Source organism: Peromyscus eremicus, chromosome 13, assembly GCF_949786415.1.
Source record: "Peromyscus eremicus chromosome 13, PerEre_H2_v1, whole genome shotgun sequence".
NCBI lineage: Eukaryota > Metazoa > Chordata > Mammalia > Rodentia > Cricetidae > Peromyscus > Peromyscus eremicus.
The window spans coordinates 7,788,207-7,849,154 of NC_081429.1; the positions used below are offsets into that span (position 1 = coordinate 7,788,207).

Sequence of the window (60,948 nt, forward strand, 5' to 3'; positions counted from 1 at the left end):
TTTTGAGACAGGGTTTCTCTGTGTAGTTTTGGAGCCTGTCCTGGAACTCGCTCTGTAGACCAGGTTGGCCCTTGAACTCACAGAGATCCACCTGCCTCTGCCTCCCCAGTGCTGAGATTAAAGGTGTGCACCACCACTGCCCGGCTGACCATAGCAATTCTTATAAAGAAAATCTTTAGTTGAGATGGCTCACTTACAGTTTCAGAGGTTCAGTCCATTATCATCATGGAGGGGAGCACAGCAGCATGCAGGCAGATGTAGTGCTGGAGCTGAGAGTCCTTACATACTGACTCAGAAGCAACAGGAAGTCGACTGACTGTCACACTGAGGGAAGCTTGAGCAAAAGAGATCTCAAAGCCAGCCCCCACAGTGACACACTTCCTCCAACAAAGCCACACCTCCTAATAGTGCCACTCCCTTTGGGAGCCATTTTCTTTCAAACCACCACATCCCCCCCTTGTCTCAGCGGTAAGCTTTGTCTCATCGCAGAGCACACAGATTTGGTGTGTGAAGGTCCTGCTGACTGTGGAAAGGCCTCCCTGGCTGTGCTGTGTCATGGTGGATGGTGTTATGGCAGGAACACATGAGGAAGAAGATCACATGGTGAGACAGGAAGCCAGACAAGGTAGAGGGGCCAGTGGAACTCTTTAAAAGAACTTCCTCTAGAGACTAACTTAGGGTTCCTTGAGAACAACCTTAACTCCTTTCAAAGATGGAACCCCCAGTGGCTTAAGGGCCTACCACTAGGTCTCAGCTTTAATTTAATTTTTTTTTAGAGTGTGTGTATGTGTGTGTGTGTGTGTGTGTGCCTGTTATGTGTATCTGTGCACCATGTGCATGCAGTGACCTTGGAGGCTTGGGATCCACTGGGATTGGAGTTACAGACAGTTGTAGGCTGCCATGTGGGTGCCTGGAATTGAATCTGGGTCCTCTACAAGAGCAGCCAGTGCTCTTGAAGATTAAGCCATCTCTCCACCCTGTAGGCCCCACCTCTTTTTTTTTTTTTTTTTTTTTGGTTTTTCGAGACAGGGTTTCTCTGTGTAGCTTTGCGCCTCTCCTGGAACTCACCTTGGTGGCCCAGGCTGGCCTCGAACTCACAGAGATCTGCCTGGCTCTGCCTCCCGAGCGCTGGGATTAAAGGCGTGCGCCACCACCGCCCGTCTAGGCCCCACCTCTTAAGCAGCCCCCTCCTCTCAGTGCCGTCTTACAGAAAACCAGGTTCTGACCCATGAGCCATTGGGGGACATGCTCAAACTACAGCCAAACCACAGAACCGTTCTGTTCAGTTTCTCACCTCCTTTCTTTCTCTCCTCTTCCTCCCTAGGTTTCCTTCTGCTCCTCAGTGTTGAGGTCAAATACCAGGTCATGTTTGCACAAACTCAGAGGTGAACTCTCCTTTAAAACATTCTGAGGCAGGTGGATCTCTGTGAGTTCGAGGCCAGCCTGGGCTGCAGAGTGAGTTCCAGGACAGGCTCCAAAGCTACACAGAGAAACCCTGTCTTGAAAAAACAAAAACAAAAACAAAAACAAAAACAAAAACAAAAATTAAAAAAAACAAAAAAAACAACCCAAAAACCATTCTGTGTGCCAGGCAGCGGTAGTACACACCTTTAAATCCCAGCACTCGGGAGGCAGAGGCAGGTGGATCTCTGTGAGTTCAAGGCCAGCCTGGACTACAGAGTGAGTTCCAGGACAGGTTCCTAAGCTACACAGAGAAACCCTATCTGGAAAAACAAAAACAAAAAAACAAACAAACAAAAAATCAAAAACAATAACAACAAAACAAAAAAAAAATTCTGTGCTGACAAGGATGGAGCTTAGCATCAGTTGGTGCCCACTGTGGCCTGAAAGTCTGGCTTCTCTTGTATCCCTCTCTGGTTGGGGTTTCTCTAGGCAAAGTTACCTGAGTGATACCTACAAGAGCCATGTCTATCTATTCCTAGATAGCCTAGCCCTTCAGATGTGTTGCCCAATGTGTGTGTGTGTGTGTGTGTGTGTGTGTGTGTGTGTGTGTGTGTGTGTGTGGCCAGGGACCCCCATCTCCACTACCTTGAAAAGACTGACCCACTTTCTGTAACAGCGTTTTGTGTAGCAGTCCAGCCCTTTGTTTGGTTTGTATAGGAGCCCTGCGGCTGGTCTCAGGTTGCGCTGGGCGTGTTTTAGCTGCATGGGGGGGTCTTTGCCTGTAGGAAGAAAGCTTCGGTGTGGCTCTCCACTGACATCTCACCTTTTTTCTTTCCGGAAAATTTTGAAGACTGTGGTTTCCTTTTTCAGATTTCCACTTCTCTGCAGACACAAAGCCAAGAGTGAACAACGGGAATACTCTGAATGCATGGCCCCCAGCTGCTAATGGGTTCATTCTGGCCAGATGGGAACCAGCTTCTGTCCCTGCCCTATCCCCAATGCAATCACCTTGCAGACAGCAGGCTCATGCTCAAGCCCAGCATAGCCCACATTAACTATAAGAGGACAAATCAGGGTAGACTGAGCACTTGTGGAGAACTTTCTAAGGCTTGGCAAGTTGAATACTTTTTTGTTTGTTTGTTTGTTTATAACATTTCATTACACTCAATAAAAACAGCCACTCTGTGCTCCTCCTGCATGAGGACCCTGAGAGTCCCCAGAATGAGCCTGGCCTCATTCAGCAGCTTCTTGCAGTGGTGCAGACCTGATTTTTTCCCCCTCAATGCCAGCATTATGCCCAGTATCATCTGTCCTAAATTTTAACAATTGCAAAGCACATATAAAATTTATCCATTTAGACTGAACAAAGAGAGTGGCCTATATTGCTAAACAAATATTGAGAAAACATGCCTAGATCTCTGTCTCAGGAAAGACCAGTTATGGGCATGTCCTCCCTATCATGGACTCACCTCAGGAGTAATGTTCCAACTGGCCAAGTGTCAATAACTTCTGGAAAGCCTAGGTCCTGTGGCCATACCTATCCAGTCCCAGGCTAGATCTGCCATCAGCTAGCTACAAAATGCTGATAAACTCCTTGGGCCTCAGTGTTCTCCTCCACAAAATGGATTGATCCTGGCCGCTCCTTTGAGGGTTTGTGTATGTGTATGTATTTGTGTGTTTGAAAGAATGCAGATGGGCGTGTATGTACGTGCGTGTGCATATAGAGAGCAGAGGTTGACACCAAGTGTCTCTCTCAATCACTCTTTTTGTCTATCTAGGCAGGGTCTCTCAATGAACCTGAGTTTGGAGCGTGTGGAGCTGGCTGGTTTGCTCAGGGGACCACCTAAGAAGGACCACCACCCCTGCTTGGCTTTTATGTGGGTGCTTAGGATGCAACTCTGGTCCTCACATCTGTGCAGCAGGAGTTTCATCCACTGAGCCATCTCTCCAACCTTGATATATATATTTAATTCATATATACATTTAATATATATAAATTAAAAAGCCACTGTGGTAAAGCACGTAGCATGGAACTGAACAGCTCTTCTACTTAAAAAATTTTTTTAAATTATTTATTTATTCTTATTTTACATGCATTGGTGTTTTGCTTGCATATATGTCTGTGTGAGTGTATCAGATCCCATGGAACAGGAGTTACAGACAGTTGTGAATTGCCACGTGGTTGCTGGGAATTGAACCCAGGTCCTCTGGAACTGCTGAGCCATCTCTTCAGCCCCAAGCTTTTCTTCTTTTAAGCACACATCATTTTGTACAAGTGAGGTTCGGTGCCACCAGCTCGGAACCAAACACTAATAGCATCAGCCTGTCTGGACAGCCCACATTCAAACGGCACCGTTATCCCAAGGGATGAGAAGTGGCATCTCATCGTGGTTTGATTTGCATTTTTTTCACAAGGTTGTGCTTATGTGTATGTGTGGGTGAGTACTTGCCACGGGGCACATGTGGAGGTCAGAGGGCAACTTTTGAGAGTCAGGTTTCTCCTTCCTTGCCGGCCCTTGCTGAGGCAGGGTCTGTCTGGCTTATTTTTTGCTGCTGTGCTGTGTACTCCAGACTAGCTGGCCAATGAGGCTCTGGGAGATTCTCCTGCCTCCACTTCCCATCTAGTCCTAGGAGTGTTGGGATGCATGCTACCGCCTCTGGCTTTTTATGTCAGTCCCTGGGAATCAAACTCAGATGGTCAGGTTTGTGTGTGGTTTACCCGCCGAGTCATCTCTCGGCCCCTTGACTTGCATCTCTCCAGGTACTGACGCTGGCCCTCTGTCCTTCCACGGATTTGGTCACTTGCCTCTCTTCTTAGAGAAACGCCTCTCCACATCCTTCGCCTGTTGTCAGCTGGGGTCTTTTCTTGTCTTATCCAGTTCTGAGGATTAAATGAGACAGTTCCTTAAATGTTCGTAGCATGGCTTCTGGAGCATGGTGCCAACTGCTAGCCAGCAGCAGCAAGATCTAAAACTGCCTTGATGGGAAACACCACTTGACAGAAAACGGAAGGCAGACGTTACCAGCAGGCTCCTGCCCTTGCTCACTTCAGACCTTCCCAGGCCTCAAGGGGCCACACACTACTCACTTCACATTTCCTACTTCTCAGGGTTCCGGCTAGCACTGCCAAGCTTGGACTCTGCACATAGCTGGGTCCTACAGGGGAGCATGGCATGTCAGCTTAGGGTCTGATTTACCAGAATCAAAACAGATAGGAGGAACTCTTGAAAACATGGTGAAACTTTGTAAATAGTCTGAGAATACTTCAGCCTATTCCTCTGCTCAGCACAGTGTATACAATACACTTCATTTTGTTTTACTAGGAAAAAAATGAACGCAAACTGAAGGACTCCTGAGCTGCTTATCCAGGGATGCTCATGGTGACTCCCACGTCATCTGGTCCTGGAAGACTACTTACCCAGGAAGGATTTTGATGACTCCTTTTAGATGGGGGCTGTCATCCTCACCCCCTGCTCCCTGAGGCTGCCCAAGCATTCCTGGCCTTACTGCTCTGGCCCACCTATCCAACTAATTTTCCTGTCCTTTTGCCCATGAGCTAGGCTCTGAGCCTAGCAAACAAGCCTATTCATCACCCCTGAAGCATGCTCAAAATTCCCTTTCTCTAATGCGCTATTCTTGAAATCAAATCAGTATCACTGCAGAATGGAAACAACATTGGTGAAGATACAGGAACTGATCCCCACAGTCTTCAGTGTTGACACAAACAGGGAGCTCTACCTAGGAAAGGAGCTAATGCTCCATCTAAACGGCTGGTAGCCATTTGAGAATGCTCTGCCACCATGGTCAAGATTTATCCCTGTTTTCAGGTCTGAAATCCTAATGGGAAGGCTCCTGCTTTGGTCAACCCTCACATCCAGCTGTCTGATCCATTCCCTTCTGGATCCTGTGGGTCCTAGATGTAGTTCTCTCTCTCTCTCTCTCTCTCTCTCTCTCTCTCTCTCTCTCTCTCTCTCTCTCTCTCTCTGTGTGTGTGTGTGTGTGTGTGTGTGTGTGTGTGTGTGTGTGTGTGTGTGTGTGTGTTCTGCCTGGTCCCTGATGTCTGTCCTTGAAGTACTGTATCTGTTCTCTTAGTGGACCCGGAAGGTCCCAGAGAATTCTGCTGTGACTTGACTCTTGTCTTCTGCTGAAGTAGGAGAATGGGCTGGGTTCTGGAAGAGCTGTGTATCACCTTGCTGTCTTTGAGAAAGAGAAAGATGGCTTGTCTTGCATAAGAGTGGGCAACCTCCAGAGGCCCGGCTATTCGGGAGAATCAGGGACATTTGCCTAGATAGTCCCTACCCAGTCCAAGGGGCCTTGTTGCTTCTCAACTGGGAATGTGGCCTTGGAACAGTCTGCCTCTTAGAGGTGAGAATTAAGCCTTCCTGGAACTCCACTACCTGGGAATTAATTTTGGATTTGATTCTCGGCCAGTTCTGTTTGGAGGCTGCAAGTCTCTGGGCTGTCATGAAGGTCCCCAGCCTCTGTAGGCATCCTCAACAGACCAGGGGATTCTGAGTCCTTTCAAATAGTGGGGATGGTGCCCCCTGCTGGTACGCTGCCTAACCTTACCACAGTGTAGGCTGCCCCTCTGGGATCTATCTTAACAGCGGCAGGGACTGTCAGTTCTCAGTCTCTGATCCCTTGGTAGTAACTTACCTCTAAAGCCACATTTTAGAATCTACTTCCTGAGACCTCTTCTGATAGAAACTTCTGGAAACTGGGCTTCCAGTCCACCAATTTCTTGAATATAGGCTGCCTGGGGCTGTGGGACTGAGAAAAACAACTTTGGCCAGGACTCCCCAGAGAGAAGCAAGGGCTGTGATCTGAGGGGGCACCTGATGACATGCCATAGCATCCACCAGGCCACTGTTCAAGACTTCCTCCATCTATCCATCCATCCATCCATCCATCCATCCATCCATCCATCCATCTGATATGTCTAGGGTGTCCTGAGGAGACATCCAGGGTCCCAGCTGCCTTCTGGGAGCTTGCATTCTGGCCGGAAGAGGCAGTACAGGCCTGGAGACAGCCAACACGAATATAGGATGTCTGGTCGAGGCTGTCTATGTGGGATCACAAGGTCAGCAGGGCAGAAATCACTGTCTTATGGGCATGGCAGGTAGGCATATAACTCCCTGTGGGCCTGGGTAGCCGAGTTTCAGATAATTGTGTGGAGTACACGGGAAGACAGGAAGGCCAGGGACTCCCCATTGTGTCAGAAACACCTCAGGTCTTGGCATTGGCCTGGGATGCATCTTCTGATTCTTGCCTGCCGAGATTTCTCACGCCAGCAGAAATCTCTAAGTTATCTGTGCCCTGCAAATAGCGCTTAGTTAACCTGACTTTGGACACTAGCTTAGTTGACCTGACTTTGGACACTAGTCAATTAGATTTTTATGGTGTTTGCTTAAGACTTAAGCAGAAGGAGAATTTTTTTTTATAAAGATTTCTTTATGTATGAGTGTTCTATTTGCATGTACACCTTTATGTCAGAAGAGGGCATCAGATCTCACTATAGATAGTTGTGAGTCACCATGTGGGTGCTGGGAATTGAACTCAAGACCTCTGGAAGAGCAGCCAGTACTCTTAACCACTGAGCCATCTCTCCAGCCCCCAGAAGGAGTTTTTTTTACCCTTTATTTGAGAAATAGGATACATGCCTTTGTTCCTCTCTCCGGCAAAGTGCCATGTGATCATTAGTTTTAACTGTTATCTGACACAATCTAGAATTACCTGGGAAGAGAGCATCAGTGCAGAATTATCTAAATTGGTTGGTCTATGGACATGTCTGTGGGGAATTTTCTGGATTATATTAATTGATATAGGAAGACCCAGCCCACTGTGGGTGGCACCATTCCATACTCAGGGTATGCTGAAGTGTATGAAGGTGGAGAAATGAGTTGAGCAGGAGCCTGTGTGTATTGATCCTTGCTTTTGGCACTCGACTGTGGATGAGTTGTAACCAGTTCTTTCATGCTCCTGTCATGGTGACATCCCTGCCATGATAGACTCTAACCTGGAACTGTGAGCCAAATAAACCCTTTCTCCCTTATGTTGCCTCTGTCAGAGTATTCTATCACATCAACAGAAAAGAAAACAAGGCATGTGCCTAAACAAATGATTCTGTATGTGTCTCCATGGGTTTAAACCTACTTAAACCTACTCCTTCAGATCCCTGTTGTTGTTTGTTTTTACTCTTTTGGGGAGCCCACCACCCAGCTCCCAAATAAATCACACATGGAGGCTTATTATTTCTTATGAATGCCCGGCCTTAGCTTGGCTTGTTTCTAGCCAGCTTTTCTTAAATTATCCCATCTACCTTTTGCCTCTGGGCTTTTCCTGTTCTTTTCCTTATGTAAATCTTACTCTTACTCTGTGGCTTGCTGTGTAGCTGGGTGGCTGGCCCCTGATGTCCTCTCTGGCTACTACTCCTTTTCTCCCAGATTTCTCCTTCTATATATTCTCTCTGCCTGCCAGCTCTGCCCATTCTTTCTCCTGCCTCGACCTTGGCCGTTCAGTTCTTTATTAGACAGTCAGGTGTTTTAGACAGGCAAAGTAACACAGCTTCACAGAGTTAAACAAATGTAGCATAAACAAAAGTAACACACCTTAAAATAATATTCTACAACAGATTCCCCAGGCCCAGGGCTTCTCATAAGAAAGACTCAAGTCAAGCTGCACTGGGCCCTGATTCTGTCTTACGGGGCAGGGATCCTTTCAGGCTTCCACACAGGGTGAGATTTCAGGGCTCTTCTGAGCATCTTAAGTGCAAATCCTTCATGACTTGGTAAGGTCTGGACTTCGAAGAGCAGACTTGTCTGCTGCACAGCTGAAGGCAAAGGTGTTCCTCTCCAGTGCTGGGTAAACTTCAGTCCCAGAGGTGATCGAGAGAGAAGACAGTCACCCAAAAACGAGAAATCAGAGGGTATGTAGACGTGTTTCCCACAAAGACATCCCAATTTCATTCCTACCTCTGACAATTTCAAACTTAAAAAAAATTAATAGTTACTGCTTATTGAGAGATGGATCTAGATTATAATGAAGTATAAAGAATTAGAAAAACTCTCCTACAAACCACAACACCTGGAAATATTTCCCAGAGCCTGAAACTACTGGATGTTTTCAAAGTCTCTCTCACACACACACACACACACACACACACCTGCCACATTGTATAAGGAACATTGTAACGTTCTCTTTTTATTAAAACCATGGTAGACTTTTAAATTACAGCCAGATTATTAAGAACCCTTTGAAAGAGCATCTCTAATCACAGTCTAGTAACTATTCAACAAATAGTTACCAGGTGCCTGTAAGGGTTAATATTATCACTGATTTGGTTAGTTTTGTGGGGTTGTATTGTTCGTTTTTTGTCAACTTGACACAATCTAGAGTCAGCTAGGAAGAGGGACCCTTAACTGAGAAAAAAAAGTCTCCATCAGATTGGCCTGTAGGCAAATCTGTGAGGGCATGTTCTTGACTAAGGAAAGTGCCACCTCCCAGGCAGGTAGTATAAGAAAGGTAACTGAGCCAGCCACAGGGAGCAAGGCAGTCAGCAGCATTCCTCCATAGCTCCGCTTCAGTTCCTGCCTCCAGGTTCTTGTCTTGAGCTCCTGCCTGGCTTTCCTCAACGATGGACTTCCTCCCCAGGTTGCTTTTGGCCATGGCCTTTATCACAGCAGGAGAAAGCTAGCTAGGACAAGCTCTAAAGCCACCTAGGAGTTGAAATTGTGGGCATGCCCGAGAGGGAGTTTCTAGATTGGGTACCCTGAATGTGGGCAGTGTCACCCCACGGCCTGAGGTCCTGGGCTGAACAGAAAGGAACATGGCAGCAAAGCAGCAGCGTACATCTCTCCCTGCATCCTGACTGTGGACACAGTGGGCCGGTTGCCTCTGACTCCATGCCATCCTTGTCATGAGGGACTGTACTCTGCAAAAGTGAGCCAAAACAGATCCTTGCTTGCTTATGTTGCTCTTGTCAGATGTTTCATGGCAACAATGAAAGAAAGAGGGCCTGTGTATGCCTGAAGTGTTGAAGGGACGGAGGGCTGACAAAGCAATTGGGCCACTAGGGAAGACAAAAAGCAAGGGTCATGAGTCTTATCTTGCATTATTTTAATAAAACTAATACTTTGATGAAAATGATGTACAACAACAGGTTGGAGAGTTCAAATGTGGTCTACTTTTAAACAATATTTATCTTTATTATTTTAAATTTTGGTGGTTGTTGTGTGTCTTCAGGTGGGTATGTACACACGAGTGCAGGTACTTGTGGAGGCCAGAGGCATTTGATCCTCCAGATCTAGAATTACAGACAATTATGAGCTACCTAACATGGGAGCTGGGAACTAAACTCAGGTCCTCTGGAAATGCAGCAAATGCCATCTCTCCAGTCCAAACATAGTCTACTTGTGATGCTCAAAAGATGGCAAGGATGTATCTATAGACAATTATGAGCTACCTCACATAGGATCTGGGAACTAAACTCAGGTCCTCTGGAAATGCAGCAAATGCCATCTCTCCAGTCCAAAACATGGTCTACTTGTGATGCTCAAAAGATGGCAAGGATGTATCTATATGAAGATCAGGGATACAAAAAGCCTGGGCTCGTGCTGGCCAATGTTGGCTCATGACCAAAGAGTCCAGTGGAGGTACGATCACAGCCTGGGTTGCTATGCCAACAGACCTGTGTCTCCCAGGCTGCAGATAGAGTTTGTTTACTTTTGTTGATCACCCCATGAACAGTTTATTTGCCATCCATCTCCCCATCTGGTTTCTACAATGAGCATGTGAACAGAGACAGCCACTGTGACCTTGGAACATGATCTGGAAAGTGAAAAGAATGATCCCTCCACTGGCAGGTTTGGGCAAGTCTCAGAGACCAAGTATACATGGACCCTGACACACAGCAAGGGCCAAATAAACAGCGAATATTTATTATGCAGTACACATTCATGTGTGAAGCATGCCACAGATATTTGCTGAGTTCCCAAATGCATGGGCAATGTGTCCTGTCCTAAGCTCTGAGTTCCTTAAGGGCTTGCTAAAGTTCTGCCATTGGCCAGGTTCCTGGCAAAGTCTCACTCTGTCCTGGAGCAGGTAGGTTTTGCTTTGCTGAACATGTTGCTTTTCCACTGTCTACCCAGGGCTGTAGCTGGAGTTTTCTCCAATCCTGCCCAGCCCCACGGACCCCACAACCACTTATAAAATAATCACTCAGAAGCTCATATTAATTAGACTGCTCGGCCATTAGCTCAGGCCTACCACTGTCTAGCTCTTACACTTAAACTCAGCCCATTTCTGTTCATCTATACCTTGCCACGTGGCTCATGGCTTACTGGTAACTTACATCTTGCCTCCCTCAGCCTTCTTCCACCCAGCATTCTCCTCTCTCCTTGTCCCGCCTACACTATCCTTCCTGCCTGGCTACTGGCCAATCAGCGTTTTTATTTATCAATCAATCATAGAAACACTTATTCACAGCATACAGGACACCCCACAGCACAGGACAAGTGAGTCCCATAGGCTGGCTGTAAACCAAAGACCATGGGCCACACAGAACCTATTGGGATGCTCTAGCCTAAAGAGGGTGTGACAACCTGCACCACATGTTTGGGGGCTCAATTTTGTATGCTAGATATCTAAAGTCAAAGTGTTGATGGGGTTGGTATTGTTTCGTGTTGTTGTTGGTATTTTAGTCTTTTTGGGGGGCTCACCACCCAGCTCCCAAATAAATCACACATGGAGGCTTATTCTTAATTATGAATGCCCAGCCTTAGCTTGGCTTAGTTTCTTTGTTAGACCATCAGAGGTTTTAGACAGACACAGTAACACAGCTTCACAGAGTTAAACAAATGCAACATAAAAGTAACACACCTTAAAATAGTCTACTACAGTTCTGAGGATCTTCTCCTTGGCTTGTATATGTCTACCTTATCCTTGTGACCTTACATGTTCATTACTCTCTGAGTGTGTGTGTGTGTGTGTGTGTGTGTGTGTGTGTGTGTATGTGTGTCTGTCTGTCTGTCTGTCTATCTGCCTGTGTCCTAATCTCTTCATAAGAGGACACCAGTCAGATTGGATTTGGATTCAGGTCCACGTTCACTCTAGTGACCATTTAATTATAATCAACTCTTTAAAGTTCCTGTTTCCAAACCGAGTCGCCTTCCAAGGTACTGGGGATTTGAGTACAAGATTTTAAGAGGACATGATTCAGCCCATAAGACAAAGGTTTCATTGTGACAGAAAGCAACTGAAGATTATGTCACCAAAAAGGGATGATGAGAGACTGGAAAGAGGGGTCAGTGGTTAAAGAGCACCGGCTGCTCTTCTAGAGGACCCAGTTTTGATTCCCAGCACCTACATGGTGGATCACAACTGTCTGTGACTCCAGTTCCAGGGGACCCCAAGGCCTCTTCTGACCTCCATGGGCACTGCCCACACATGGTGCACAGACATATATACAGGCAAATGCTCATATGCATAAAACAAAAATAAACCTTTTTTAAAAAGGGAATGATGAGGCTGGGTGGTGGTGGTGCACGCCTTTAATCCCAGCACTGGCGAGGCAGAGGCAAGCGGATCTCTGTGAGTTCGAGGCCAGCCTGGTCTACAGAGTGAGTTCCAGGAAAGGCTCCAAAGCTACATAGAGAAACCTTGTCTCGAAAAACCAAAACTAAACCAAACCAACCAACCAAACAAACAAAAAACAAAACTAAACCAAAACAAAAAAACCCCCAAAACAACAACAAAAAATCCCAAAACAAAACCAACAACAGCAACAACAATAACAACAAACCAAAAAAGGGATGATAAACAAACTCTCCTAGGAAGTACTGGTGAGGAGTGGAGAAAAGAAGATGCTGTTGGTGGGAATGCGAAGTGGTACAGCCATTGTGGAGAGCAGTATGCACTTGAAAGCACTAGCTAGATTGCAGTAGCATGATAAGCTAGAAAGAGAACTACCATCTGACTAGCTATTCCATTTCAGGTATACATCCAGAGAAAGGGAAATCTGTATACTGTAGAGCTATCTGCATCCCCAGTTCATTGCAGCACTGTTCAAGATCGGGAATCAGGGCTGGAGATTCAGCTTGGCTGGCTTATCTAGAATGCACGAAGCCAGATCCCCAGTACACATAAAAACCAGGAGTGGAGATACACACCTATGATCCCAGTACTTGGGAGGCAGAGGCAGAAAGAAGATCAGGAGTTCAAGGTCATTCTCAGTTCCATAGTGATTTTGAGGAGAGCTAGAGGAACGTGAGAGCCTAACAAAAACAAAAACCAAATAAAATAAAACAAAAAAATCCACAGGCTGTAGAGATGGCTCAGTGATTAAGAGTACTTACTGCTTTTTTAGAGGATCCAAGTTTGGTTCCCAGGACCCATAGCAAGTGGCCCATAACCACCTGTATTCCAGCTTCAGGGAAACTAACAGCCTCTCCTGGCCTCTGTAGGCACTTGCGTACACAGGTCTCAAACATAAGTAATCAGAGGTTCCTGTCCCACCAGCAACTCCTAAATACCAGGCAGTTGTTTCCCAGATTATTGACTTGGAGGCTCCGCCCTGCCTCTTCCTCACATTCTTAGTTTGGTTACCCACCTATGCTTCCTGCCTGGCTACTGGCCAATCAGAGTCTTATTAAACCGATTCAAGTGACAAATCTTTACAGTGTACAAAATATTCCACAGCAGATGCATACATAAATAAATAATAAGTTAAAACAATGTATAATTGTCCTACTTTCCTTTCTGTCCCTGTGACAAACACACCAACCCAACACAACTTTGGACAGAAAGGTTTTATTTGACTCACAATTCTGGATCACAGTCCATTATCAAAGGAAGTCAAGGGAAGTCAAGGCAGGCTGCCTGTTAGTCTATAAAGTACTACCTCTGATCAGGGAAGTCACAGCCAAAGAAAGGTGGCAGGCATCACAAAAGATATTGCTGGCTGGCAGGCAGGCTCATGCTCAGCCTCTTCTTTCTTTTTCTTTTGTTTTTTGAGGGTCTCTCTATGTAGTCCTGGATGTCCTGGAGCTCACTATATAACCAGGCTGGCCTCAAACTCATAGGAATCTTCCTGCTTCTGCCTTCCAAGTACTGGGATCAAAGGTGTATACTACCACATCTGACTCAACTAGCTTTCTTATACAGCCTAGGATGGTTCTGCCTACAGTGGGTTGGTCTGTCCTACATCAATCAACCATCGAGAGAATCCCACACACACAGACCCACAGGCCAATCTGATCTAGGGGATTCCTCAACTGAGATTCCCTTTCTAATTATTGTAGGTTATATCAAGTTTACCATTAAAACTAACCAGTGCAATAATCAATCTAAGTAGCTATTGATAGATGAATGGATAAGCAAAATGTGATATACACAGAGGAATATTCTGCCATAAAACAAATAAATCAATAAGTATGGACCTAGAAGACATTATGTTAAGGGAAATAAGCCAGGCACAGAGGACAAATGCCACATGGTCTCACTTCCACATAGAATTTAAAGTTGAATTCATAGAATGAGAGCGTAAAAGGGTACTGGTAGAGGCTGTAGGAGGAGTCTGACTTTCAGTTACATAGGGTGAAAAGAGACTTCATGTTTGTTTTATAGTATAGTGGCTATGGATCATATCAACACATTGCATACCAAATTATTGCTGAGAGACTAGATCTTAAATAGTCTCATCATAAAGTGATACGTATGGGAGGCAATGGTACATTAATTATCTGAATTTAAACATTTTACCATTGATACAAATATCAAAATGTCATATTGTGATTTATTTTACTACAAAGCTATATGACTTTTATTGTGACATATACTCTAGAAAAGGAAAGAAAGTAAAATAAATGCATAAATGACATAGTAAAAAATAAAACAAATATACAAAATATAACTTGCTTTAAGAGGAAGGTGGGGAGTGGGAATGTAAGTAAGCGTTTCTTGAGTCTCCTGAAGAGCCCTCCTGTTCCCCTTGCCCTGCAGAGCTGACCATGGAACCTGGAGCCTCAGACATGCTAGGCAAGTGCTCTACTGCTGAGCTGTCCTCACCTGTATACTTTAGCACTCCTAGGAAGGCTAGAAGCTTGCCCCTACCTGACTCCTCCCCTCAGAAGTGGGCAGGGCTTGTGACACCCCCAGATTCACTTTCCTAGTGGGGCTCTTGACCCTGACTCTGTGTGCGCAGAGAGGAGAGCTTTTCCCCTCACTGAAGAGAAGTGTGGTCAGCAGAGAGTATCTCAGAGGCCTTTGGGGGTGATGGGACCCGGTCCCCAACCTTGCCAAAGTCCTGAAAACCTCCAGGTAGAACTTTGTGAGGGGGACAGTGCCTCTCTCCGGCTCCCTCTCTCACTGTGCCTTCCTCCAGCTTCCACAAGTCTGACATGAAGCTCAGCAACGGAGGTGTCAACATCTGGAGCTGGATGCAAGTAGTGGGGACCTTGCTTTGTACCCCCGACTGGGGAAGTAGAAGCAGCAATGACAGGAGAGGCTCCCCACTTGTGGGAGATGCCTGCTTCTGCTCTGTGCTCGGCTCCACGGACATGCTTTGCTTGCCAAAAGCGGGGCTTGCAGGCTTAGAGAACAATAAGTGCGGGTTATTCAGTCTTGAATTTCAAATAAAAGAACGGAAAAAAACCGTCTGCCATAAATTTATGGTAAATATTGTTTTATCTGAAATTCAAATGGTGTAGACAGCCTGTCTTGTATCTGTAGGCGAGGCTTGTTTGTGCTCTGCATGATTCCTGCTCTCGACCCTGGTACCCAAATCCAGGCCCTTCCCCAAGCCTGACCCACATCCTGGGCTCTTGGCAGATGTGAAGCTCAGCATCCTCAGGTCTTTGTCTCAGGGAATGTTTGCCACCCAGCTGGGGGAGGTAGGGCCTGGAAGCCACTTTGCTTTGTGGCTTCTGTTTCCTGGGGTGAGTCACAGCCATGGTAATCTCATTCATTCACTCGGAAACTGCTCACTTTGAAAGCCTCCCCTGCCAGTCTTTTGTGTGAGAAACCCCTTCTTTGCTGTTCCTTCCCCATTCTTAATCAGTTACCTTTTCCGTGAATGACTCTTCACTGTTCTCTGCCTCATCTCAGGGGTGGGGGGTGATTTAGGCTAGGGGCCCCCTACTCCGCTGACCCCTCAAGACTTGCTGGCTCCAGGCTGGCCTCTGCATCCTTTCCCTGGGGAGGCTCTGGTTCCAGATATCTCTCCTGAAGTCAGGAATCGTTGGTTACATCTTCTGGGATTTGCTTTCTCTGTGACCAGAATGTTGTCCACTCTCTCTTCAGTATGGAGGGGAGGGTTGGACCAGCAGCAGGGGTAAGGCTCTGGAAGATGGAATTATACTCTTTAAAGGCTGCCACGTGGTTGCTTCCCCCTAGGTCAGTCCTCAGAGGGGTTGGGTGACAATACTCCCTGTCCTGGATCCTCTCAGAGACTTTGATACCCAGGTGGCTAGCACTCCCAAATCCTGTACTCTGGACCTCCACAGGGCCTCTTGAATTCATTTTCTGTCCTGCTCTCTACGGGCTGTGAGGGGATCAGGAATCACCTTCCCTTTGCATGGCCTAGGGACCCAGGTCCTCAGTAAACTCCCAAGGTCAGAGGTATCTCCAAGTCCCATCTATGTTCCCATCACCCAGTCTAGCACCACAGACAAGCCAGTTGATGGTCATAACTCTCAGCCCATACTCATAAGCCGGATTCTGCCCAGAGTGAACTTCCCAGGGTAGCAGCTATGTGGGTCTGTTCTCTGGGACAGTGTTTAGAGATAGGACCTCTGCTCTCTGGATTCTGCCCACCCAGAGACAACTCCAGCTGGGATTCAGAAGTGAGAGGGCTCTTAAAGGAGTTTCTAGCCCCCCGGTGTGGCCATGGTAGGCCGATCAGGGGCAACGCCCTAGCTGAGTTGCCTTCAATTTGGGAGGAAGGAGCTCCAGATCTCAGGCACAGCAGCAGGCATCCAGGAGGATCACAAACCGTAAGAAGAGGCTTCTTTCCTACATCGCCCGGGGGCGGAAGGCTGCAGCCTTCTAGTCTAAGGGCTTCACAGTTTGGGGCCAGTCCTGGTGAACTAAGAGCATAGAAAATGTGGAAGGACACAGTCTCCCCACGCCCCTCCCTTTGACAACATTTTCAGGATTACCCAAGGCAGAGGGTGCTGGACAGGGAACCGGAATGAAGGGATGAAAAGAGCCAATTCGGTTCTCCAAGTTAATGTGAAGTGTTATTTTCCTGGTGAGTGTTACTTTAAACTGATCGCTCCTTTTTCATACAGAACCGCCTGGTCTCTGGTCAGCGCTGTGCAGAGCCGGGCGATGCGTGGGGCGGGCGGAGCAGGCTGAGGTTCAAGCAGCCACCGAGGCAGAGCGCGCGTGTCCTCCTGCGCAGCTAGAGAGGCCGGAGGGGGCTGAGCCGGGCGGGGCGCGCGTCCGTTGCCAAGGCCGCGCGGCCCTAGAGACCGGGCGCGAGTGGCGCGCGCAGGCGCAGTGGCGAGCTGCGGTGCACTGTGGGATGGGAGACCGGCGCGCCTGGACGGCGGGCATCTCGGGGCACCGGGCGGAGGCGCGGCGCGCGAGGAGGGGTGCGGGCGGTCGCGGGCGCCAGCGCCATGAACGCGGCAGTGGTGCGGCGGACGCAGGAGGCTCTGGGCAAAGTGATCCGGAGGCCGCCGCTCACCGAGAAGCTGCTGAACAAGCCGCCGTTCCGCTACCTGCACGACATCATCACTGAGGTGGGCGCGGGCTGGATGCGGGTCAGGTCAGGTTCCGGCCGAGGTGGGGTGAGGGTAGAGGTAAGGTGCGGGACGGGTTGAGGGTCGGGGTGAAGGTTAGGTAGGGTTGGGTGCGGGACGAAGTGAGTGTCGGGGTGAAGGTCTGAGTAGGGTGAGGGTCGGGTTAGGATGCGGGTTGGGGTGAGGGTCAGAATAAGGGTCGAGTCAAAGTGAGTATTCAGGTAGAGAGGGTCGGGTTGAGGCACCCAGTAGTGTGAGGGTCGGGGTGGGTGCCAGTCAGGGTTCAGGTCGAAGTGAGGATTAGTCCCGGGGTGAGGTGAGTGAGGGTCGGTGTGAGGGTCAGGCCCCAGGTGCTGGTTGGAGTGAGAGTGAGGTGAGGGTGGAGGTGCAGGCCGTGGTCAGGGTCTAGGTTGGGCTTCAGTTGGAGTCAGGGTAGAGTAGAGGGTGCTGGTCAGGGTGAGGGTCAGGATGGGTTGCAGGTTGGGGTTAGGTTGGAGGGTGGGTCATGGCCAGATGCAGGTCTGAGGCCTGGGTCTGGGGTCTAAGGTCAACCTGTGGATTGGAGGGCCAGGCTGATAGGGGAGGGTGCTGGTCAGGGTCCGGATTCAGGGTCTGGGGTTGGTTGTAGGTTTGGCCGACTGGGATTGGCTGGCCAGGTACAGGCCAGGTTGTGGGCTGGGACCAGGGTGAGGGTCCAGGCTAGAGGTTGGATCAAGTAGTTTGGATGGAGATGTAAAGGTCAAGGTCCAGGTCTGGAGTCCAGAGTCAGGCTGTAGGTTAGGGGCTGGAAGCTGAGGCTGGGGTTGAGGTGGAGGCCTGGGCTGAGCCCTGGGACAGGGTCTGAGGCCCAGGGTCAGGGTGCTGTTAGGAGCTGGAGTGTATGTTGGAGGCCTAGAATTGGGTTATAGTTGAGGCCTGGGTAGGGTGGAGGTCCTTGTCTGGGGCCTGACTAAGAGCTTGGCTAGGGCCAAGGTGCCTTTCATGTCGAGAACCCAAGCCTACAAGGTCTTGGGACCTGCCTTACTTTACCACCTCTTACAAAGGAGGCTTCTGGGCTCTCCCCCAAAACATCCCCCACCCACCCACCCACTTGCCATTGCGTCTCTTTAGAGCATATCTTCCATTTGTTAGCAAATCTCCAGGGAGGTACACTGAATGAGGTACACAGCATTGTACAACAGTCAAAATTGTGTGGAGTCTGTCAGGGCTCCTGGTAAATCCAGAGTATCACTGCAGGGGGTGAGCACAATTGGCATGCTACTCCAGAGGGTACTGTAGAACTTTCGGTGTTGTGGGGACTTAGTAGTCAGTCTCCAGAGTCCGAGGTCTTCCCTGGTTTTGTCCCTAAGACTTCCTCTCAGCAGGTTGAGCACCTTAGTCCACCCATTGCTTTACTCGTTTGGGCCTGCCTACCTTAGCTTGTCATGAGTGCTGTTTAGGAACATGGCCTTGTCTGTTAGCCGTCTTAGGTGTGTCTAGAAATGCTGTGGAGTCCACCCGACTCCCAAGGGGGCTCCACTGACTTGTAGTCTCTCCTCCCAGACTGTGAGGCATTTGCAGCACATCCTGGAAGGTTTGAGGAAGGGACTGGTTGTGTGGAGAGCCCCGGGCAGGCAGGCAGTTAGTTGCCGCCCTCCAAAATGAAGGAGTCCAGAAGAGTTAGCCAGCGTGGTGCCGCCCTATCACAGTGGAGACTGTCAAGAATTTTCAGATCACAGGTAGATAGCCTCCTGCATTCAAGTCACCTTTGTGGGTTAACCACAGCTAACTGACTGTTTCTTCATTAAGTAAGCCTCTGTTCTGTGACGTGAATGTCTCTTGTCACAGTTGCTGCTCACCATTTAAACTGCCAGTGTCCTGGGAAAACCTGAGCAAAGGTAGTTTCAGGAATGCTAGATTGGGATGCACTAATGGTCCACATGCTGGCTATCTTCTCTAAACCTTAGATCAGGATGCTCTGGTGGTCCATGTACCAGGTATCTTCTCTAAACCTTAGATCAGGATGCTCTGGTTGTCTATGTACCAGGTATCTTCTCTTATCTTAGATCAGGATGCTCTGGTGGTCCATGTACCAGGTATCTTCTCTAAACCTTAGGTCAGGATGCTCTGGTGGTCCACATGCCAGCTGTCTTCTCTTATCTTAGATCAGGATGCTCTGGGGGTCCATGTACCAGGTATCTTCTCTTATCTTAGATCAGGATGCTCTGGTGGTCCATGTACCAGGTATCTTCTCTAAACCTTAGGTCAGGATGCTCTGGTGGTCCATGTACCAGGTATCTTCTCTTATCTTAGGTCAGGATGCTCTGGTGGTCCACGTGCCAGCTATCTTCTCAAAATGACCCAGCACAAGCCCGCCCAGCTGAGTAGTGTAGCTCTCCTGTAGTTTGTTGTGAGATGGACTCTTCTAGATTAATTAATAACTAGCACGATGCAGCTAGGGTAGCTGTAGCCCCATCCCAGAGGAGGAGGTGGCATTCACAAGGGGCTGTGTTGCTGCCTATGTTTTTAAAGCCTGCCTCTTGGTAACGTGTTACTATGTATCATATTCCTGGTCATATGTGTCGTTACTGAGCACCACATTCACATTCATGATGTCTTTTTTTTTTTTTTAATTTAATTTTAAGTGCTGTTGCTACCTGTCTTACTGATTTCCTAGTAATTTACACCTCTGAGAACCCAGGACCCTGGCCAGATGTAGGGGCATGGAGGAACAGAAAATCACTGTCCTTCTTTAGAGGTAACTAGGGCTACAGGTTACTTGTGGGGAGGGGCATGATAGGGAGAGAACAAATGAGATTGTATTGGGGAACACTCCATTATGGTAAGAAATGAGAGACTGTTCTGGAACTTGTGGTTTTAGATACCCAGGCTAAGTAGCTCCTATTCTTTCTGGAGGCCATTTTTCCCATTTGGTTTGAGTGTGCTGGTGAAGGATGTGTGGTCAGGTCCTCTGCAATAGAAAAGCTGTTTGTGTCTCCTTGGAGTGCTTTGGTTTGTGGTCTCAAGTTGCTGCAAAGGATCTGGAGTCAGGCCTGGCGTGACCGTGGCCTCGGCTCCAGCCACCCCATATAACTTTGGTTCCTGTGATGGAACTTGTCGGTCTGGACTAGTTGGTTGTTTTCTTTTGTTGAGTGTGTACTTCCCAGCTTTTCCCTGTCAGTCTCTGGCCTCAGTGGGAAGCTGTCCCGGGCACCTCTTGGTCTTCCCTGCCCTACTGTGAACTTGCCAGCACCTGCTCAGTGTTGGTAGTCTTTGCCGTCTTCATAACTGTTCTCTGAAGCCTGGCCCTGCATTTAGTAGGCATCAGACCTTTGTTGAGGAAGGGGATGAGGCAGTTAGAGCTGTAGGTGTGGCTGCATTCTGACCTCTCCTGAGGGGTTCAGTGGATGAGGTCAGTGAAGGGGCTGTCCAGTGAGGTGTGTATGATGGTTCCTTTCTGTCTTCTGCAGGTGATTAGGATAACTGGCTTCATGAAGGGCCTCTACACAGATGCTGAGATGAAGTCAGATAATGTCAAGGTGGGTTCTGCTGTGAATTCCTTTTCTGCACACCCTTGCCTTCAAGAATACAGCATGTTTTACAAGCTGCACACTATTGTGTGTATCCTGCCTATGCTGACAGATGGTGGAATGCAAGGCTGGTTGATTTTGAGTTGTGTGTACCCTCTCTTGTTTCATTTTCTCATTCGTGGTAATTGCATGCCATGCTAAATTTATCTACTGAAAAACAGATTCAGGGTTCGAGTGAGCTCAGCTGGTAAAGTGCTTACCACACAAACATGCAGACTGAGTTATATTCCCCACAGCACTTGAGTGAAAAGCTGGGTGTGACATTTCCAGAGCTGGAGAGGTGCTTGGTGACCAGGTAGCGCTTTAAAACCCAGAGATTTTTGTCTCAAAACACCAAGTAGATCTATCCTGAGGAATGGATGATACCTGAGGTTGATCCCTGGCCTCCATATGCACACACACATGCATGTGCACATATACATACAGAAAGAAAAAGAAGCAGAATTACAACCAAATGTGGTGATGCATAGCTGTGATCCCAGCACTTGGGTGACTAAGTCAGGAGGACTGCTGCAAGTTCAAGGCCAGTGCAGATTGCACAGTGAGTACCCAGCCAGTCAAGGCTACAACAAGACCCTATCCCAAAAAGCAAAAGTAGCCGGGCATGGTGGGGTACACCTGTATTCCTAGCCCTTGGGAGGCTGAGACATGAGAATCATGAGTTTGAAGCCAGGGCCACATAGACCTATAGGCTGAGTTTTTTGTCAGGACCGCCTGCTCCCAAATAACCACACAGAGACTTACTATTAATTATAAATGCTCAGCTGCTAGCTTAGGATTGTTACTAACTAGCTCTTATAACTTACATTAACCCATATTTCTTATCTATGCTCTGTCACATGGTTTGGTACCTTTTCTCAATATGACAAATTCATCTCCTGCTTCATCTGTGTCTCCTGATGACTCTTTTGGCTTTGCCCTTCTTCTTCTTAGCATCCTCTTAGTCTGGTTCTCCTGTCTAACCTTATCCTGTCTAGCTATTGGTCAGTCAGCTTCTTTATTAAACCAATCACAGTGACATATATTCACACAGTGTAAAGGAATATTCCACATAGACCATATCTCAAAAACAAACAAAAAGCCCAAAACAGATTGTTTTGTAGGTCAGTACTAGCCCATTAATGGCATTGAAAGCTTGAATGAGTAGAATTTGTTGTAAACAATGAAAGTTCATAAAAGGTTATCAAAAGTCAGAAATTCTGAATTTGTCATATATCTAAAAATAATTTTTCATATAAAGAGAGCCATTCTGTGCCTATTGAATATACTGAGGATAGTACAAACTCCTCAAAGTATTTATATAAAAATCAAAATTTTATTTTAAAATACTTTTATTTTTTGAAAATTTCATTCCTTTATGCAGAGTATTTTGATCATATCCATGCACCACTGCCTCCCTCCAACTCCCCTGGTACTCTATACTATCTCCCTCCCAAGTTCATGGCTTTCTTTTTAAGAAAAAAAAAAAAGAAAAAAACCAAAACCAAAAAACTGTGCTCTGTGTGTGTGTGTTCATGTGTGAGTGCAGTGTCTATGGAGTCCAGAATAGGATGTCAGATCCTCTGGAGCTAGGGTTAAGTGAGTTATGAGCCACCTGATTTGGGTGCTGGGAACCGAAACTCAGGCCTTCTGTAAAAGCACTATACACTTTTAATTACTAAGCCATTTTTCCAGCCCTGAAGTATTTATTTTAATATTTGTCTCTTATATGGAAATATTCAGGATAAAGATGCAAAAATTAGCTTCCTACAGAAGGCCATAGATGTGGTCATGATGGTCTCAGGAGAACCCTTGTCAGCAAAACCAGCAAGAATTGTGGCCGGGCATGAACCTGAAAAAACCAATGAGCTGCTTCAGCTGATTGGCAAGTGCTGCCTCAACAAGGTAGGTGGGAGCCCACCTTTTGGAACTCTTCCTGGTAGGCAACTTGTCCTAGACAGGTAGAGCTGGCGTGGAACGCTTTCCTGGTTCATGCTTGTGGAACAGATGGAGCAGGTGTGGGGGTGAGCAGTTCCTATGCTGGTTTCTATGGTTATTTGGGAATTGGCTGGTGGGACAGAAAAGTCCAGCTACAGAGAGCTGTACAGTACCCTGGATGGCTGTGAGAGATGCAGGAGCCAGACTCTGCTTTTGATGGGACTTAGTAGTTTTCTGTTGTGTTAAGTTCAAGTGACAACCATCCCAGCTGGCATATAGTTTCATAGTTTGATACATTAGTGACAACATGTGGTCATCACTGTCATCCACTCTTCATTTGCAAAACTGACCTCCTTACCCATCCCGGTAACAACCTGTCCCTCTCTGTCACTGTGAGTGTGACTGTCCACATACCTCATGTATGTGGGAGTATTTGTCCTTTACTAGCATGGTGTCCTCAGAGTTCATCCACGGTGTATCAGGGTCATTTTCTTCCCACTTAGTTAGCAATACTCTGCTCTGTGGATCGACTACATTGATGGTCCCCTCATCTGTTGAGGGACGTCTGTGCTGCTTCCACATGCTAGCTGTCACAAACAGTGTCTCTGAGAGTGCAGAGTGGAACTTTCTCTTCAGACCAGTTTTCAGTTCTCTTACTGTAAACCCAGGAGGGTGGTGGCTGGGTCATCCTGATTGTTCTGTGTCTGATATTGTGAGGGCCGCCATGTTGTATTCCCGAGGACAGCAGCACTCTGCCTTCCCAGTGACTCACAGGCTACACTTTTCCTCATCATACTTCAAATTTTAAAATTTCTTTCGTAATAGCTGTATTAATGGATGTGTGGCGATTAGATCCTGGGATTCTGTTTGAAGACATTTGTAGTGCTATCTGGGTTACTGGAGCCACACACATGTCCACACTGACAGTTTGGGTAGAGGTGGTGGCAGGATTATTAGCTTGGGTGTCTTTAGTAATGGCTGTCAAATGTGGTGTTTGTCACTAACATTTTATATTTTATCCTCCAAATGTCCTTTACAGTAGGGAGGAAGTCTGTTTAGTGAACTGTCCTTGAGCGCTGCATTTTCAATGGTTGCATGTGCTAACATCATTTCTCCTTCCCTGGCATGGCCAACAAGCTCTCCAGTGATGAGGCAGTGAAGAAAGTCTTAGCTGGGGAGAAGGCGGACTCGAGAGGACGGCCCTTACGGACCTCCAAAGCCCATGAGGCCGACAACAAGAATGTGAAGGAAGAAGAGTCCAGAACTCATAAAGAGGTGAGTTGTAGGCTGCACATCTTTGAAATAGCAAGTCTTTCTAATTTCAGTAAAATGTGAAAAATGATGCACATGTGCATATATTTTTCTTCAGGATAAAAGAAGCTCTGAAGTAAAGGAGAGAAGCACCAGTGCAGAGCACAGACAGAAGGAGGAACTGAAAGAAGAGAACAAGCCACGGGAGAAGGAGAGGGACAAGGAGAGGGACAAGGAAAGGGACAAGGAGAAGGCAAAGGAGCCCGACAGAGACCGCCACAGAGACCCTGACAAGGACAGAAGCAGGGAGGGAGAGCGAGAGAAAGCCAGAAGTCGGGCCAAGCAGGACAAGGACAGAAGCAACAAAGACCGGGACAGAGAGGGTGAAAGGGACAAGGATCGGGAGAGGAGGAGCGAGGGTGGGAAAGAAAAGGAGAGGCTGAAGGATCGAGACCGCGACCGGGGAAAAGACCGGGAACGGCGGAAAGCGAAGAATGGGGAGCATTCCCGAGACCCTGACCGGGAGAAAAGCAGAGATCCAGACAAGCCAGAGAAAAAGGCATGGTCATGATCAAGACTTATTTATTTAGTATTCTTATGTTTATGTGTATGTTTGAATGAGTTTATGTGGACCATGTATGTGCAGGAGCCCCTGGGGCCTGAAGAGGGTATCGCATCCCCTGGTCTGGAGTTACAGGAGGTTCTGAGCTACCGTGCCGATGCTGGGAACTGAACTCAGGTCCTCTGCAGGAGCAACCAGCACTCATAATCCCTCTATCCCTGAGGCCTGCTCAGCCCTGCTCAGGGAGAGCTTGGTGTGCTCTCTAACACAGCATCTGCCCTACTTTTACATTTTTAAAGACTTAGCTTTTATTTTTAATTTTTTACAATTTGTGTGAATGTGTGTCACGTATGCTGGAGGCACAGGTGGTTGTGAGCTGCCTGGTGTGTGGGTGCTGAGACTTGAACTCTGCATCTCTGTAGGAGTTAGCAGGGACGCTTAACCACTGAGCCATCTCTCCTGCTCATGAACTTGTCATCCTGGAAACTTTGTAACTGTGAATTGTGGCTGTCTTTGATTCCTTGTAGTTATCCAAAGAGATACCAGGTTTTTAACCAGGTATCTTTAAAATTTTTTTATTTATTTATATTTTATTTATTGTTATGTATCGGTGCATGAAGTGTGTGTAAATGTGGGTGTGTGCATGCCACAGTGTGGAGGCCAGAGGACAACTTTTCGGAGTTGGTTAGGTCTGGAGATCTAGCTCAAGGTGCTGGATTTGCATGAAAAATGCTTTTACACACTAAACTGTCTTACTGGCTTAGTTTTTAAAAACTTTAAATGTTTTTGTCACTTATTAATAGTAGTTCAGCCATTTAACTCAGCATTATTCAGGAAGCTTTCAAACATTTAAAATATCCTTAAGCACATACTCCGGATGTTACTTATGTTCATTGTTGAATCCCTAGTTTAATAGAGTCAGCACATAGTAGGTGTACAGTAGACCTTAGGTCTAATAGAGTGCTGGCACATAGTAGGTATGCAGTAGACCTTAGGGGGAATAGTGAATCTAGTATCCAGACGAGGGATGGTCGGTTTTTCCGATTGAGTCTTTGGATAGTGTTGATCAGCTCATAGCAACTTCTGAAGTGTCTGGAGCACTGAAGGGTGAATCCCGAGAGGAAGCCAGGCAAACTCGCTGTCAGGTGTCTTCTGTCCTCAGAGTTCAGTGTTTGACAGTTCCCCGCCAGGCCTAAGGGGAAGCGGCAGCTGACAGTGGCAGCCGATTTGCTGTTGGCCTTGCTTTGTCTTGCTAGATGATTCAGAGGTCTTTTGCCTGCTGCCATTTGCAAATTGTGTCATTTGCCACATACACAGGTGACTGTAGGTGCGATCCCCCTTGGAGTGTGGACATGACTGAGCTTATTAAGGATTAGAGCTACTTTCTTTTTTTTTTTTTAATAGTATATTTTTAATGTTAATAGCAGAAAACTAATTAGTTAAAAAGTCAGTTTAAAACAATACAGGTCATTGCTGCTACTTTTCATTGCTACCAGAACAAGATGGAAAGATCCCATTGCTACTTCTGTAAAATTACACTTTGGTCATAGAACACAGAAAAATAAAGTTGAAACTGAGCTAAAAGTTTCTTCTCTGCTGGCTAGCTTTTACGGTGATGGAAAGTGTCATGCAGGTTGTTATGGGAGGAAAGCCACCAACAGTCTTACTAAACCCTTTGTGCTGCACTCCCGATCTGCCTGGCAAGACACGCCCGTTGGTGTACTAGTGGCATGGCTGTTATGGGGTCACCAACCATTTTCTGAGGGAGGCCTACTCCGTTGGAAGGAATCAATACCTGGTGCAGTAAACCTGGTCAAAAACCCTTGGCCAGGGAAGTCGTAGAACCTAGTGGGAAGTAGAGCTACTTTCAATGTGTTTTTTTTTTTTTTTTTTTTTCACACATTATAAGTGTCATAAGACTTCCATTTTCCTGTAATTCCTGTTTAATGATATTTTCAGGTAAAATTAAGGTTGGCCAGGAAATCCTCTGGCTTCTCATTACTTCCTGAATGCAGGTGACTGGTCACTTTTTTCATTGCTGTGACAAATACCTCACAGGAAACAATTTTAAGGAAGGTTGGGTTTCCTTTGGTTTATAGTTCCAGGGTATAGTCCATCATGACAGAGAGGACTGAACAGCAGGCCTTGGAAACCTGTAGTTGCAAAGCAGTTCACCTTTTCTTTCCTATTCATTCGACCCCAGCCTATGAGGTGATGCTGCCCATGGTCAGCAGGTCTTCTAAGTTCAGTTAAATCTAGATAATCCTTCATTGCATGTCCAGAGAATCCTCTTATAGGTGACTCTAGAGCCCAGTGGAGATCAATCATCGTAGGTCAGGACTCCTTTTCCCGATGTCTTTCTGGTGACCCAGTATGCACAAAGCATCCTAGAGAGGCTGAGAGCCGCCTGCTTGCAGCTGCTGGCCAGAGAGCAACCTAGATATGGGCTGGTTCTAAACCCACCTATGGCAGTCATCTTGCTCTGGTGACTCCTCTGGAGAGGAGTGGGCGCTGTGGGACCAGCCATGCCGGTGTCCTATGACTGCCTGTCTGGGTGTCAGCATGTTCCTTCATTAGATCTGGTGCAGTGAGACTGTGTGGCTTCGTGGATAATTGTGTTCAGTGTTCTGTTGGGCACTTACTTGGGTGTTTGCTATTTAAGTCACATTTCAACTTCCCACGCACATCCTGGAGTAATGTACCCTGTGTCATAATGTTCCTGTGTCATAGTAACCTGATGAGTTCCTTGATGAGTTTGGGAAATCAGCTATTTCCTGTCATTACCTCTTGTTAGTGGCCTAAGGAGATACTTTTCATTGAGCTGAGTTTTGAGAGGCAATAGCTTGTTCTGCTGTTTTTTAACTGTGTGCGGCGGTCCCTCATGGAAACTCCAGATCAAGCATCCACATGTCCTGCTCACTAAAGCTGCTGATGCTGTAACTTAGTAACAGAAAGGCAGTTCCAGAGAGGAGTGTTTGGATGAGAACCAAATGCAAGTGATTTGTTTCAGAGGATGGGAGACCCCAGTCAAGTGAAGTTGAGTTTGCTGAGATCTCCTGGTAGTTTTGTCTGTCTGGCTCTTCTGCTGTTGATCTGGGGATGCCTTTATTGTGCTCTCTGGGTCTGGGAAACCAACAGTGAAGCTTGCTGTGGCCAGAAGTGCCATGCAGGAACCCCTGGTGTTTTGCTGCAGCCACGTCCCCTCTGGCCAGTTGCCAGCCCCTGCTCTTTTACTGTCTAGAAGGAGATGTCTTCCGGCTGCCTCGTGGACTTCTGTGAAGAAGGGTGTCGTCAGAGGGCTCAGCAGGGCTCAGCAGGGCTCCAGGGTGGGTGCAGTCAGGGGTGGGTGCAGTCAGTGCCGTGGTAAGGGCAGTCAGGGGTGGGTGCAGTCAGGGGTGGGTGCAGTCAGTGCCGTGGTAAGGGCAGTCAGGGGTGGGTGCAGTCAGGGGTGGGTGCAGTCAGAGGGTGGGTGCAGTCAGGGGTGGGTGCAGTCAGGGGTGGGTGCAGTCAGGGGTGGGTGCAGTCGGGTGGGTGCAGTCAGGGATGGGTGCAGTCAGGGGTGGGTGCAGTCAGTGCCGTGGTAAGGGCAGTCAGGGGTGGGTGCAGTCAGGGGTGGGTGCAGTCAGGGGTGGGTGCAGTCAGGGGTGGGTGCAGTCAGTGCCGTGGTAAGGGCAGTCAGGGGTGGGTGCAGTCAGAGGGTGGGTGCAGTCAGTGCCGTGGTAAGGGCAGTCAGGGGTGGGTGCAGTCAGTGCCGTGGTAAGGGCAGTCAGCGGGGTTCCAGGGTGGCAGTGGAGCCTAGCTGCTGGCTCAGCCTTGCTGGGGCTTGGCCACCTTCTCATTGCCTCTCTGAGGCTAGAAGCTATGGCTGTGAGGGTTGAGGCTGACCTGAACTCAGCAATTGCCAGTGATCCCATTCTTCTCCATACTTCCACCATGAACTCAGTGATGCCAGTCTGTCTGCTTTTGTCCAGCTCCTTCAGAGAGCTGGTTTAAGGACTAAGATGGTATTTACAGTACTCATGGCTCCTGACAGTGTTTTCCCTCCCGTGTGAAGAGTCCTTCTGCTCCGCAGTTACTGCGTCGTCAGGGGACGCCCATAGGACAGGAGTGGGGTCACAGCCACCCCCCTCACTTCTGGATCCTGGCCGTCCTGTGTGATTTCCCGAGAGCCCTACGTACCTGAGGGTGTCTCCAGGTCCCCTCAGTTTTCTTGGGAGACTCTTGGGATTTGTAGGCAGAGGACCACGGCTCTCAGACCTGGAGTGGCAGTGTGCTCCCGTGTGAGAAGTCTCGTTTGTTCCTCAGTGTCACGTCCTGTGTCTCGGGGGTTTTCTTTACGTTGTTAATGCTACAGATTTTAACAATCCTCCTCCTCCTTCTTCTTCTAGTCAGCAAGCTCAGGGGAGATGTCTAAAAAGTTGTCAGATGGATCTTTCAAAGACGCCAAAGCAGAGATGGAGGTAATGTTTCAAAACGGGCTTTCTCTCTCCTCTCTCTCTCTCTCTCTCTCTCTCTCTCTCTCTCTCTCTCTCTCTCTCCCTCTCTCTCCCTCTCTCTCCCTCTCTCTCCTTCTCTCCCCCTTTCCTTTTCTGTTGCCATGATAAAACATTGACTGAAACCAACCTGGGGGAGGTAAAGGTTTATTTGCCACATCACAGTCTGTCATCAAAGGGAGCCTGAAGGCGGGAACAGAGTCCATAAAGGACCACTGCTTACTGGCTTGCTCCCAGCTCTTCCTTCCTCAGCTGGTTTTCTATAGTCTGGGCCCACCTGCCAGGGATGCTACTGCACACATCAATCAGCAATCCAGAAAGTGCCCCACAGACATGCTCCCAGACCATCTGATGGAGGCAATTTCTTTCTTTTCTTTTCTTTTCTTTTCTTTTCTTTTCTTTTCTTTTCTTTTCTTTTCTTTTCCTTTCCTTTCTTTTCTTTTCTTTTCTTTTCTTTTCTTTTCTTTTCTTTTCTTTTCTTTTCTTTTTTAAGACAGCGTTTCTTTGTGTAGTCCTGGCTGTCCTGGAACTTGCTCTGTAGGCCAGGCTGACCTCAGATTCAGAGACAAGCCTGTCTTTGCTTCCTGAGTGCTGGGATTAAAGATTTGCACCATCACGCCTGGCTTTTGATGAGGGCAATTCTTGAACTGTGGTTTCCTTTTCTCTTGTCTCTCTAGTCTGTGGCAAGTTGACAGTAATAGCCAGTATAGTATGTGGTATGTGTGTGTGGTGTGTGTGTGTGTGTGTGTGTGTGTGTGTGTGTGTGTGTGTGCGCGTGCAGCCATTTGTCTCCCATGGTGTGTGTGGAGATTGGAGGACACCCTTGGTATCAGTCCTCTTGCTCACCTTATTTGAGACAGGGTCTTTGTTGTTTTCCTGGTTTATACCCCAGACTAACTGGGCCACGTTTCCTGGTGTTCTCTGTCTTCTCCTCCCATCCCTCTGTAGGAACAGAGGGATTGTAGACACTTGTGCTGTGCATCCAGCTTTTATGTGGATTCTGGAGTTCCAAACTCAGGTCTTTATGCTTGTGTGGTGTTTTAGTTACTTTTTCTGTTGCTGTGATGAAAATCCCCTGACAAAAGCAACTGAAGGGAGAAAGGGTTAATCTGACTCACAGTCTATCATAGCAGGGAAGACGTAGCCACAGGAGCTTGAGGGAACTGATCATAGTTTCCAGCCATTGACTGGTGCCCAACAGTGGGGTGGGGGTGTCTTCCCAAGGTGATCCCACAGACGTGCCCAGAAGCCCGTTTCCTAGGTGGTTGTAGATCTGTCAAGTCGGCACATTGAGCTGAAGGATCATTTGCGGTCAGCACTTTTACCCACGGAGTCATCTTCCCAGTCCCTGAAGAACAGTTTTAAGATGTCGATTTAGACTTGCCTTGAAGTTCTGAGTGCTCTATCCTCTTGGGTCTGCTAGCATGGGAGGAGAGGATGCTGTGCTTAAACTGTGCTGTCTCATGGAGATTGTGTCGTGAAAGCTGTGGTGTACCTTGTTTATCACCTGCTGGACAGGTGGGATGGTGGTCTGTGACACTTCCAGGTTTATGCATATCTTTACATGACACGGCTAGAATGTGTAGATCATTTGGGGGAGATGGTGGAGGTGGCTTCCAGGGATAGCCAGGTAGAGGAATCTGTCTAAGCTCTGTCTGGTAAATTTTGGACTCTACAGTGTGTCTCCTGTAGCTGATGTACAACCATGGCATCATCCCTTTGTAGGCCATCTTGGTGAGGCTGGATTCATCCTAAGTTTTGAGGGCCATTGAAGAGTTGAAGCCAACTTCCATAATTCATCTCGAAGTATTCAGAACCAGGAGATGCAGGCGGCTGGAGCAGGGCTGGGGAGGCCATGGGACTATTTGGGCATGGGAGTGTGGGACTGTGCCAAGCAAGGTGGGGGTGGGGGGATGATTGGGGGGGTTGGGGGAGGAGAAGGTAGAGAGAGAGAGGAAGGAGGAGGGGTGAAGGTTTGAGAGGAGGAGAGAGGGAGGAAGGGAGAGAAGGAGAGGACTGTACTGTGTTCTCTCTGACTCCTTTTGGTTGTTGTTGTTTTTAAACCATGCTGGAAGTTTTTACTTACAGAGTTTTGTACAGATTCATTTCAGTAATTGAGTGCAGTCATGGACTATGTGTCTTGATCAGTGATGGGCTGCATCTAAGATGGTGGCCCTGTAAAGCTATTTGCTAATTAACACTATGGTATCTTAGTTTGTGCAAATGCTACACCCTGAGGTGTTGAGCCACTGAGGAAATCATCTACTGCACAGCACAGTTTGACAAGTGTCTTGTCCTTCAGCCTAAGACTATGTAGCAACAGAGGTAGGCTCCTCATAGGCACACCTCACTGTGTTTCTCCCAGTAAGTAGCACAGACAGATCTAAATGTAAGGCAGGGAGGTGTGATGGCCTCTACTTCTCACCTCAGGATTGAGGCTGTTGTCACATGGGGCTGGTATGGTGCCTCAAGCCAAAGGATGTCTCTTGTTCATACTCTTCCAGCAGAGCATAGAAAGTAAGTCTGATAGAATTAATGTGCAATGTGCCAAGTAATTCTCTTTTTTCTCTTCTTTAAGGCTGAGGTTTCTGTGGGAGCATCCAGGTCCTTGTCATCAAAAACATCAAAACGGCGATCTAAGAATTCACTGGAAGGTAACGAAGCTGCCTGTGCACGTAGCTGAGATGGAGGCTGCTCTTTATGTCTGACCAGAGTGTAGTAGGAGGAACCTCAGGGAGCACAGCATGGCCACACCTAGGAGGCGGTAGACTCTAAATCTGGAGACTGGCTTCTGCACACACTCACAGAGGGGCAATTGCATATGTGTGCAAGCTCACCCCACCCAGGGCAGGAGAGCCTGTTGAAATCTAAAGAGTGCATTGAATTTCCTGTCAGAATTGCTTGTCTGACATCTCAGTCTCATTGGTTCTGCTGTAGTAGAAAGAGGTGAACCTGTTGCAAATCAGACACAGAGAGCCCACAGGCAGATGCTGCTGCACTTAAAGAATGAATCATGTTGAGAACTGAGCTCACAGACCTGGCCTGGGATTTGCTCAGCAGACCAGCAGACAGGACAGGAGAGCTTGGGGATCCTGGGATAGCCACTAGTGTTGGCGGCTTACTAACTTCACTGAAGTATGAAGTAGCTTTGCTGAGCAGTAGTAGTTTTGGGAGAATCACCCTCTTCCTAACCTGTGACGTCATAGACAGGAGTACAGTAGGAGTTGGGGATTTTCATATAATGAAATGGTTTTTCAATAATGACTCCTTGCCTAGCTTGTAGTGCTGTGGTGACATTTTATGCCAAAAAGCCTTCTCCTGTGTGTGCCGTCTGTGGGAGATGCCCACAGGAACGGTTGCTGGCATAAGGGTAAAGGTGATTAGCCCCAGGGCTCCATGGACACCTCATCCCATCCCTTCTTGGTTCTTCAAAGCTTCCCTGATGGTACAGGTAAATGTGGGCATGTCATTCCTAGTGAGACGGCATTTTCCCTGTGTTGGTAGGTTTTTGGTTGCTCCGATGCACCTATTTGACTGGCCTGACTCCTGTGGAGTCCCATGGGGTGTTCATTTTCACGAACTCCTTGGTAGGATGCCTGCAGTGTTGAAATGTTCTCTTCTGGTTCCTTAGTTCTTTCTCACTTGGCTTGGCTTCTGACTTGCCTGAGGCCTTAGTATTTGCTACTTGTAGTTTTTGGTGATGTGTTTAGAGATTTGAGACATGAAGACTGATTTTATCAGACATTTTTATTATCTAGTCTTTTAAATTGATTCCTTACTGTAATTCATGGTGTAAGCTGATGCTCTGGATTGTTTAGGATGGCATCCTGGTTAGCTGCCCTTCCCTGGTCTCTGGGCCATGTCTTCTGTTACTTCCTGCTTTCTTACAGTTCTTTTTAAAGAAGTTTTATTTAAATTGTGCTGTTTTGATTATCTTTACAGATTAAAAAAAAAAATTTTTTTTTGAGACAAAGTCTTACTATATAGTCCTGGCTGGCCTTGAACTCAGAGATTCCTCTGCCTCTGTCTCTGCCTCTTGAGTGCTAGGATTAAAGTTGTACACCACCATGCCTGAGGTATTTTATTTTGTTTTCTTCTTCCAGATAAATTTCTTCCAGATAAATGGATTTAAATCACTTTATCGTTTATACTTACCCTATGCCCAGGAAGTAAATAGACTAACTTGTTAGGTTTTTATGACTCATGTTAACTGTGTTTTCCATGATTCGGAAAGTCTTGGCTGTGCATGTGGTGTGCTGGGGTGTCTTAGTTGAGGTGATTGTTGATACCTCGTGTTGTTTTAATCTTACTTTTGGGAGTCCTGTTTTCCTCCTCACCCCGCTTTTTCTCAGTGGTTTTGAGACAGGGTCTTACTATATAGCCAGCCTCAAACACACTTTGGAGTCTGGCAGGCTGCCCCAGCCTCCTGAGAGCTGATATTACAGGGGTGCATTATCACACCCTCTTATCTAGTACTTGTTAGTTTGTAGATGCTTAGTGACACTGTCTTTTGTGACACTGTCTCTCTTTCCCTCTTCGTCTCCCTTCTCTGTGTCTCCTCTCTTCTATGATCCTCAAGTGAATTTACCACCAGGGACTTGCAAGAACTGACTGTGAGCCTCACTGAGCTGGCAGCAGCTTGGTGGACTTTTATCTTCCCAGCCTCACTAGCCAGGCACTGATTCACCAGAGGCCTTTCCCTCAGCAAGACTGGCACCACACCAGACATTCTGCCTTCTTGAGTGGGTCATCATTTGAGCAAATGTCCTGACTCAGAGGTGCCCAGGACACAGGGCTTGGGTGTTTGGTTCCCAGGGTGAGTCTTGTATCCACTACAAAGAACAAGGGATACAGGCATGAATAGACTCTTAAGGCTCTTCTGGATTCACAATAGCACGTAAGAGACGTATGAGAATCTGACACTTTTACTTACTCAGAAACAGCTCATTTTATCTATATATTCAGAACTTACTAAATTCAACTTAGTTCCTGTGCTTGGTAACTGCAGCGTTTGTAAGTTTAACACTTATTTCTATTGTGCAATTTCATGTCAGGAAGAAGGGACTCTAGAGCCAGTGAAAGTAGCCTTTCCCTTGACAAAGAACATAATGCTTCCTACCGTAAAGCTAAGAAGGACCATAGCGTGAAGCAGCTTGGTAAGATCACTCGAGCAGTAGTGAGGCTGGGGAGTGAGTGTCTGTGAGTGGAACTAGTCAGTGTCTGGTCCTTTGCTTCTGGGTGATGTCCGACCACGGAGGGTGGCCACTTAGTGCTTGCTCCTGTATGACATCAGGCCTCACCTCTGGAGTGTGTCCCCAGGCTACAGTAGATGGGGAAGGACTGTGGCAGCTGTGCCAAAGTGAGCTGCCACATCCTGCTCTGTGTCAACCATGGGCAGAATCCACAATATAAAGAGACTGCTGGGGTGCAAACCTGTGTCAGTGGAGGAAAATAAGCCAAGAGACGTAGGAATGAGGGACTCAGGCAGGAAGAGCCTCAGTGAGCAGAGCATCAGCTCAGAGCTGCCTGGGAGACAGGCCCTGTAGCAGGCCCTGAGGAGGGACTGAGAGCTGCGGCAGGCTTGACGCATGCGTGGCAGAAGCTCAGCCGTAGGCTAGAGTGGAGAGAGGGACGGTGGTTGGAGAAGGCCCAGATCAGCTGGCAGTGTGCCGAAGGCTTTGGTGGATCTTACGCAGGCTAGAGATGAGATTTGGCTCTGGGGGGTGGGAGTGGAGTCTGGAAGACATTGAGAGTTTGTAGCATTGAGAGATGGTGTGTGTGAAGATGGGAAATAATGGCAGCTCAGCCCCAGAGCCATAATGGGAGCAGGTGAGAGAGAGGGATTTGACAGCACAGATGATGGATTGGAAGCCACTAGTTAGAAAAGAAAGGACTCAAAGGAAAGACCCACCTGAGAGACTTGGGGCAGAGGTGCCGCTTGGTGGGTTAGGTGACAGTGTCACGAACTCTGGGACAATCAAGTTTGAGATGTCTGGAGCATATGTGTATGCACAGACAGCGAGTCATTTAGGCCGTGCTGAGGGACAGTCCTGGGAACAGGAGGCTGCAGATGAGTCTCTTAGTCTGTAGTGACGGCACAGTGTGGCCTGTATGCTCATGAGCCCACCAAGAGTCAGATCGGAAGATGGATCAGAGGAAGAGTTGGGAGAGGGTGTCCTGAATGTCAAAGAAAGGACATGATGGAGAGCAGAGAGCACATCTTGTCCGGTCTTCTAAGGGGTGTCCTGGGGCCGCTGAGAGTTGAGCACTGACTGGACCCGCAGTCTGTGGTGACCTTGGTAGTAGGCTCTATAAACTAACTAAAGCAGCGGAGATACAGAACTCCTGCAGTGTTTTAATCTGCTGTTAACTGTTTTATGTCAGGAAGGAAAGAGGATAATATTTCAGCTAAGATTTTAGACTCCATAGTGTCGGGACTAAATGACGAAGCAGATCAGGAAACGACAGCTCCAGAAATAGGTAAGAGAAATGCGCCCTTCAGTTTGACTCCTCAGTGTTGATGGGAAATAGTTCCGGATCAGTGTTGCTGTAAGAGAAACTGTCCTTCAGTTAAATTCTTCACGATTTTGATACAAAATATTTACGTGTCAGTGGAGCTCTGGATTATTTTTATTCTAAGCACTTTACTGCTCATCATATTTTCCCCTGTGTACTGAGGATCAGGTATGACTTACCGTCCAGCTTGATTTAATTTGCTAAGTTATGTGATAATTTTATTAAGTTGGCTTGAAGTAAATCTTCAAGCTACCCCCTCCCCACTTTTTTTCTTCTTTTGAGACAGCATCTCATTCTATAGCCCAAGCTGGTCTCAAACTCACAGTGACCTTCCTGCCTTAACATAACTCAGATGGTGAGATTACAGGTGTGTGCCACATCTAGCCACATGCCCTTCTATATATTACATATACATGCTATTACATGTGTTTGACAGGTACAATGTATGTGCATAACATGTAAGGGGAAGTCAAGACATTTTGCTCATCTTTTTTTTTTATATTTTGGAATTCCTTCTGTAGACCAGGCTGGCCTCGAACTCATCCACCTACCTCTACCTCCTGAATGCTGGGACTAAAGGTGTGCACCACCACCACCCTGCTCTTGCTCATCTTGATACTGAAGTTGAATAAGAGAATGTGGATGGCTCCATAGAGGAGTTACATTTTTATATCCCATTGGCTCTACTTTGTTTCATTCAGAATTCTTTACCATTAAGACTTTAAAAAGTGGGTCAGTGAGATTGCTCATCAGGTAAAGAGGCCTTCGGCCAGTCCTGGTAACCTGAGTTTGATCCCTGGAACCCTCATGGTAGAAGGAGAGAACTCACTCCCACAGGTCGTCCTCTGACCTCCACTTGTGTGCTGTGGCTCACACAGACACGCATATGCTCATACCACACTGTAAATGTATAAATTCTTTAAGGCCTTAAAGAACATGTCCGTGGCACATTGCCACAGTCATTGTAGTTGAAGCTGGAGAGGAAAAGAAGTATGCAGGGTCACCCTCACTGCCAGGCACTCTAGTTTCCTGGAGCTTAAACCACATTCTTTAGAAAGAGAATCCTTGCGTTGCACTCAAGGAAAAACATGACACCACTTTTAATTTTAGAGAAGATAAAATTTTTCTGGGCTTAACCTGCCTTGTATCTACCAGATTTTGTATAGTTTGTTTTTCTTTTTTGTGTGTATTGTCTGTGTATGTGCATGTGCGTGGATGTGGAGGGCAGAGGTCCACATTGAGTTTCTCCTATTGCTTTTTCCCCTGTTTGATTGATTAATTGATTGATTGATTTATGTTTTTATGTGCATTGGTGTTTTGCTGGCACGTGTATCTGTGTGAGGGTTGTCGGGTCCCCTGGAACTGGAGTTACAGACAGTTGTGAGCTGCCATGTGGGTGCTGGGAATTGAACCTGGTTCCTCTGAAAAGCAGCCAGTGCTCTTAACTGCTAAGCCATCTCTCCAGCCCCTTTCTCTCTTGTTTTTTGAAACAGAGTCTTCAATTCTTTTAGACTGGTTGGCCAGCAGACTCCTGGGATTTGCCTGGCTCCACTTTCCCAGTGATGGGATCATGGGAGCATGCCACCTTCCCTGGCTTGTGGCGCGGCAAACAGTAATATTCTGAAAATACACCTGGAACAATGGCAGGCACATCTGTGCATGGGGTCCCTCTGAAAGTCAGGCCTCTAAGAGGGTGTTTGGACTGTTCTGTTTCCTTGTTAGTGAGGAGATGCAATGGGAAAGCCATCTGTGGCTGCCTTATGTCAAATCAAGCTCTGTACGTGGCTTCTCCAGGCTGTCGGTCTTGGTTGGTCAGATACAGGTTCTGAACTGGGCAGTCACTGTCGTTACTGACACTGTGGGCATGCCACCCTTCAACCCCATCTTGTGATGATACGTTTTATTTGGGCAAGAGCTTTGCCTGTCTGTAGAGGTGGTGGTGAGAGCTGGGAGGCAGTCTTTGCCTGTTTAGCTGACTTCTCATCCAAGACCAGTGGATGACTCCCACCTCTTCGGCTTACCCCTGCTGGCCTGGAGCAAGCTCTCAGGTGGTTCCTTGAGCACGGTCTTAGCCTTGTGTCCCTCATTGCATGTGGGTATGGAGAGAGCTGCTCTGAGAGTAAGCGGGATGGAATCTATTTAGAACTCACAGCTCAGGGGGACTTGTATTGAACAGTTTATAAATCTTATCTACAGGTGTGAAAGCATAAGTTCAGGCCTTAGGAAGTGCAAACTGTACTGTTGAGTGTTTAGTAGCTTAGAGTGAAACTTGATGCTGCCTGGTAGGGTGACAGTGTTACTCCCATACTGCCCCCTAGTGGGGTGGTCAGGGTGTGGCTCCTATGCTGCCCCTGGATGGTAGAGCTGATACTGTGGGTTTAGGTAACAGTGGTCAGGAACAGAGCCCTGGCTTGGGAGTGCCCCAACCCATCTACCAGAATCTCACTATGTAGCTCAGGCTGGCTGGGGATACAAGATCCTTCTGCCTCTACCTGCAGGAGCTGGGATGGCAGATGCGCCATCATGCTTGGCTTGTGTTTTCAAAGCAAGCAGCCATGTGCTGGCTGGCCGGCCCTTACACATGGCAGGTTCTACTGTGGGTTGCCAGAAGAGAGTGTATGAGTTCTGTTACCATTTCGCTTTTTCAGGTGTGTTGGTGAGCTCACCAGGAGTCTACCCACACCCCCTCCACCCGTGAGCACCTGTGTCCTGCATGCTTGTTGTAATGTCAGCTTGCACCATGTGTGCTGCTCTCTCTAGTTGGACACTTCCTGCCTTTTCTGGGGCATTAAGCCATTGTTATTTTGCTCACTTTACTTTCTCATTTTGTTTTATTGCTATTATCAAAAATGCAGCAGTGTACAGCAGTGCAGCTCACCCAGTGCCTAGGTGTCCTGTGAAGTTTAAATTCTTTATTCTTGCTTTGCCTTAGCTATGGATTTTTAGGAATGATTACCACGTACGATAAAAACATCTTGATAATTTTCTGTAAACACTTCAGCGTGTAGCCCCCAAATCCAATGCAACAAAACAGACAGTCTCTGACATAACAGCACTGGCAGAATTATTTCTGATTATTATTTAAAATCCAAGCTGTTGAGACCAGCCTGGGCTACAGAGTGAGTTCCAGGAAAGGCACAAAGCTACACAGAGAAACCCTGTCTTGAAAAACAAACAAACAAATAAATAAATAAAATCCAAGCTGTGTTCTAATTTTTTTAAAGTTATTTTCCACTGTTTGAAAACGTGGTTATGCAATCAGATATAACAGCAGCCCTGCATCGTTAGCTTACATCTGGGCAAACCATGAACACAGCACAGAGCAGTCAGACTGCTTAAGAATACTGGAGAATGTGACTCGGTGATTGACCTGCTAGCCGTGCAAGCCTGATTGGAGGTCAGTCCTCAGGACCGGGGGAAAGAACTGACGCCATACGGTTGTTACTGACGTCCATGTGCTTGCTCACACCCATGGATCACATCCTCTCACCCAGATAATAAATAAAATGAACAAATATAAAGAAGACCAGTGGAAGCTGAGCACAATGGTAAATGCTTGTAATCCCATCACTTGGTGGGGGATGCAGGAGGATCTGGAGTTCAAGGCCAGCCTTGGCTGCATCTGAGTTCAGGGGCAACCTGGGCTACATCAAACAAACTATGTCTTAAAAACAAAACAAGATAACCTTGCTCCAAAAAACCTAAAAGCAAACAAACAAATCCTGACAAAACCACACCAGTAGAGCTTGAGGAGAGTAAAATTATCCAAAGGGTCAGAGCAGAGAGGTATAGTTCAGTGGTAGGAGGCTGGTCTAGCACGTGCCAAGCCAGGCTGGGGTTGGGCCCCCCAAGTCAATAAACTAATAAAGGCAGATGGACAGACAGACAGAACATAGCGTCATCCTGTGGGCTTCCCACAGACACACAGTGGCGTCTGCACTTTTCACCGTGATGTTGGTTTTGTGGAACAGAGGTGCTTGGTACTTACCCGGACAGTGAGACAGCTTGGACTTGGTGGGCTCTGGAGGCTGGCAGTTGGTAGCTCCTGAGCTTGCTTGCTCTTCTATCATAGAGTTTCCTGCTCATTCTTAGGCTGCGCTGTAAGACATTTGCAGTACTTAGTCACTTCATTCAGGCTATTGGGCCAGTTTTTTTTGTTTTTAATCAATTGAAGAAAAGTGTCCTTATAGAGCCCCACACCACTACTTTATGTAGCTCTTCCTAACTGGAGCGGTCGTTTCATAGTGAGTGGCAGCTCGTGGTGGGAACCCTTTCTTTGAATGGTTTTAAGAAGTTACACAGTTGGGTTTCAGGAAGCAGACTGTTTTCCAGGGCCCTTGAGTTGATGTGTCAGAGTTGGGCCCGCCGCTGTGCACAGCCGCTCTGTGAGCCTCTCTCTCACCCCTTTGCTTTTCAGTATGGAAAGTATTTACCCCACATGATGAACTTTTTTCCCATTTTTAAGACTTGAACATTAGTAATCAGCAGACAGTTTTTGGGACTCTTCAATGTGCTGAGGGATGTATACCAGAAGTATTTCCCCCTTTCTCTTTCTTTCCTGATGTGCTAATTGTGTGAAGCTTGGCTCTCAGGCCTGGCTGGTAGGAGCTGGTATAAGTGGTTCTAGGATGGGGAGGTAGGGCTAGTCTGCTTGACTGGGAAGTTCCCTGATCCCAGCTGTCCTGAGATCCGGGCCAGGCTCACGTCTGGTCCCTCCTGTGTCTGTCCCGGAGTTGCATGGTCTCAAAAGCTGCCTTTGTTGACCTTATCCTGTGGCAGTGTGGGAAAACAGACATGTAAGTGCTGGGCAGGCCATTAGCTATCATAGGCCTTCACGGTGCAGTCTCGTGCCCAGCTGTGAACTCTTTATGTCAGGATCCGAGAAGCCAGTGCTAACTGAACTAGTATTTCAGGTGATAACTCAGCTAGTTTGTGGTGGGAGAGCGCTGAGCCAGAGTCAGCAGAAAACAGAAAGGTAAGGATGACCCCTTCACACCTCCTGGTGGGAGGAGATGAAGCAGCATAGAGCATGCCAGCTGCCAGGCGCCTGTGTCCTCCCAGGGTGCAGCCAGAACGGAGTATACCCTGATGAGGCAAGGGAGTCCGCACGTGAAACAAGGCAAGACACTCTTGGGCCTGTGTGAAGCGGTGCCGTTTGTGACACCAGGGTGTCATGAATGATCTCTGAAACAAGTTCCAGGTCCACTGGTCAGAGCCCTGTAGGCCACTACTGCTGAGAAGACTTTAGATAGCCAAACATGGGGCTGCTGCCTGGTCCTCTGTCTGTGGGCCTCCAGTCTGCAGATGCCTTTGTTTTCAGGTTTTTCTCACCTTTCAAAGGACTGTGGTAGAGGACCCCTCCATCTGTTCCCAAAGCCTGGGGGCCTCCAGCAGGCTGGGCATGTGCTGGGTCTGGCATGGTGAGTGCAGCCAGCTGAGGGGTGATGGTGGTCAACTAGTTTAAATACAGAATACTTGTCTGAGAGCGACTGTGTCAGGACGAAGGCAGGGACTGCATGGGAGAGTAGGGCCGCAGGGCCACCTGCCCTGGCATTGGTACAGGGGCTGAGGCTGCAAAGGTGGAGAAAAGCCACCGCACAGGAAATGGTGGAAGGAGAGAGGGGAGAGGGACTGAGGGTGGCCTGGCAAACAGGAGGGTCCACCAGCCTTCCCGACGGGAGGGTACCCCAATGAAGCTCAGAGCTGGGAAGTGTTGAGGTGGCTGGCATGGTGTAGCAGAAGCATGAAAAGCAGGATGTGGGCATGGGCAAGGAGAGGGCCCAGCCAGGTCCTTCCAGACTTCACGTGGCCGTGTTAGGAAGGCTAGAGCAGTGGAAGCTGGTGATATTTATGGTAGTGGTGACATAGGTTATGCTGGATTTCAAAAGCTCCGTGTTAATTTAGGCTTGAAGAGCAGGGCAGAGAGGAGTAGAGCCCAGCACAGCCTGCAGGAGACGCCAGGTCTGGGCACACGGACCTAGAGTGTTCATGTGGCAGTTTCTGGATTCAGTGTCATCCCTCATGCCTGTTGCCTGTTGCCTGGGTCCCCGCTGCTCTTTCGTACTGTCCTTCTATCTGGAGTCCCTACTGTCTACTCCCTGCCCACTGCCCACTCTGTGCTGTGACATTGGAGTCTCCTGGGGCCACAGAGAAAGGATCCTAGATCATCCCCCCTTTCTGTGGCCGCAGGAACTCTTCCTCCCTCAGATTACTTTGTCTAGGAGCTCTGCTGTAGCACTCATGAGACGTCCTGTGTGAGTCAGATCCCAGGGGCCATGGCCCCTGTGCCCACATGTGGGTACTCTGGTGCTTGTACCTTTAGGACAAGGCTTGTGTGGAGATGGGCATATGTGACTGTGTGTTGCTCTCCCCAGCCAAGGCGCCCTGGCCCTCATCCTGGTGGCCTTATGTAAACGTGTCCCTGGGTGTGATGCAAGGATTCTGGGCCTTCAGTTTTGTCGTCTGGTGGTGCTGGGGTCGGAACCCAGGGATTCGTGGATGCTTGGCCAGCTCTGACACCCTCTGCATCTCCAGCCCACAGCTTTGGCTTTGAGTCCACCCTGTGGTGCTCTTCACTGAATGGGCTGTGTTTGTGCCCCGAGTGCAGCACATGAAGAGCAAGGATCAGGGTGAAGGTGCAGTCTAGGCCGCAGGAAGCTGGAGGAGTTAGTTCTTTAGTTCATCAGGGTGGGCTGCGCGTGCTGGTCCTGCTGGCCCCGAGCTGTCACACCAGCTTGTTTCTCATGGCTTTGTGACGTCAGTATTTGCTTCACTTAGCTCAGTCTTTCTTTTTCTCCCTTGGTTTTTCTTCTTTCTTTTTTCTTTTTTTTTGGCAGGGGAGGGGGGGTTTCCAAACAGGGTTTCTCTGTATAGCCCTGGCTGTCCTGGAACTCACTCTGTAGCCCAGGCTGGCCCTGAACTCACTGAGATCCGCCTGCCTCTGCCTTTTGAGTGCTGGGATTAAAGGCATGCGCTACTGCCACCCGGCCACAGTCTTATTTTAATATTCAGTCTTATGATTCTGGTTGACTGTAGCAGACCCGTGGTAAAATGCTGGAGAAAGGCCCAGAGGAGCCCTGTCTAGCAGGTCTCAGTTATTGGAGGTGTATTTTCTCTGGCTGCTCAGCGAGTCACTGTGCTGTGCGTCCCTTACGTGAAGGCTAATTTTCTGATGCTCTTCTTTTCTAGGCGACTCCCCCAGTGACGCAGGTGAGAGCAGTTCTGAGTGTTTGGTATGGTCATGTGTGTGCAGGTGTCAACATGGGCTCTCCTTTCTGGGCTTAAAAAATGTACCAGTGAAATACTAAGAAAATATACCATTTGAATGTATGTTAATTTGCTGTATTTTAAGTTTCAGTCTTCTGTGTGGGTTATACATGTTTATGTGGTATTTTGTTTTGTTTTGGTTTTTTCTCAAGACAGGGTTCCTCTGTGTAGTCCCTGGCTGTCCTGGAACTTGCTTTGTAGACCAGGCTGGCCTCAAATTTACAGAGATCTGCCTGCCTCTGCATGTTCAATGTGTTTTAATCTTGAAAAGGCCACATTTCAGGGTTCTTTCCAGAGTATAACGTTTATTTCTAATTGTTCAAATTCTAATGTATTTTTACTGTTTTCTAAAGTATAAATTTCCTTTATTTTAAATAGTAGAATAAATTCTACTGTCTTAGTAGTTTGGACTTGTAACTTGTGGGCTTAATCTTTTTATTAAAATGAAAAAACTGTTTTAGTCAGGTGGTCCTGCATACTTTTAATCTCAACACTCAGGATGCAGAGGCAGGTAGACCTCTATGAGTTTAAGGCCACCCTAGTCTGTAGAGAGAGATCCAGGCCCTTCAGGGTTGCGTAGGAAGACTTTGTCTCATAAGCACAAACAAAGTTGTTTCCTGACCATGAAGAGACCATAGCCCCACTGTGGATCACTCCGAAATGCAGACCGCTGTAGCAGAGTGAAAGGCACTTGGTGACTGTTGTTTACAACTGAGCCGCACACACTTGTAGGCCCACATGTGTGAATGTGACTTCGATGTCTGTCACTGTCACACTGTGTGCTTAATTAGATGGCAGCATGGGGAGTCCAGCGTGTGAGTCGACGGGATCTGCTGGCGATGGACACTCCTGTCTGTCTGGGTGTGCCGTGGCTTTCCTTAGGTCACTTCATTTGTGTTAAGTTGCTAACTAGATCCAGCCATCCCTTGAACTTTATTCCTGGATTAGTCGGCCAGCTTACATTAACAGAGCTTGTGTGCGTTCATGTCCCCAGATGTCCACATGTAGATGTCAGACCTCTTCTGTTTCAACTTCACCAGTGATGGATGAAAAGAGTTCATTGACATTTTCAATCATTTGATTAATGCCTTTTCAAATATTTATATTTAAATTAGTTGGTATTTATATTTGAATAAATTTATGTTTGTTACTATTGAATTCTTTTTGAATTGCTGATTGGATTGTCACCTGTTTAGAAGGAGAAGCTGGACCTACTGGCCAAGATAAGCCCGAGGTGTCAGAGAATACGGAAGTCCCCAGTGAGCTTTCCTCCAATCTCAGGTGAGTCCTTCCCCAGTGCTTGGGAGTGCGGCCACTCAAGGATGAGCTGTGGCGCTTCCTGCCATAGCTTCCGCTGCCCATTCAACGCTTGTGTGATGCCGTAGTTATCATCTGTACACACAAGCGGAAGCTACTTGTACAGTTTTCTTGTACCTGAGTTACATGGCCATGTTTGGAGCATTGTAGCAGTTGGGGAAAGTCTCTAGTCATGGCAAAGGTCTGTCATGTTCTGAGGAGTGGTAGCTGTGCTGTGTTAGTGGGTGTTCCGATTCCTCTGCAGTGTCTGACTGTCCTGTTGACAGTGGCATGGGAATGAGTGCTAATGTTGACCTAGCTTTTCATTTTGTCCACCTTGAAATGCGTGTATGTGTCATGTCCTGTTTTTTCCTTCCTATGCTTACTCAGAAGAATACCTCGGCCAGGGAGCGCACGACCAGCACCTCCCAGGGTCAAACGACAAGAGAGCACTGAGACTCTGACAGGAGACAGGTGAGGCTGCCTGGCCGGGAGGTTCTGGAGAACCCGTGTTCTCTAGTGGGATGCAGGGGGTCTTGGGCCTGTGCTAAGAGACTGGGTGGGGGTGTAGTAGATAGTTCTGAGAAAACTTGCTTTTGAAGAAAGATGGGGTTAGGTCTTAACCCATAAAACAGCATGTATTCCATACTGGCGAGAGGGAGAAATATGTGTGTTCATGTTCATGATACCTCATAATGCATAGGCCTGTGTTAGGTTGTGTTTCACTGACCTCTAGATAGAAGACTTTCAAAGCATAAAAAGGAAGAATTGAAGGCTTAATAGCACAAAAGTTAGAAACGAAAGGGTACCCCAAAGATGAACATACCGAAGAGGTAGTGGATATGGTGGCTGGGCCTAGAGCTGTCCTGTGAAGAGGCGAGGTTCTGGGTCAGTGTGGCCTATAGGGCCACATGTGCCATCCATGGTCTGCCAATGTCAGAAGAGCCTCTTTGGAGCAGAAGGACCAGCAAGGCTGGGGTGGCGGGCTGGGGTGGCGGGCTGGCGTGGCGGGCTGGGGTGGCCTACAGCTCTGGGCAGCATGGGGCTTTGGGTAGTGAAAGGTGCTGTTCTCTGTCCCCACTGTTCCCCGATCTCCCTCCGCCTGTCTAGGGCAATGGCAGTCCGGCTTCTTTCAGATGACTGTGATGTTTCCAGATGTGGGGCTGATGACACTGGTGGTAGTGGGCCACTTCTAATGTAAGTGACTCTCTGCTTGCTCAGGTCAGGAAGTGGTAAAACTGTCTCCAATGTGATCATCGACTCACAGAATTCTGACAATGAGGATGATGAGCAGTTTGTGGTGGAAGCTGCCCCTCAGCTCACGGAAATGTCAGAGATTGAAATGGTTAGTTCACCAGAGGGGCCTGTTCTCCGTGAATATAGTCGGCTTTTCATGTATGTAAAAATTGTTTCCCCCCTAGTTCCAGTAAGCTGTCTAATTTCTTTAGTTTCTTTGTTTATATTTATTATTTGTTTGTTTGTTTAATGACTTTGAACATTCAGCGTGCCTGATCTTTCTTCTTTTCTGCTCAGGTGCCAGCAGGGGACCTGGAGGATGAGGAGAAGCACGGTGAGTGTACTTGAGTCCATGTGTCCATGGGCTCTCCATGAGTGCTCTCACAGAGACACAAGTGGCCCCCCTGTGCCTAGCTGTGTCTAGGAGGGTCACTGTTGCTGCCACCATGTGGACCTGTAGGGAACCACAGGACCTGAGATTAGTATGGCTCTGGTCACAATGGCGTCCTGTTTTGTCTGCCCAAGACAACGCGTGTATACACACATACACACATAAATTTTCTCGAGACTAGAGCTTTCTATGTAGTTCAGGCTGCCTGGAACTCTCCATCCCTCCTGCCTCAGCCTCCTAAATGCTGGAATTAGAAGCATGTGCTATCACACCTAACTCAGTTTCGTTTTTTATTCATATAAAATATTCCTATGGCTTTAAGGTTAAATGGACACAGCTAAATGCATTAAGAGGTGGAAGTTTGTTGTTTTTTGTTTGTTTGAGGCAAGGTCCCATTGTGCGGCTCTAGAACTCACTGTGGGGACCACTTTTGACCATCCTCCTGCCTCTACCTCATGAATGCTGAGATTATAAGAGTATACCACACCACCTAACACTGAGGTGTGAGACTTTAGACCTTATTCTTTCTCCTTATACTCTCCCTCACCCATAGGTGCAGGTAAAATTATCAGTAATATTTCCATTTAAAAGTGTGTGTGTGTGTGTGTGTGTGTGTGTGTGTGTGTGTGTGTGTGTAGTCTGCTGGCTTTCATTCCAGCACAGAGGCACAGTTTTGGCCTCTCTTCATAATGGTGTGTTGTATACCATGTGGCTATGTCATAACTCATCTGTTCAACCTCATTGGGTAAAAAATGCTTTTTCTTTTGTTTTTTAAGACAAGGTTTCTGTGTGTAACAGCCCGGAGTGTCTGGGAACTCGCTTTGTAGACCAGGCTAACCTCGAACTAACAGAGATCCATCTGCCTCTGCCTCCCAAGTGCTGGGATTAAAGGCATGCACCACCACTGCCTGGCAAAACAAAACAAAACAAAACAAAAAAACCATAACCACTTTTAAGTATATTTTATTAATTCTTTGAGAATTTCATGAAACGTGTTTTGATTGGTTGTGAGTTTGTACATTAACCACCACCATTGCACAAAGAAACTTCTCTTATGAGGAAGAAGAAGGGATGCACTAATTGTGGGTAGAGAGATACAAATTCAGAGAGCAAGTTGATGCTGTGTCCATTTAGCAGAACAGGAGAAATTCTCTCCTGGGGCTGGTGAGCTCCAGGACTCCAGCCACCGGGTCTTGGCCAGAATTATAGTACTGTGTTTGAGTTTCCTTCTGGTGAATGTCTTAAATCCAACCAGAAAGTAGCTGGTTACCTCATACACGTGTGCCACGGTTACGCCATGGGCGTCCTGTGCCTCACTGGTCATTATTGTGGTTCACAGGGTTTGCAGCTCAGTTCCACCGTTGATGCCGCTACCCCAGCAGCCTACATAGCACTGGAAAACAGTATTTTTAAGAAAATGATTTTTCCTAAGCTATTTACACCATGGAGAATTCTAAAAGAACTTTAGTATTCCTGCCTAATCTAAAAGTAGCTTCAGCACCGAGAAACCATTAGAATCGCTCTGTGTGCAGTAGGTAGTTACATTTTGGGGTGTTAATCCACATTTCTTCTTAACTTGGGGAAGAAGAAAAAAATCTGTTTATTTCTAAAACTCTTTTCTGTGACACTTTGTGACCAGCCTCTGCCAGCAGCAGGGGGCGCTGTGTTCTGTCTTAGCACAGGATCGCAAGGTGTTTTGATAAGGAAAGAGAAAGGATGAGAATTCACTGTTTTGCCCATCTTCCCAGTGAGGTCTAAGAATAATAAGTAACTTCTTGGGGAATGAGCTTTAACTGAAAACTCCTGATTTTTAACAGGTGGGCTTGTGAAAAAGATCTTGGAGACGAAGAAGGATTATGAGAAATTGCAGCAGTCTTCCAAGCCCGGTGAGAAGGTAAGGAGCAGGTCTACCACGGGCACTTGGAAAGCCTTTAGATGTTACAGGGTTCAGTAGATTTTAAACCTGTAATCTTGTTCATGTGCTTGAAGGCCATTCCCCTCCCAGCTGAAGTATAAGGAGGCGGGGCTGTCTGGGGGGCTGCTCCCGACTGTCCAGCCTGTTTGTGAGGCAGCATGGGGAGCTACTGTACCACCACTCCATGGCCTCCCTTCTGGCCTTGCCTGCCCATTCTCCCTGGCAACTGTGAAGAGTGGACAGGCTGACCCCTGACCCTCGGTTATTGCAGATTAAGAGCTGGGGTTTTCAGGCCTGGTTCTTACTGTGAGTTCTGTGTGTGTGTCTCCTAGGAGCTTTCTTCCTAATGTGTTTTTCCTTTTTCAACTGTTATGATGTAGATCCTGCCTGCCCTCAGCCTCCAGCAAGGCCAGAGGCAAACACGTGAAAGCTCCCCCAAAGTCACATTAGTAAGAGGATGGAACACTAAAATACCTTGAGTGAGTTTTGGTGGCTGTGGTGATTTGAATGAGAATGTCCCTGTCGGCTCTGACATTTGAACACTTGGTCCTCGGTTGATGGCACTGTTTGGGGGGCTGAGGAGGCATGGGCTCGTTGGAGGGAGTGTGTCACTGGAGGCGGCTCTGGTAGTTTAAAGACTTCGATCACTGCTCGTTTGCTCTTTCTGCTTGGTGGTTAAAGTGCGAGCTCTCAGCTCCTCCTCCTGCTGCCCTGCCTTCACAATACCCTTGTGGACTCTAACCCTGGACCTTTGAGTGCAAATCAGTTACCCTTCCTTCCAGAAGTTTGATCAGTGTTCTGTCACAGCAATGGAGAGGAACCAATATGGTTTATGGAACCCTTTCCTTCTCGAGAGCTTTGGAGTTTTGAACTGGCTGGTATGGCTGCCTCCCACCATCCCTCTTCCCCTTTGATGACTTTTTGTTATTGTGCTTTCCCGGATATAATGTGTGTGTGTGTATATATATATATATATACACACACAATTATATACAATATATATATATATTCTATAATACAATATATATATTATATAATGTCTGTCTATATTGCGTGCTTGATATACATTTTGGGATCAAGCCTGTGTCTCCTTCTGCAAATATTTTTGTAGTTTGTTATCTGTCTTTGTTCTTTTATTCTAAAGAAGTTCTATTTTTCATTTTTTAAAATTGTTTTAAAAAATCCTCTGTTGCGGTACAGACTTAAGCTCTTTTCCACACTGAGCATGCTGTGTCGTATATCAGTTCTACTTGCTGTAAGGTAGCCGTGTTATTCTTGGTCGTACCTGAAGCCATCTGCTTCACCCTGGGGCATCTGGTCAGTCCAGACTTAGTACTGTGTGTGGAGATCCGGTTCCCTGGCCTGCTCCGAGCCAGCTGGTGGCAACCATCCTGCACACTTGGGTGTGCTTCTGGGCACCATTGTGTTCCTCCTTGCCTTATTCCAGCTGCTCTCCTCCCCCTCCCCCATTCTCCATGTTGTCTCTGCCACTACTGAGTCTTGGGGCTGGGTCATGCAGCCCTGGCAGTGAGGTTACCTTCATCTGGTTCCTTGGAAAGTCTGGTAATCTTGCCAGGTGTGAGTCACATGCATTTGGCCCCAGCACTCAGGAGGCAGAGGCAGGTGGATCTCTGTCAGTTTAAGGCCAGTTTGGTCCACAGAGTGAGTTCCAGGACAGCCAGGGCTACACAGTGAGACCTTGTGTTAAACAAACCAACAAACACTGAGCAAAGGTCTGGTAATTTAGATTCAAATTGTATTAGTCTCGTTCATTTGTTTGTTCATTTAGACAGGGTCTTGCCGTGTAACTCAGACTGGCCTTAAACTCATGATTCTCCTGCCTCAGCCTCTGCCGGGATCACTGCTCTTGCCTGCCTCTGTTTACTTGTACTCACTCGTTATGTTGATGTTGGTATTTGTGTATTGTTGTGTCTGTCTGTCCCTGTACCTGACTGAAGAGATACAGTACCACAAATGCAGTTGGAGCACCCCAGGGCCATCAGCGAGCCCACTCTCAGTCCTCAGACATAGCGTCTCTGCCTGAATTTAGTGCTTCTCAGTCTCCTGTGTGCTGGTACAGGTTTCAGATGTGCATTCTAAGCAATGAGTAATAGCTCTCCATTGAAAAATGCCATATAAATGTACCATAATTTGTATCTCCCCACAGCTTGCTTTATACTCTCAACATTGTATTTTACACATTCCAGGGCTGGGATGTGGTTCAGTGGTAAAGCACTTGCTTAACATGTTGACGGGTCTGGGCTTTAGCCTTAGCATGCCAGAAAAGAAAAGAAAAAAGGGTTTGTGTTTATACGTCTAGTTCATGTACTTTGTAGTACTTCATAGCATTCCTGCAAGCCGTACTCTGCCAGCATGTGTCTTTGCTCCTGTGTCGTTGTGTTATTTATTGCCTGTTTGTTTGTTTGTTTGGAGACACTGTCTCGCTCTGTGACCCTAGTTGGCTAGAACTTGCTATGTAGACCAGGCTAACTTCAAACCTGTACCACTGTGCCCGGCTCTGCACTTTTCTCTTTGCTGTGAGCATCTCTGTGGACTTGTGTGTCTCTGCATGTTGCTGAGGGTACATTTGTCAGGTGACGTCACTGCCTCTTTCAGCAGAGCCCCTGGGAAAGCTTCCCTCTTCTCCTTGCTGCCTACACCTCTTCTTCAGCACTGTGACTCCATTCCAGGCCGTGACCTGCCACCCTCCCCACTTGGCCTCCATGTCCTTCTCAAGGCCCCCGCCTCCTATTGCCGCTCTGCCCGTGTTTGCCCCTTGTCATGATCTGTCCAGGTCGCCACTGTGTCCCTTGCTAGTCCCTTTTCTTACTGTTTCCTGAGCATTGAAATTTCAATCTTTTCATCCTTTTTATTCTCTCAAAACTTCGTTATTTATTGAGTGAATTTCTTTAATAGTTGTAAGCATTTTTATATTTCTTCTTAATTTTGAAATAACTATAACCTCAGTGTGGCCAGGAGATTTTTGATATGTCAAATTCTGGAGGCAAAATTTCCAGCTGGCGATGGCCTAGATGCCCCTGGTTCACCCTTCTATGTGCCTAACTTCAGCCTGGATTAAGATGGCTCCCCCATCTCAAGCCCCCAGCCTGCATTCCAGCATTCAAGAAAAGATGAAGGAGAAGCCATGCCTTCCATGTTTAGCATACTTACTGGAAGTTGGGTCGCCACTTACATTGTTCATAACTGTCACAAAGGACACCATAGAGTAGACTAGTTTGGCCTGTGTGGTTTAACTAACTACAGTCATATTCCATCACCCTCAGTGAGAGCTTGGGCACAGTTCTTAGGCCGAAGTCTTGGCAGGTGTAGGGTCAGGGGAGGGAGCTGCCTAGCTGGGCTGAGGTGGTCTCCCATGTGTGGGCATTTATGACAGGAAGCTTTGCACAAGGGAAATGAGAAATGAGGTTCTCCAGCTGTTTCCTCCATGACATTTCCTGGGGAGCTGTTTATTTCATCCGTGTTTTCCAGGCTGTTCTGAAGTAGGGCTATCTGTCCATAGTTGCAGGTCTCCTCTGCATAGCTGGGCTGGCTTCATCCTCCATGATGGGATTTGCACATGCCTGGACCCTGGAGCCTCCTGCTGCAGTTGGGCAAATCCTCTGTTGCTCTGTCAGTAACACCTTCCTTTTTCCTTTGGATAGCCTTGAAGATTTAGTTTTCTAGTGATTAGATAGCAACTCATCATTTATTTATTTAGTTAGTTAGTTAGTAAACTAAGGGCTGGAAAGACGGCTCAGTGGTTAAAAGGCCTTGCTGTGTAAACCCGAGGACCGGAGTTTGAATCCCACACAAACTTGTAGCCCTAGCCTGCAGGAGGTGGAGACAGGAGGCTCACTGGGGCTTGCTGGCTGTCAGCTAACAAAAAAACCCCATGAGCCTGGCTAAGGAGGAGACCTTATCTCCAAAGGAGCAAAGTGGAAAGTGATAGAGGAGGCCATCTGACACCTTCCCAGGCCTCCGAGTGTGCACAGGCATGTGCACCTGGACACATACATGCATGTTCATCACATACACAAAATCAGATCAATACACTTTAAAGGGTAAACAGATAAGAGAGTGTACATGCCTTTGAATGAAGAATAAAGTGTGTGCGCGAGTGTGTGTGTGTGTGTGTTTGTGTTTGGTGGGTGGGGGACGTGGAGGCCAAAGGTCAACATGGGGTGTTCTCAGTTGCTCTCCGCCTTATTTTTTGAGACAGAGTCTCTCACTGAACCTGGAACTCACTGACTCTGCTAGACTGGGTTGCCAGCAAGTCCCAGGAGCCCTCCTGGCTCCACCTCCCCAGCATTGGTAGTACAGGCCTGTGCCGCCCTGGGTGCTGGGGATTGAACTCAGCACCTCATATTCCTGCAGTGAACACTTTACCAACTGACTAAATCCACTTCCCAGCCCTGTCCTGACACTTTGAACTCTTTCAATGTCAAACTCATGTTGCTTATTAAAAGCTCTCTTACTTTTAATATCTATGTACTGGGTATGATTTTTCCTGATGTATGGGTTCCCAGGTGGCTGTTTCTTACCTTTCAAGCAAAAGTTTCTAGAAATTCTTTATCAACAATTCGTACTATAGCAGTCACTTCTTAGGAGTTGATGAGTCTTTCTTGTTAGCTAATTTGTGAGTTGATTTTTTTTTTTTAATCAACATTTCACAATGCATGCAAAAGTGTGTCTGCTCTCTGTCCTTCTTGGGTACAGGGTTCTAGGCACCTTGAAGGTTTCAGAGGCAAATGGACATCTCACTCAGCTCCATCACGGTGCCGTCTCCTGACAACAGACTCTTGTTCCCCCTCCTCCCTCCCCTTCATCTAAGTGTTCCAGTAAGTGGTTCTGGCCCAGATGCAGGAATCAGGTGTGCTGTTTGTCTGGTGGCACTTCTCTTTGGAGGGGACATTTTTTTCGATGCTAAGGAAATACAGATTTCTAATCTGGGCTTCCCTCCAGGCTGTCTTTGAAGTTCATTGGAAAGAAAGAGATTTCTTGCTGTGCTAATGGGCTTGAACAACATGTTATAGAATAAATACATGGATCATATTTACTGTATTTTGTATTTATTTATGGTATTAAATGCCTTATGCATTTTCCCAGTCACATGCTTGCTTCTCAAGAGGTTATACGCTAGTATTAACTAGCTCCCGCTGGCATTTTCTCCTTACTTTAAGTTAGTTCATGAGAACTTTTTGAAAAACAATCAGAGATTCAGTTTTACACTGTCCCCTCCACTCTAGAAGTCACCACTTTCTAAAGCTGAAGGGTGAAGGCACTGTGCCGAGGTTTGGGCAGTCGCAGGGCTTCTTCGAAAGCCTTTGACTGTTTCTCCCCCACGGTCTCCAGTCCTTTCTTACCTGCTGCCTCCTGGCTCCTCTTCATTTTGGGTTGCTCTGTCAGATGTCAGTGCTGTGTGTTTTCCGTCCTGGTCAGAGTAGCTACTGGAACATTTGTTTTGTGGGTTTTGCTCTCTCTGGGTTAAAGTCTCTGATTTTGCTTTCTCACCTCCTGCCCCTGTGAATCAGGTCCTGTTGGTGTGCAGTGGGGACTGGGTGTGTGTCACCTGTAGCCTGCCTATATTTATTGTCCTCCTGAAAGAAAAATGTAGCAGCTGTCAAGGAAATGTGGGTGACTGTCACAGAGAAGCGTGTAAGGCAGGGCGTGGTAGTGCACTCCTGCAATCCCCGGAGCTGGAGGCCAGCTGGGTTACAGGAGACATGGTTTCAAAAGACTGGGGAGAAAAGAATTTCTTAGGAAATGTAAAAACCTGTTGTATCTTCAAATGCCTCTTAATGAACCAAGTAACCTTCCCGTGTTATATTTTAGTTAAGGTAAATAGTCTGCAGTGAGTGCTGTTTAACTGAGTCCCCTGGGGAGGGATTTTGGTTTCTTACTTGGTGATTCGAGTTGCGCCTCGATTCTTACTGGCCGCCAGGTGGCGTGACGTCATCAGCCGTGTGCCAGCTCTCAGGTGCTGTTCTAGAGAATGCCCTTCTGATGCTCAGTTCCAGACAGAGTGTTTTTGTTTTGACTTCTCGTTTACCTGTGGTTCTTGTATTGTTTGAATTGACTCCTTAGGGACATTGTTTCCATTGACATTCTGTGAGAGAGGCAACGGGAACATACTCAGTGCTGTTTCCTCAATGATCTTAATAGCAGTAATAATAATAATAATTATTATTATTATAGCTAGGATTGGTTTCCTTCAGGAAAGCTTAAGGAAGAGGTCTGTTAGTTTGGGGAATTGGGGTTCGTTTTTTAAGGACGTAAGGTAATAGCTTTTTGTCCTTAAGTCTATCTGTGGTTGTGCACAGAACATGATCACAGTGTCTTGTGGCCTGTGTGTTCTCACCTCATCAGCGTTGTCCTCACAGAGAATGGGCCTCAAAAATGCATGTGCAAGGTTCAGGTGAGCACAGGTGATCCCTGTTGAGTCTGAGGCCTAGAAAGCTGAGATGGTTCTGGTTGAAAATGATTCTGACATTGTTTCAAATCACAAATCGCAGTAGTTACAAACAAGGTTGTGGTGGGCAGGGGTGGTGGAGTGGATGGTCCTGTGTCTCAGTGGTAGCCGTGCACGGCTGGCCGGGAAGATCCGATTCCTGAAACAGGATCCTGGAGTGTGAGACTGATCTGTGGTTTCAACGATGCAACGAAAGACGTCTACTTAAGAAGTTATGACTGAAACACTCTCCTAAGCTGTGTTTGCTGGTGCAGCCCTGTCGTTCTGGCACTCAGGAGGTGGAGAAAGAAGGATCACAAGTTCAAGGTTGTCCTTGGCTACATAGCAAGTTTGAGGCCAGTTGAGACCTCATCTCAAAACAAACCAAAACATGGACCAACCAGCCAAAGCCAGACATGTGCTTCACACCTCAGCCCCTGCCTTCTCCTCGCATTTCCGGACAGTTGTCACTGACCCTTCACACCCCAGCCCCTGCCTTCCCACCTCACGACTGGACGGTTGTCACTGACCCTTCACACCCCAGCCCCTGCCTTCCCACCACATGACCAGACGGTTGTCACTAACCCTTCACACCCCAGCCCCTGCCTTCCCACCGCATGACCAGGCAGTTGTCACTGACCCTTCACACCCCAGCCCCTGCCTTCCCCTCGCATCATGACCGGACGGTTGTCACTGACCCTTCACACCCCAGCCCCTGCCTTCCCCTCACATCATGACTGGACGGTTGTCACTGACCCTTCACACCCCAGCCCCTGCCTTCCCCTCACATCATGACCGGACGGTTGTCACTGACCCTTCACACCCCAGCCCCTGCCTTCCCCTCGCATTTCTGGATGATTGCCACTGACCCTTTAGGCTGCTTCCCTTTCCTGAAGTCTGAGCCAAGTGGCTTTTCAACTTTGATGTAATTAGCTTTCTTGACGCTCACATCCCTTCCCTGGCTCTTCCTGGTCAGGATCAAACCAAAGTCCTCATTGTATTGGCTGTCTCGCACCCGTGACACTCCTGCCTGCTCTCCAGCCCCCAGCCTTCTCTGGGCACCAGCAGCCTGCCAGTGTGTTCCTTCCCAGAGACCCTGCCCCCATTCCCCCTCCATCTGTACCCTGCCTCGGGGAGATCTGCTCCTGCCCGCTGCACAGGGCCCTGCATCTCGGTATTGTGCCATGTTTGGCACCCTGCTTTCTACTAGATAGCAGTGGTGCTCTGAGTGTGTATGGCTATTCCAGGCTCAGCCTCTACAGCGGCAGACAGAGGCCTACTGATTTACATGTAATACAGTTCATTTCCCTTTCAGTCATTAGTCCTTAGCGTTTTAGTTTAGAGTTTTCTGTAATCCCCCTCCCTCCCTCCCTCCCTCCCTCCGTGTGTGTGTGTGTGTGTGTGTGTGTGTGTGTGTGTGTGTGTGTGTGTGTCCATCTATGCAAGTGCATGTAGAAGATGGAGAACAACCTCAGGTATCATGTTCTTCAGCCACTATCCACCTTAAAAAAGGTTTTTTTGTTTGTTTGTTTCTTTGTCCCCCATCCCCGTCCCCATCCCCCCGAGCTGAGGACTGAACCCAAGGCCTTGTGCTTGCTAGGCAAGCACTCTACACTGAGCTAAATCCCCACCCCCAAGTTTTTTTTTTTAATGTATATGAAGTTTTGCCTTTATATATGTCTGGCTACCATGTGTGTGCCTAGTACCCACAGAAGCCAGAAGAGGGGATTGGACCCCCTAGAATCTGTAATCTATATATTACAGATATTGCGAGCTGCCGTGTGGGTGCTGGGAGTCACACCTGGGTCCCTGAAAGAGCAACCAGTGCTTCTAACCACAGAGCCATCTGTCTGTCCAGTCTGCTTCTCTTTTGAGACAAGTTGTCTCACTCACCTAGTAACCAGCAAGCCCCACCTGCCTGTCTCCACGTCTCACTCTAGGATTACAAGTGCGCACCGCCGTGCCTGGCTTTCCCATCTCTCTTACCAAAAGCGTTTTGTTTTGAGGCGCCTGTGGATCCCTCTGAGCTGTGGGAGGCACTGGAGATGTGCTCTGAAGCCTTCCTAGCTTGCCTATGCTGTTTCCCTCACACCCAAGTTACCGATACTAGCATAGTCAAGGTCCAGAATGTTCCTGTCACCAGATCCTTCTCAGCGCCCTTTTATAACTTAACCTCTTCTCTCTCCCAGCTGTTGCTTCTGGCCATCACTAGTGGGCCTCCACTTCATAATTCTGTCTTTTCAAGCTTGCGTATATAAGTGGACTCAGTTTATAGCCAAGCAGGGTTTTTTCATTTGGCATAATTTTCCAAGAGTTGTTCAGGTGATCTTGTGTGTGTGTTTTTTGCTACCTAGTCTTCCATGGTGTGGATATACCACAGTTTATGTAACATATCTGGGCTATTTCTAGCTTGTGACTACTTTTTGTTTGTTTTTTCCTTTATTTCTGTTTTTATTGAGACAGAGCTCAAGCTAACTAGCTATGTAGGCGAGGATAATCTTGAACTTCTGGTCCTCCCAGTTCTACCTTCCATATGCCACCATGTCCAGCCTGTAACTAGTTTGAATAAAATGTCAACATTTCTGTATAGATCTTTGTGTGAATGTAAGTTGTAATTTTTTCTGAGTAAATGCTTGGATGTTCCTTTGCTGGATTTTATGTGTATTAGTCACTTTTCTGTCATTGGGACAGAATACCCGAGGAAAACAACTTCAAGGGAGAAAGTTGTGTTCTGGCTTAGTCGGCTCCATTGCTCTGGGTGTCATGGAGACGGAGTGTCATGGCGGAGAGGGTGTACTGACAGCAAAGTACAGCTGCTCACCTGTGCAGCCGAGGGGCAGAGGGACCGGAGAGGTCAGCAGCAAGATGCACCCCAGAGGCAGCTCCCAGTGACGGCTTCTTTTTCCCAAAAGTCCCATCATAACGCCCAAGCTTTCAGCAGACATTTTTAGAATCAAACTGCAGACTGGGATAGTCTTTAAAGACACCCCAAACTGCCTAACCAGCGGTTACCAGAGACCAGTCTCTTCTGCCTGATACCGAGCATTGCTGCCTAAATGAGCTTACTGCTGCCATGTCACCTTCAGGGAAATGTCTCTGTCTCTTGTCCCTCTTCAGATTTCTTGCCTACTTGCTGCCACTGCGTTTTGTGAGTTCTCTCTGTAGTTTACTGACTGTACATGTCTATTGTGCAAAGCATGATTTACAAATGTTTCCTCTCACCTGATTGTCTTTCCAGCTTCTTGAGGACTGCAGCGTGAATATTTTAATTTCTGATAAGTTCAGTTCATCAGGTTTTCCTTTTGTGGGACCCACTTGGGGTGCTGCCTCTGACTTGCCGAGCTCACCCTAAAGACTTTCTCTTCCTACTTCCCATAACTGAAGGAGCGATCCCTCGTCTTTGAGTCAGCGTGGAAGAAGGAGAAGGACATCGTTTCGAAAGAGATAGAGAAGCTCCGTGTGTCCATCCAGACCCTGTGTAAGAGTGCACTTCCCCTGGGAAAGATCATGGACTACATCCAGGAGGACGTCGACGCCATGCAGAACGAGCTGCAGCTGTGGCACAGCGAGAACAGGCAGCATGCCGAGGCCCTGAGCAAGGAGCAGAGGTGGGACTGCAGATGGGGGGGGAGGGGAGCGGCAGATGGGGGGAGGGGGGCGGCAGATGGGGAGGGGAGGGGGGCGGCAGATGGGGAGGGGAGGGGGGCGGCAGATGGGGAGGGGAGGGGGGCTGCAGATGGGGGGGAGTGGGGGCTGCAGATGGGGGGGAGGGGGGCTGCAGATGGGAGGGGAGTGGGGGCTGCAGATGGGAGGGGAGTGGGGGCTGCAGATGGGGAGGGGAGTGGGGCTGCAGATGGGGAGGGGAGGGGGGCTGCAGATGGGGGGGAGGGGGCGGCAGATGGGGGGAGGGGGGCGGCAGATGGGGAGGGGAGTGGGGGCTGCAGATGGGGAGGGGAGGGGGGCTGCAGATGGGGAGGGGAGGGGGGCTGCAGATGGGGGGGAGGGGGGCGGCAGATGGGGGGGAGGGGGGCGGCAGATGGGGGGGAGGGGGGCGGCAGATGGGAGGGGAGGGGGGGCTGCAGATGGGGAGGGGAGGGGGGGCTGCAGATGGGGAGGGGAGGGGGGCGGCAGATGGGGAGGGGAGGGGGGCGGCAGATGGGGGGGAGGGGGGCGGCAGATGGGGAGGGGAGTGGGGGCGGCAGATGGGGAGGGGAGTGGGGGCGGCAGATGGGGAGGGGAGTGGGGGCGGCAGATGGGAGGGGAGTGGGGGCTGCAGATGGGAGGGGAGTGGGGGCTGCAGATGGGAGGGGAGTGGGGGCTGCAGATGGGAGGGGAGTGGGGGCTGCAGATGGGAGGGGAGTGGGGGCTGCAGATGGGGAGGGGAGTGGGGGCTGCAGATGGGGAGGGGAGTGGGGGCTGCAGATGGGGAGGGGAGGGGGATCTGAATGAGATACCGATGAACTCATTCAAAATTGTAACTAAAAGAAATAGAATAGCCACTGAAAAGAGAGCTTTATTTAGAGAGGTGTTTTATTTAGAGATTTATTTAGAAAGGTACCCTGTGTTTGTAATCAGTAAATCTAGAATCATGTGACTATTAACATGTGGACTCTTTTTCTTCAGAAGATATGATTTGACTGAACGATACATCTGTAAGTCCATGTTACAGAAAAGCTGAGTTACAGTTGGTTCTACCCTCCCTCCTGCACTCCCTCCCTCCCTCCCGTTTTTTTATTTTTTGAGACAAGGTCTCAGTGTAGCATGGATGGCCTGGAGTTCACTATGTAGACCAGGCTGGCCTTGAACTCACAGAGATCACCGGCCTTCTGAGCACTGTGATTAAAGATGTGTACCACCACACCAAACTGAAATTACACTCTCTTTTCTTTTTTCATTTTTTTAAAAATTAATTTCATAATAGAATTACATCACTTTTCCTGTTTCCCTTCTTCCACCCCCTCCTAGGTATCCCTCCAACTCCTCTGATGCCCCCACTCTCAAATGGATAGCCTTTCTTTTTTGATGATATATACATGTCTGTATGGACACAAATACATAAATACACCTGCTAAGTCTGCTTTTGTTGTGTGCATATGGTTTTAGGACTGACTGCTTTGTATTGGACCACCAATATGGGGCTTCTTTCTTACTGTTATGTTTAGTCCCATAAGTTTTTAAATATGCAACATGATGGAATCTAGAAAAATCACCGAGAACATTAGTGCTGGTTGCAGCATGTAATGGTTATCACTTCATAGTTTTGGACATAAGATGTTGGGAAGTGTCAGTCCAAAGAGCCTCCCTTATGAAACCTGACCCTGCTCTATTGCCGCAAAGGGTGGGACTTGGCTCTTTGTGTTGTATTGACTTTCTATTTATAGGCTTTAAAAGCCTGAAGGGAAGGTTGCATTTAACTCCAGCATTCTGAGGGATATTCTGTGCCTCTTCCAGTGCTCTGCCCAGCAGTGAAGAGATCACCTGTCCCTGCTGAACAAGTGGCACACTGGCAGAAGGAGTCCCTCTAAGCCCTGTGAGCCTTATCCAGAGGAGAGGTGTCTCTTGGCTGCTCCAGGCTGACTCCAGTGTCTGTGGGGACTTGGTAGCCCACTTCCCTGTTGCCCCTTGGTCTTTTTTGTGTATATATATACTTTAAGGACATCAAGCCTTTCTCTGAGGGAATATTAGTTCTTTTCATTTTACTTTTTAAGGGAAATCTCACATGGGCTAGGGAAATAGCTTGTGGTAGAATGCCTGCCTAGCATGTGTGAAGCCCCGGGTTCTCTGCCTGGTTCTGTGGGAAGTAAACAGGCAATTCGCATTCTCAGGCTTGGTTGCACTGGGGCCTGCCTGCCGGCTGCGAGTAGTGTCTGTCCTGCCATTCTTAGGGGCCTGGCACTTAACCCTTTTCTTGGGGTGAAGCCAGCCAGCCCTTTGCTGGTGCTGGCTTTTGGACTGGAGGGAGAGACACAGTCCAAACCCTCAGGACACTAATGAGCCTCTGCTTGTCTCCCACCAGCATCACAGACAGTGCGGTGGAGCCCCTGAAGGCCGAGCTAGCTGAGCTGGAGCAGCAGATCAAAGACCAGCAGGACAAGATCTGTGCTGTGAAGGCCAACATCCTGAAGAATGAGGAGAAGATCCAGAAAATGGTGCATAGCATCAACCTGACATCACGAAGGTGAACGGCCAGTCCTGCAGAGATGGAGCCGTCTTCCTCGTGGTGGGAGAAGAGGCGGGAAAGCGCCACTCTGAGCCCCAGTCTGCTGAGGAAATGGACCGCAGGTGGCTGGACCCAGCTGAATTCAGCTTTCGGTTTAGGCACTAAACTTATTAAAAGGCCGTGTTTTCTTACCTCCTTCCAGCTGCGGTACTTGCTACTTTGGTCTTCAGCTCGCCTTGTGGGAGGGCTTCTTTCTTTGTTTTCTGCTGCAGCCAGTTTAATCCTGTCCCTGAATTTTCTAGCGGTAAGTTGTATCATCCTTCTGGGGAAACGGCGGGTCTTTATTTCTGCTTCTGAGTCTTCCAGAAGGACTTCCTGCCAGCACCCAGTAAAGGGTGACTGTATCCTTTTTAGTGGATACTTTACAAATAGAACAAGGCCGGAAAGGATTACATTGCGTTTCCATTTCTACCTGAAAGGGGTCATGAATGTCATGAAATGCCTGTGACCTTGTAAGGAAGGTGTCTGTCCCCTGGGCAGGGAGGGTTGTTGCCCTCTTATTATTGCACGTGCTTCTTTCTGCAGTCCCCTCCTGGCCCTGCTGTTTGCATTTCTAGCCCATGAAGTTCATATGCTGAAAAAGGAGGATCCAGTCTGGCGTTACTAAGTCTGGCATTGTCTGATGGGAAACTGTCTCGGGCTGCCTCCTTGGCTTTCTTCAGCATCCAGAGTACTCCCAATGGATAAGCAGTCCCCTAGGCCTCCTTAAGACCTTGTAGCATGA

At 47.8% G+C, this 60,948-nt stretch overlaps 1 protein-coding gene and 1 long non-coding RNA gene across 7 annotated transcripts; one reads left to right on the forward strand and one right to left on the reverse strand.

Moving 5' to 3' along the window:
• Window positions 1-14,176: 14,176 nt before the first annotated feature.
• LOC131923062 (uncharacterized) lies at window positions 14,177-16,868 on the reverse strand. Its single transcript, XR_009382494.1, has 2 exons — window positions 16,557-16,868; window positions 14,177-15,738 (listed from the first exon to the last, which is right to left on the reverse strand). It is a non-coding gene; the product is annotated as an uncharacterized LOC131923062 (long non-coding RNA).
• A 42-nt stretch (window positions 16,869-16,910) lies between these two features.
• Traf3ip1 (TRAF3 interacting protein 1) lies at window positions 16,911-60,355 on the forward strand. 6 transcript variants are annotated; one of them, XM_059277923.1, is made up of 17 exons: window positions 16,912-17,144; window positions 20,594-20,662; window positions 22,436-22,597; window positions 23,768-23,905; window positions 24,000-24,440; window positions 28,832-28,903; window positions 31,515-31,590; window positions 33,991-34,092; window positions 35,321-35,416; window positions 42,641-42,661; window positions 43,915-43,999; window positions 44,405-44,488; window positions 45,236-45,359; window positions 45,548-45,584; window positions 47,459-47,535; window positions 57,389-57,612; window positions 60,021-60,355. In XM_059277923.1, exons 1-17 carry the CDS (start codon window positions 17,022-17,024, stop codon window positions 60,184-60,186), a joined length of 2,097 nt encoding a protein of 698 aa, XP_059133906.1. In that variant the 5' UTR covers window positions 16,912-17,021; the 3' UTR covers window positions 60,187-60,355. The 6 variants fall into 6 exon arrangements, with proteins under 6 accessions (XP_059133907.1, XP_059133909.1, XP_059133906.1 ...); XM_059277924.1 differs by lacking the exon at window positions 28,832-28,903 and having other exon boundaries at window positions 16,911-17,144; XM_059277925.1 differs by lacking the exon at window positions 33,991-34,092.
• The last annotated feature ends 593 nt before the right edge of the window (window positions 60,356-60,948 follow it).

Coding starts and splice junctions, on each gene's coding strand:
- Traf3ip1 (XM_059277923.1), top strand. CDS start 17,022: ATGAACGCGGCAGTGGTGCGGCGGACGCAGGAGGCTCTGGGCAAAGTG. Junction 31,591..33,990: donor ATCTAAGAATTCACTGGAAG/GTAACGAAGCTG, acceptor ATTTCATGTCAG/GAAGAAGGGACTCTAGAGCC. Junction 42,662..43,914: donor CGACTCCCCCAGTGACGCAG/GTGAGAGCAGTT, acceptor TCACCTGTTTAG/AAGGAGAAGCTGGACCTACT.